Source organism: Nicotiana tomentosiformis, chromosome 1 (genome assembly GCF_000390325.3).
Source record: "Nicotiana tomentosiformis chromosome 1, ASM39032v3, whole genome shotgun sequence".
NCBI classification, from domain to species: domain Eukaryota; kingdom Viridiplantae; phylum Streptophyta; class Magnoliopsida; order Solanales; family Solanaceae; genus Nicotiana; species Nicotiana tomentosiformis.
In genome coordinates this window covers 70,721,436-70,793,524 of record NC_090812.1, presented here as the reverse complement: position 1 = coordinate 70,793,524, position 72,089 = coordinate 70,721,436, and the positions used below count along the sequence as shown (strand labels likewise).

The following is a 72,089-nucleotide window of genomic DNA, read 5'->3' as shown; positions in this document are numbered from 1 at the left end:
GTCTTCCTCCTCCAAGTCCATGAGGAGTCTACCTTTCAAGATGGTTTTTTTCTCAAACATAACCATCTTGTCCTTCTCTGCATTAGATTCTTCTTATTTTTCACTCTCTTCTTCCTCCACTACTTTTACTTTTCTAGACTTCAAGGCAGACCTCATTCTTTTTGCCAAGGTAGAAGGTTCTGCTGACTTTGTTTTCAAATGAGACTTCTTTTTGGAAGTCTTGATTTTCTTTGCTTTTGGAGTCACAACCTGCACCTCTTCTGCCTTCTATTCATCATGAAGGACCATGTCCATCTCCTCAATTTAATGTGCTTCAATAGGCTCAAACACTTTTTTCGTTCCCTTTACAACAACTTTTCTTTTACTCTCTTTTAGGGCTTTTTCCAGTTCTGCCTCACTCTGCTTCTTCTGACTCCTTGTAACTCTTCCTCTTGTAGGAGGAGTCTTTACATGGATAGAAGAGGCAACCTTTCTCTTCTTATTTGCCCTAGCAGTTCCAAGGATTTTAACTCCTGAACTCTTCTTCCTTTTTGGATTATAGCTGTGAGACACACGTTTCAGTAGATCTTCAAGGGGTTCATGTACTGATGGAACAAGTTCTTGAACATTCTTCCCAAATCTAACTAACCCCTCAACAGCTTCTCCAGACCCACTTCCCCCTTTTCTCTCATTTTTTCTTCTTCTCCAGCAGATTCCTCACTCCATACTACCATAGCTCATGTTTCTTCAACCAAACCAATAGGAGTGGGTGAAGATTCAGCCACTTCTTTTTCTATTCTCCTCACATCGCCTTGAGCACCCTCACTCTCATTTTCTTTTTTATTTTTATTTTTACAACCCAATTTCCTAGACTCAGTTGTTTCAACCCCAGCCATAGTTCCTACCAAAACAAATCTATTTTCCAGATTTTCAGCAACCTTAGAGATAGTCTCAGATATAATTTTTGGACCATATGTTACCTGCTCTTTTTTAGATGAAACAGTTTCTTCCCCCTCAGTTGCAGATTTGAAAGAATCTTCAGATTTTTGGAGTTTATCTGTCTGACTTGCCTTCAGTTGATCATTGATTTTTTTGATTTATTCTTATCCATCACTACTTTGCGAGCAAGCATCTTGAATATTCCTTTCTTAGAGATAGGTGTGGTTAAGGGTGTGGTTGAAGAAGTGGGTGTGGATTCTTTGGGTGGTGATGAGGGATTTTCAGAGATGTTAGCCATTGATGGTTAGAGGATGAGAAAAGATGATTGGTTGTGTTTAGAAGATGAGAGAAGATAGAGAGAATTATTTGGCGGTTGTAAATTAGAAGTGAAGAAGCGACTAAGGCCAAATTAATGTAAAGAGGGATAACTTGATTGGGCAACGACAACTTTTTCAGAAGCTAAGGAGTCTAATCAAACTGGGAGTCAATTTGAAAAGATGTTGAGGACTCTCCCTAGAATCTAGGCACTTATTGCATTTTGGGACTCTCTTTGGGTGAAACTGGTTCATTTCATAACGGAAAAGATCAAGGAAGTTAAGATTAAATGGGATTCTCCTTTTGATCATGATCCAAATATAATTATTCCAAAATATGCAGAGTGGAGAGTACGTACCATGTAATCTTGATGAACCAGGTTCTTCACTGAGAAATCTTTTATGTAAGTCTGAATTTTCCATAAAAATAAAGATAATATCATTAGAGATTAATGAGACATTTTAGCACATGACACAAGAGTGTACTGATGAAAGTATGAGACTGAGCAAAATCTAATCTAATTATGTACAAAATTCACATATTTTCTAACCAATTTTGAGTTAGAACTGGTTCCTTTTAGGTGATCTTAATCATCCCTAATTCTAACATATTCCTTTCACATCTTTTGTGAAGATGTCAGCTATTTGCTTGTCAGTAGCATAAAATTCCATAGTGATCAAACCCTTTTCATAGTTGTCCCTTAAAAAGTGATGCCTAACATCTATGTGCTTAGTTCTTTTGTGATGAACCGGGTTCTTGATCATACTAATTGCACTAGTGTTATTACAAAAGATAGGGACACAACCTACATCAATTCCAAAATCCATTAATTGCTGTTTAATCCACAACAATTGAGCACAACATGAAGCAACAACAACATACACAGCTTGGGCAGTAGATAAGGCCGCATAATTTTGCTTTTTGGTGGCCCAAGATACAAGACATGAGCCAAGAAAGTGTGCCATACCTGAGGTGCTCTTTCTATCCACAAGAAAACCTGCATAATCAGCATCAGCATATCCCACTAGGTTAAAATTACTATCGTTTAGATACCATAGACAAAGGTCAGTGGTGCCTTTTAGGTATCTCAAGATCCTCTTGACAACAGTCAAGTGAGACTCCTTTGGATTTTCCTGAAATCTAGCACAAAGGCCTATACTGAAAATAATATTAGGTTTGATAGTAGTGAGATATAACAAAGAGCCAATCATTCCCCTATACAGCTTCTGATCAACAAATGAACCAGTTTCATCTACGTCCAATTTTGTGGATGTTGCTATAGGAGTGTCAATTTCTTTGGAATCTTCTATTTTAAACCTTTTAAACAACTATTTTACATACTTCTGCTGATGGATCATAGTTCCATTTGAATTTTGTTTAATTTGTAAGACTAAAAAAAATAAGCTCACCCATCATACTCATTTCAAATTCACTCCCCATTAGTTTAGCAAATTCTTTACTTAACTTATCAGTAGTTGCTCCAAAGGTTATATCATCAACATATATCTGAACTACCAAGAGATCTTTACCTTTTTCTTTCAAGAATAAAGTGTCATGACCCAATTTCACCTATAGGTCGTGATGGCATCGGACACCGCTGTCAGACAAGCCAACAATAAATACTAAATAAATTCTCATTTTAATATTTTTGAAGTCATAGTTGTTCCCCTCAATTAAATAGCAGAAGATGACATTTACCAAATACGTACTAACATCTTTAAAAATTTTCAATACAGTGCAACCCATAATCATCCCAAAACTCGGTGTCACAAGTGCATGAGCATTTACTAGGGAATTAAAATAAAATACAGCATCTGTCTAGAATACAAATTAGACAGAAAAATATAATAACTCTGAAGGAGACTCTATTAGTTGCGGATCGTAATATAGAATGCAGCTCACCTATGTCCCCACAATTATTAACCACACCTCTGCGCCCACAAGGCCGCTATACATATATGTACCTGCATAATAAAATGTGCAGCAAGTGCAGTATGAGTACAAAAAAAAGGTGTACCCAGTAAGTATCAAGCCTAATCTCGAAGAGGTAGAGACGAGATGGCCGACTATGACACTCACTATGGGTCAATAATATTAAATAATCATGAAAATAGAAATATTTATATCAACGTGATTCACAGAGTTAACAATAATTTTATTGTACCAGCAGAGGTAATTAAATTCCTTCAATTCCAATAATTCTCAATATATTAATTAAATTCCTTCAATTCAAATAATTTCTAATCTATTAATTAAATCCTTCAATTTCAATAAAAATTCCAATGTATCAAATAGCTTACAAGCTGCAATTCAATTTCAATAAATTTCCAATTTATCAAATAGCTTTACAAGTTGCAATTCAATTTCAATAAATTTTCAATTTATCAAATAGCTTTACAAGCTATAATAAACTGTCCAAGTATCGTGTAATTATTATTATTATTAAGCACGATTTCTGTCGAGATCGTACGACCCGATCCAGAGTTTCGTGTACACTGCCGAGGGACGTGCGACACGATCCATAGATGCATCTATCCTGCCGAGGCATTCGGCCTGCCCCACAAGAAAGGAGGACATTTTTTTATGTACCTCCGGAAGGAGAGTATATTCATTATAAGATAAATTCGGGAGGATGAATAATTTCTTTAAACAGTCAATTAATTTAAACAGAAAATTAAGCATATGAAATTTTCATCTTTATTATATTTCCTAACAATTCACAATTTATATATAAAATAATTCAATTAAATAAAGAATATAATTTACACAAGTAATTCATGCTTTGTGTCCTAAACTACCCGGACTTTAGCATTAATAGTAGCTATGCACGGACTCTCGTCACCTCGTGCGTACGTATCTCCCACAATTAACAACCACTACTAATTTAATCACCTATGGGGTAATTTCCCCCTCACAAGATTAGACAAGAGACTTACCTCGCTCCGAAGTTCCATAGCCGGCTCCCAAGCTTTTCAAATAACTCGACCGATGCCCAACGCTCCAAAACTCGCTTTCGCTTTATTAACATTCACAAGCTTTTAATCCTCCTCTGACATCGTAACATTGAGTAAAATACTCATACGCCACCAAGAAATTGATATCTACAATTACAATCCCAATTACAATCAAAGTATGACTCAAAAATATTTATCAATATCTATTTATGGCTCTCAAGTTGGCTACAAGCCTCCAGCTCAAATCGTCTAATAGGTTCACTTACTATCACATTCAACTCCACTCTTATCATTCAATACCCATTTGAAGTCATCAATGATACTACATTAATTCTCCAACACCGCCAAATTACTATTCATCGTCTTTCTTAACCAACATTTTCAAAACATTCAATTTGGTGATTACTTAGTTGAATACTTTCAACTAAGCTAGAATATGATTCCATAAGTTCATTGCATCCTTTAATTTCATTTCTAAGAACACTATTTATCTTTCCCTTATTTTCTCAAGAACACTATTCATGCCATGAACTAGAGTTTATGAAATCAATTATCCAACCATAACAACTTGAAACAACTATTAGAATTACTCTCACTGACTCATAAGAAATGAGCTTGAAATTTCAACCATCCCCGCAAGTCATAAATCATTAAAAACATATTCGGGGAGTTTTATTTAGGGAAACAGGGTTCTAAAAGTCGAAACGACCGGTTGGGTCGTTACATAAAGTATTGTCAATTTTACCTCTCTTGTAGCCATGCTCAAGCAAGAATTTTGATAATCTTTCATTCCATGCTCTTGGAGTTTGCTTGAGCCCATAAAGTTCCTTGTCAAGCTTGTACACATGATCAGGACATTCCTTGCTTTCAAATCCCAGAGTTTGCTTGACAAACACTTCCTCCTTTAGATAGCCATTGAGGAAGGCACTCTTGATATCCATCTGATGGAGAGTGAATTCCATATAAGCAGCAAAGGCTATAAGGAGTCTAATTGCTTCCAATCTTGCAACTGGAGGAAAGGTCTCATCATAGTCTATGCCCCCCTCTTGACTATATCCCCGAACCACCAATCTTGCTTTGTTTCTTGTAACTGCTCCATCTTCATCAAGTTTGTTTCTGAAGATCCATTTTGTGCCAATTACTGATCTGTCCTTGGGTCTTGGTACCAGATGCCAAACTTGACTTCTTTCAAATTGGTTGAGTTCATCTTTATTGCATTCACCCAGTATGCATCCTACAAAGCCTCAACAATATTTTTAGGTTCAATAAGAGATAAAAAAAGCATCAAAGGCACAAAGATTCTTCAAGGAAGATCTGATTTTGATTCCAGAGGTTGGATCAGAAATTATGTTCTCAATGGGATGAGAACTTTTATACTTGTAAGGTTACACAACCAGCTGGTTTCCCCTAAATGTTCCTTCAATATTTTGTTGTTGAGGAACCGGTTCATGGACAGGTTCCCTCGAGGTTTGAGGATCAGTTCCTCTTTGTTCAATTCCCCCTGTCAAGTTGCCCTGGGTGAAAGGACTTACTCCATTAGTTGTTCCTTCCTCTGGTGCAACTTCAGTTTGGGTTGTGGTTTCATTTGAGTTTCTTACCAGCCCAATTGCTTCATCATCATGTTCCTACCTCTCAAAAAGAATGTTAGTTTAGTCAAAAACCACATGTACACTTTCTTCTACACACATAGTTCTTTTGTTATAAATCTTATAAGCTTTACTATGTGAAAAATATCCCAAGAATACTCCCTCATCACTTATGCGATCAAACTTACCTAGGGAGTCTTTACCATTATTGTGCGCAAAGCACTTGCATCCAAATGCCCTAAGATGGGATATATTTGGCTTTCTACCTTTAAGTAACTCATAGGGAGTCTTCTCAATAAGAGGTCTAGTCATGCACCTATTTATGATGTAGCATGTAGTGTTCACAGCTTCTGCCCAGAAACTATGGGCAGTTTACTAGAAAGAAGCATAGTCCTAGCCATATCTTCCAATGTCCTATTCTTTCTTTCAACTACTCCATTTTGTTGGGGAGTACTAGGAGCAGAAAATTTATGATTTATGCATGCTCATCATAAAATTCAATTCAGCAAATTTAGCATTCTCAAATTTAGTACCATGCTCAGGCCTAATTGATGCAAGTTGATTACCTAGTTGTTTCTATGTTTTTCTAACAAAAAAAGTGAACATGTCAAATGCTTCATCTTTAGATGTTAAAAACAATGTCCAAGTAAACATAGAGTAATCATCAACATGCACCATAACATATCTCTTACCACCTTTGCTCAATGTTCTCATTGGTCCACAAAGATCCATATGGACCAGTTCCATCGTCCTGGTGGTGCTTACCACTTTCTTGCTTTTGAAAGATTATCTTACCTGGTCCCCCTTGCATAAGCCTTACAAACTTTATCTTCCTTGAATTTAATGTTAGGCAGCCTTATCACCAAGTCTTTGGAGACTAGTTTATTGAGTTGACTTAGACTGGCATGTCCAAGTCTCTTGTGCCAAAGGAGGAGATCATTATCCAACACACTTAAGCAAGTAAGTTCATTATATGAAAGTGTGGACAGATCCACAACATATATGTTGTTCACTCTTTTTTCCTGCAAAACTATCTAGTTAGTGGTAAGATTAATCACAAAGCATTTTGTAGAGGTGAATGCTATCATGTTACCTCTATCACACAATTGTGATACACTTATTAGACTGTACTTCATGTCCTTCTATCAAGTAGACATTCTCAATAGAGTAAGAATCAGTCTAACCTACCTTTCCAACCCCAATGATCTCACCTTTCTTTCTATTTCCAAAGGAGACATTACCTCCTTTAAGGTCCTCAAGTGAAAGGAACTGGTTCTTGCTTCCTGTCATGTGCTTTGAGTAGCCACTATCCATGTACCATATTTGGCTGCTCCCCTTCACTTGGACCTGCAAAAGGAAATCAGGGGTTAGTCTTAGGATCCCAAACTAGTTTGGGTCCCTTTCTATAGGCTTAAGGATGAATCAGATTCTTTTTAGCCCAACTTGGTAGCCTATTCTTCCCTTGAACAAATTCTTTATTCTTTTGACTTGCCTTTTATTTTCTAGTGCATTCACTTTTATAGTGACTTGTTTTACCACAGTGTGTGCAAATCTTGTTCTCAGGAAGTGTGAGGTACTTGCTTTTGGGATCCCACTTAGGTACCGAGTTCCTAAAGCCATGTCATATTCTGTTGCTACTATGGTGTTCCTGTAGCCATGAAAGTGCATCAGAGGACCTGTTCCATTTACAGGTTCTGTCTAGCTCATGCTTGACCTTGCTTAGATCCTCCTTTAGAATTCTTACCTGTTCATCTCTCTTATACAACACATCCTTCATTTTCCCTATATTTTCTTCTAAAGTGAGTTGTATGTGATCGGCTGTATTTTTGCTTCTTCCTAGTTTCAATTTTAGTTTATCAGATCTAAGCTATAGGATAGTTGACTCAAGTGCATGAACCTGTTTCTTTAACACAGTATTTTCACTTACAGTTTCACAAACCCTAAGTTCCAGATTTTTGAACTTAGCCTTCAAAATCACACATTCTTTAGACAACTGTTCCTTTTCATTATTTACATCCTCAGATTCATCAATTAGCTCCAGTAGTAACTCAGATAACCTTTATTTAGACAAAAATTTAATCTTGTTTCTGAGATGAATGACACTTACCTCAGTTTCTTCATCAGATTCTCCAATGGCCATAAGTGCTCGTTCATCCTCATCATCATCATCTAAGCTATCATTAGAGCTTTCGCTCCAAGCAGTGACCATGGCCTTGGTTGATCCTTTGTTGTTGCTTTTCTTTGGTTAAACTTGTTCCTTCTTCATGTTCCTTCATTTAGCTCTTTCCTTCTTCCATTCAATTTCCCATAGAGGACAGTTGATCATGTGGTGATCAGTCTTTCCACACTTGTAGCAGCCATTATTGGTTTGCTTCTCATGAGTTTTTGACTTGTTATAGCTTTCACTTTTTGAAGAACCCTTTCCTCTCCTCATGTACTTCTTAAAGTCCTTGGTGATCATAGCCATTTTATCATCTTCCAGATCAGAACCTTCAATGATTCTGAGTGCCAAGCTTCTATCCTTCTTAGGTACATCCATCTTCATGGTTTGTATCCTAAGTTCATAGGTAGTGACATTTCCAATTAATTCATCTAGTGAGAGAGTGGCAATATTCTTTGATTCTTGGATGACATTGATTTTGCTCACCCAAGTGATAGGCAAAACCCTAGTCAGTATCTTCTCGACTCTATCTTCTTCAGGAATAATCCTTCCAAGAGATTTTAGCTCATTTGTCAGTGTAGTAAACCTTGTGTACATCTCTTGAATGGTTTCTCCTTTCTTCATGGCAAAGTTCTCATACTGAGAGTACAGTAGAGTTCCTCTGGATCTCTTTACCTGAGGTGTTCCTTCGTGAGCCACTTGCAGTGTGTCCCAAATTTCTTTAGCACTGGTACAACTTTGGATTCTGATGTACTCATCTGGTCCAAGTCCACAAACAAGCCATTTCTTGGCTTTAACATTCTTCTCCCACTTCTTCAAGTCCTCAGCAGTGCAATCCGCTCTTGTCTTTGGCACATCTACTCCTTTAGCATTTTTCTTCAAGGTATCCGGTGGACTATCGGTGACAATGTCCCATAGCTCATAGTCCTCTCCTATAATGTGATCTCTCATCCTGTTTTTCCACCAAGAGTAGTACTGGCCATTAAAGAGTGGTGGCCTCGCAGTGAATTTCCCTTTTCAGTTTCCAGGTGGTGCACTCATGTTAATCTTCTCCTAAGGTGTAAGTCACTTCAAGGATAACCTACTCTGATACCAATTAATATTTTATACTTCAATACCACACAAGAGGGGGAGTGATTTGTGTGGTGTCCAATTTTTTGCATGCACAGATTATAGAAGGACTTGGTTCGTCTATTTGTTCCTTATACTACTATTGCGGAATAGTAAATACGAAAAGTAAAGAACACAAGTATTTTACGTAGAAAATACCTGGCTCAAAAGGTGAAAAAAACCATGACCTACTACTCAGTAGGATTTTCTCCAACACTTCACTAAATCACTAAGCCAAAACAACATTTACAAAACTCTTTGTAAACCTAAGGATTACCTCTAATCCCTTTGTGGCAACCAGTCTCTAGCTATTGCGACAACTTCAAGTTACTTCTAACTTGACTATAACACTCAAAATACCTAGTATAATTACTTCTAGATAAAGCTGAAAGGTACAATTTGAAACACCTACTACAATGAAACTAGAGTAAAAGACAGACACTTGGAAATGGTTCTTCTATCTGGTCCATGTAGCTTCAGGTTCGCACACTTGAATCACACAAGAATTGTTTTCAAAATGCCATGCTATTTTTCTCTCAACTCACGTTTAACTTTAGCGTTTGTGCGTACTTGTAAAATGAGAACATCATGAAATTTATAGAGTTAGTAGAATAGAAAATAACTAGAGTTCTAATGCTATACTCGGTGGAAAAGTTCTAGTTATCTTTAACTTCTAACTTCTCCCTTATATAGGATAGAGTTCTCTCGAGTAAGGAGTCCTTCTCCTTATCAATTATGCAACCTTTTCGTTCAGAAAATATCTGATATAACCACTTAAGTTTATCTCATTCACGTGTATGCCTTATTCCCGAATTCTGCCCGTGTCCGTGTACACTGTGTATGGACCTGGTTCATGCTTGAGTTTCTTTGTCAATCATCAAACCAAACCTTACTTGGGCCTACAATTCCCCTTGATAGCACACATATAGGAGGTCACATGTTCGTTTGGATCAGTCGTTCCATTATACATCAGAATTTCGGGCATACGAAACTTCTTCGGGATCGGCTTCGGAGCTACGCTCGGAGGGAAAGGCTTTTGGACAAACTTTTTGGTGTCCAGGCCTTTCAGTATCGGTGGTGCTCCTGGGATTTGATCGACCCTGGAGTCATAAGTCTTCACTTTTTTGTCGTTGGCTTCGATTTTCTTCTCTCCCGATTCCACCCGTTTCGTCAGTTTCACGAGCATCTTTATTATCTCGGGGTTGGTCCCGGGTTCAGCCTCACTCGATTTTTGTGTGACTGGTTCATTTTTGTGAGTGTTTTCCCAGGACGATTCGGGCTCAACTCTGTTGGGGGCGCGGCTCTGGTTCTGCAACTGGACTATCGCTGCCTGTTGAGCTTGTAACATTTCTAAGATCACCCGCAAGTTGATCCCATCGCCTTCGGCGTCGTATGTACTCCGGGCTATCGATCGGGTTCCCCCGTGAATGTTATTTTTGGGGTCGGTTGGCAAATTTGCTTTGATAACCACATATGAGTTAGCATCGATCGGGTCCGCGGCTGGAACTCCGTTGGGGTCAACATGGGGGTACCTCGTTGCTGGGCACCACATTGTTGTTCTTTCCATGGTGGCTGGATTCAATATCAACATTCAAATGGGCAAATTGGGAATTTGACACCTGAAATTAGTAGCTCAAAGAATAAGTGTAAAATAAAGTGTGTTATGAAAATTTGTATCAAATTACCACTATTATCCTTAGCCCCACAGTGGGCGCCAAACTGTTTACCCTAAAAAACGGATAACAATTAAATTTATATGTGGTTTTAAGGATACGTGGATTAATTCAATACAAATAATAAATTGTATTAGATTAAACAGATAAAGGACATAATAAATTATCAAACCAATTAAGGGGAGTGATCCCAGACTCAGTACCAACTTTCACTACAAAAAAAGGGTAAATTGCGGAGGTTTCTTTACGGAGGGTATAAGTAACCTCCGCAATTTGCATAATTTTGCGGCAAAATATTAGCCCCCACAAAATTATATACAATTTACGGATCCGCAACCCTAAAATAATAGCGGGTAATTTATTTCACACTCCCTCCATTTTTTTCCCAATCTTTTTCGCCCTAGAAACTTTCGCCACACAACAACAAAATACACTGTCTCCTTCTTCTTCTTCTTCTAACTTCTCTTTTCCTCTTCAATCGCCATCGCTTTTACACCTCCCAGGTTTGATTTTTCTCTTTCTTTCCTTATTCCCCTCATGGGTTTTCTGTTAATTTTAAATTTTTATGTGTATTTTGGTCGATCTGTATGATTAAATGGTGTTTGATATTGAATTTTTGTGTATATTAAATGGTCGATTTGTATGAATTTTTGTGTACTTTTTCCTTGCTTTCTTTGTACTTTTGGGTTTAATGGTCGATCTCTCTGCAGGAATTTTTGTGTACTTTTGTTTTTTTGCAGGCCTTAATGGTCGATATGTATGAATTTTTCTTTGCCTCTCTTCCTCTGCATTGTATATTTGCTGCTGTGACTCTGACCTTGGACAAACTTAGAATTTTAATTCCACTGCCTCTCTCATTTTTCTTTTCTTATTAGTATATTTTGGTACAAAACTCAACTAGCCCGTCTTCTTTGACTCAATCTCCAGTACTGCTACTTGCTTATGCTTACTAGTCAAAATGGGAGAAAATCATATGTAATAAATCATTTCTCCTTTGATCTTTTTCTTCTCAAGGTGGGGCCACTTGTTTCTTATGTCAAGTATTTAATAAAATCTGTTGTATAATTTATTCCTGAAGAGTCTTTTTCTAATCTTTTAATTAGTTTTGAAAACAACTTACTACTTGGATAGTCAAGAATTATATATATATAAGCTAAATATTTCAACAAAAAAAAAACACATAACATTTAGTTGCTTCTTGAACAATGGGCAAAAGGGAATATCCGAGTTCAGCTCATTTCCTTTGTTACTTTGTCTTTACTGCTCTTACAAGCAGCTTTTGAAATGACTCTGTGTATAGAAAAGGAGAGAGATGCTCTTCTTGAGTTCAAAAGAGGCCTTAATGATTATTTTGGTCAATTATCTACATGGGGTGATGAAGAAGATAAAAATGAATGTTGTTAGAAAGAAACCATAGCTTCTGATCTTCATTTGTCCAGTTTATATATAAAGAGGCAGATAAAGACTATGTTGACCTATAGATTACTCATACTTCAAGTGGCTTCGAAATAATTACAAATATATATATTTATACTGTCGAATGATGATAAAAGAAGAAACAAAATACACCATTATTGACCAATCACTTGAAAATGCATATCAGCAGAAATAATATACTTTGTCTTACGGTGAATATATTTTCTATCATGATACTTATAGTTTATTGACTTACTTGTCTTTGAATCTACTTATTATTGTTGGGAGATATGACTATGACTATGCAAATGCATTCTTTCTTATGGGATTTTCAAGTTTGGTAGATGATTATATATGGCTTTTGTTAGTATGTATTTATTACTTCATAGTTAATATTCTGCATTCTAATAATAGAGAACTGATATTTTCTCTTTATATTCTGAAAGGTTCATTAGCTGCACTTGAAAGTTAATACTTTTCTATGGATAAATCTTGGATTAGAAAGTCAAGGAATACCACGGAATATTTATTTGGTTTAAATCAGTTTTTAGATTTTGCATTTGTATTACTTAATAGAAAAGAATAGTGAGAATTCTCGGAACCATGTGAAATTTTTATATAAGCAATTTAGAAGTTTAATCATGTTGAACTGCTTGTTCATATGACAATTATCAGTAAAAGTCTGCTTTTTATATTCTATGATGCAATTTTTATATTCTTAAATCGCTTGTTTCATATGGTCAAGTTGTTCTTAGTTTCACAGTAATAGTATCTTTCAATATAATGAATTATTCACACCTCTCTATACCATATCCGGTACCTTCACTTTTTTGCTTTTATTTTTATTTATTAAAGATTCACATGGAGAAACTATTCTAGAAGAAACAAACAGTTCCACACACCGGTGGCTCCAAACCTAATTCTAGAAGAAGGGCTGAAATGGTAAAAGATGTCACATTATTTACCTTACTTTACTATTTAAATTTTAGATATTGTATCTATTATTATTTTTTTTAATTAAACTATTCTGACTTATTTTTATTTTCATACATAGATGGCTGAGACAGGGAGAAAGCCTGGACGAGCACAACTTTATCTTGCTACACATACTAAAAATGATGGATCATATGTAAATGAGGAGGCAAAAGAAATATGTGTAAGTTACATTCATGATTGTTATAAATACAAATGATTTCTATGGAGTGATTTATATTCTGAAGATCTCTATATGTTTTGGCACATGATTTCATTTCTATTCATAGTAGCATCAATCTTTTTTGACCGAAGAAAATTGTCCGTAAGCAACAAAATTCAGCATATACAGCTTTATATCATTTCCAGCCTTTAATTAAATTAAATGGGCCAAATGGTTTTGCTACTACCTTATTTTACAAAAGACATTATTTTACTTAAGTCACAACCATTTAGTATAAATAAACGCAGAAGTGCTCATTTGTTTCTGTAGCAGCTAGAAAAGACAACATTTAGTATCATTTGTCACTCCCTACCACAACAATATTATCCTTAGTACTCAAACTGCAGTGTATACTAATACTAAGATGATTAGATTTAGGTATATAAACTAAAAAGTGGTATTTTTTTTTTTTTTACCACCCAATATAAATCAAGGAATTCTGTTTTCCTATCAGCAGTGCCCCTCTTCCATCCTTGAGAGAGTTTCTGTTAATGGGCATCCTCTTTGTGCCAAATTATTTGTTAAGAAAAGGGATCATTTGTTTGGTTGGAAACCTTTCTTCTGCATGTTTACTGAAGAAGGGAAAAGTGAAAGAAGTTTTGACATGAAAAATTTTACTGCATTAAAAGTTGCATATCTGGAATATTAGCATGGCACGTCGGCTCCATTATTTTCAACAATCTTTACAAGACTTGTGATTTTAGTTTCTATTGCATTGGATCAATGTATATTAGCCTTTGATTCAGTTCCTGTTTATAGCATTAAGAGGGGGCATTATAGAGAGAAGAAGGCTGCTGAACTTGCAAGAGTAATAGTAGAAGGATGCTTTTAACTTTTTATCTTCATCTTTTTTGTTGGTTTAAGTAGACAATATTTATTTCAACTCAATGACTTATTTCCTGATACTCTTCTTAATAGTTGTATTTTTTTTTTTACTTTTTGCTGTATCCAAGTGATAGAGCTAGTAGACCCGTTTCACAGACGGATGCAAGATCTTCTGCCGCTAGTAATCCCATTGACAGCCATTGAGATTCATTTTAATTGAAGTAGATGTATTAGGACAATATAATAGCTGACTGATATAGATGATTAACTATGCTCTAACTTAGCTTGATGACATATGATACTACTCTGTCCCAGTATTTTTCACGGTTAATGAAATGTTGATATTTCTTAATTTTAATGTTTTGGTTTAAGCATAGATATTTCAATTGATATTAGGGTAAAAGTATGGCATATTAATGATAAAAAATTAATTCTATAATATATTTAAAAATAGATGAGGTTAAAACCCCCCAAAAGAAATTGAACAGATTATGATGGTGTACACATAAGAAATTGCGGGGGTTTACAACCCCTACAGTAAAAAAAAAGGTTAAATTTTAAAAAAAAATCTATTTTCGCGCATGAAATTATGGAGGCTAAAATTGTAATTTGTGGAGGTTAGAAACCTCCGCTATTTGCTGTCATGGCAGTTCGGAAAATGCCCGCATTTATCTGCCGCAAATTAATAGTGGCGACGCTTAATACGGGGGTCTACTCAACCGCTGTGACAGCAAATAGCGGAGGTTTCTAACCTCCGCAAACTGCAGTTTTAACCTCCGCAATTTACCCGTTTTTTGTAGTGTTTAATGAAATGCCTGTCTTCGATCCCAGGCTCACGATAATGAAGAATTAATGAACAAAAGTAAGAACTTTGAATAATTGAGAAAATAAAAGTATATTGCCTTGATATGCGTGTTACAATGATGCCTAATGAATAGTTAGACTCCCATTTATATAGTGGGAGAGTTTTACCCTGAGTACAATTCCAAAAGAAGTAAAAATCTTTCGTTTTACTAATCACTGATTTTCTGCCGATACGTGCTGAGATTCACCCTGTATCCAATTGGGCACGGATATCACGACCCTTTGTTTATTGTGCTCGATTATCTGGTAATGCTCTCCGAAGTTTTGAGATTCGAATTGGACTTGGGGGACGTGGCCCCGATTCTTCCGAGGGCAGGTATATTGCCCGGACCCCGACTCGAGGGGCTCTTTGCCCCGACTCCAGTTCCTTACAGTCGCATCTCTGCTCCGTTTACTTCATCGGAAACCGAGGCATCTAAAGGGCTCGGTTTCACCCGTATACAAGTATCAAAGTAACCTTTCAAACACTTTGATCGAAACCCCCTTATGCATCCAAACATTTTTTACCCCTGCAAAAGGAAACCATATTACACGCTTAAGGTGAGCCCAACTAGTCTCTATCCGTTATGTTTTCTTTGGTACATGTTCTCAACTTCTAGATTGGGTCCAATTTTAGTAATTGGTTTAGGGATTAAGCTAAATATGTCTGGATTGCTGGTCTTCGCTAGTGATTACTTGGTCTTGGATAGAGATGCAAATCATTCATATATGTGATTTATTTAATTCAATCAACGGTTGAAGCATTCTATTTCGACCAGTCAAAACAAAACAATTCCCCTATGCAAAATAATTTTGTTTTTTAAAAAAAGAAAGAAATAGCCACCAAACAGTATCATTAGCACCCAATTTTCTAAATCGGCGGCTTGATTCATAAATGAGCAACGCCCGCTAACATATAGCAGTTGATAACATGACTTGACAAATCTCGAATTCACGAATATCATTCAACAAAATACATGGTCAATATTAGCTACCCGAAAGAAGAAAAAGAAAAAGATCCCGAATTACTAGTAATATCATTCCACGATAATAGAGGACCAACAATAATTACAGATAAAATATCTGACTCGACCAATTTTTAAAAAGTTTATTATGCAAATTATCTAGACAGATCAAGAAAAACAAGAACTCAAGTATGACACAATTTTTTTTTTTTTTTTTTTGCAACGAAAAGAAAGAAGCTTTGAACGGAGGAAATTATTTTTGTAGGACACAAATTGGCCATACCAGGCGCTTTGTGGAAACTAAAGGACGAAATTGCTCCCCCACCAAAAGTAAACTAGTGAACGTTAGTACACCAAATATTATGGCCAATAAGCGCCACTTTTTTTTTAAAAAAATAAAAAATATAAGCGCCACTGTAATATACATATAGCCTGAAAAAAATACATAGCTCCTAGTAATATTTAAATAGTATTCTACCCTTTGTGATTTTTAGATCGTTTCTCTTAAATTGAGTGACCGTTTGAATTACTAAAAAAATTGGTTCTTTACTGTGTTTCTTAAACGTGAAGTAAAATAAGCAGTAAACATAACGATTTTTACGTGGAAAATCATCCGACTTAAAAGATGCAAAAGCCACGACCTACTGTGTAGGATTTTCAACTTCAACTCCATTAGAACAATGAGCCAAAATGTATCAATTACAAGACTGTAATTTAATACTCTCCAGTACTCCTACTATGACTATTTGATTTATAAGTTACTCTAACTTGTAAAGCAAACACTCGCTCCAACTCACTAATTGTTTGTGACACTTGATTACAACTCAATTTCTTAAAACATATTTACTAGACTGACTCAAGAAGAATACGACACTGATACTCGACTAGAGTGAACAAAATAAAGTTCTGCCGTTGATGTGTAAAAGGAGATATTGAGAAGTCCAAAATAGATAGTATTTAAACGCCTGGACTTCAAGATCTTCTAGGAGTCCTATGCATAATCAGTTTCTCATTTGATAGGGCTCCTACTGTTCCAAGGACTCTACAAGTTTTGGGACTCTTATGTCTTACTGATTTATTTGTATCTTCTTGGGCAACAACCCTTATCATATGCAGCAACCTTCTTCCACCAAACTCAAACCTGGGTAACTTTGAGATAAAGTTACTGTGTGGCACAGACGTACAATCATCAACCAGATGAGCTGGTCCTTTACCCTGATGAGCTGGTTCTTAGAACCGATAAGCAACTACATTAAGCACCTGGTTCTTCAAACATTGCATCTAAATTAACAAACTTTGTTAATCATCAAAATCTCAATATTCAACAGTTTCATTTGAATTGAGTACCATTAAATTGGCTTAAAAGATAAAATTACTTTCTTAAAAAACTTAAACATTATCTGGATATACTTTAGAATAATAAGTACATAGTAACGACTCTAGAAACAACTTCTCAATTTGTGAAAGTAGATATATCTTTGGAATACCGTCTAATCTATCTATATAGAATAGGAGAAGCAAATCTATCTATATAGAATAGGAGAAGCAAATCAATGTGATGATGCCAAGTGTCACAACAAAAATTAAACAAGTGTCAAATTTTAGGACAAAATTAGTTAGGTTAGTTAATAATTAGTTACTCTTTTTGAATTTGAATTTAAAATAGTTAAATATCTATATATTATTAAGCAAAACTGTTGCGACCAAATACACTCACGCAAGTATACGTGGTCGTCAAGTAATATAGTAGTGAGTAAAGTATCGTTCCCACGAATACTTATGATTAACTTTTGACTAACTCAAACTCAAATAACTTATCGATTTCTCACAAAATAGATAATTTTCTAATTTACCACCTAAAAACTATCAAGTAATGAAATACTAGAGATCAACCACAACACTTAAATGATTTCGAATAACAATCAATAGGAGATAATATTCCAGGGTCACGGGTTATCTAACAATCATGTTGCATTCATAGCTTAAAATAACTAATTAATTTATCTGGATTGTTGATTGACAGGATTGATATTACTCATAAGAATCTGTCGAGTTCTTACTCGCCTATTCAAGCTAACTTAATGTCTATATGTCTATGGAATTAAGATTAACAAGAATGCATTTACACTTCCTGTATTTCAACCGAGCAAGACAATTAGGTATATTTCTATCCTAATTGCGAATCCGTTCCCCGATGTCCGGGTTCAAGAACTTGCTCTATTTAATTCTATATGCAATCTAGAATTCCTACTTTCGAGTTCAACTCTAGATTCGTAGATAGTAATTCACTGTTAGCTACTCAGCAAATTAATTAAAAACTGAATTAAATAAACAACCCAATATGATAAAATCAACTTTGTCAAATTAAACATCAAACATCAACATTCATGTATCGCCCATGACCCTAGAATAATAGGGTTCTTAGCCACTCATGTTCATGCAATCATCAAATAATTCACAAGAGTGCATAAGAATCAATAAAAGAAGGAAAAATAAGAACTCAAGATGAATTCCGTGGTTCCCCAGCTTTGTCGTGGCTTTTTTCCCCTTCCCAATATGTTCGATGACCTAAAAGAGGCGTTTTTGGCTTATATATTGCGTACAAAAGTCGTGGGCCAAAGTTCTCCTATTTCTAATCCAAATCAGCTTTAGGGATTGATGCTAGGGTGGATGCGTCACATCCACATCGTCCTCCACTTCTCAGCTTCGCATCCACCCTTTGTTCCTCCATCTCAGCTTTGCCCAGGTGCGGATGCTAAGGCGGATGCTATGGGCCGATTTCACTGCTAAGGGTCCACAAAATCTGATTTTTTTCTAGATTGGATGCGACGCATCCAACCCCTCTTCCTCTAGCTAGAGCACCTTTTCTTCATATCTTTGGACTCCAAACACCTTAAATCATCACACACAACTCAGTTAGTCATAAAACCAATAATTAAACCATGTTGGGCATTTTAAAGATCAAATAGCATCAAAAAGTAGTTAAAATATGGGTAAAGTAATATCAACACATATCGAAATATGCCCAACATCACCACCCCACACTTAAACCTTTGTTCTTCCTCGAACAAACCATCACTATAGTAGACGAAATAAAATTAAGCTCTTATCATTCAAAGCACACTACACCTATGACCATGGTTATTTGCTACAATTAGGCTCTATAATATGCATCACATACACTTTCCTTTACTTATGTCATTCTTTTAAAAATATTCAAACAAAAACAACATGCTCACAACAATCCTAACCTCAAAAACCGACTCAATGTCATGATGCACTCATGGCTTGAACACCCAACATCATAGAGAAGTCTAATAACGTTACCTATCCCTCGTGAAACTATGTGCCCTCACAACAAGAACAAGAGAGCGAGTTCAATCCACATAGTCCCTTCTTACTTCTTTTAGCGCTCATCTAACAATTAAAGTACTTTAAGAGGTAAAAGGATCAAAATAATATCAATTAAGAATAAAAAGGGTATAGGCTTGTAATGTGGGTACCAAATAAAAGTTAATAGGCTCAAAATGGTTAACTAGGGATAAATTTTATTTGTGATAAGCAATAAGCTCAAAAAGATCAAAGAAAGCCTAAAATCATTTTTCAAACCGAGCATCACCTCAAATTTCGCTTCAACTCACATACCGGGCAAGTTCTAGACACAAGTACAATACATGGACTACACAAAAACCTCATCACACATGGCACATGACTCACTAAGGACAGTCACATTCCGACTCTTAAACAATATAAGTATTCACGGAGCAACGAGATATTAAGCATTAAGCACAAGGTGAACATAAGTCATGTAAACGAGACATAGGCGCCACAAAACATGCTATCCAATTTAACAAGGCATCATCAATAATTTCAAATCATACAGAAGATACTACACATGCCAAAGTATAAATATGCTACTATGAAATAAGTCAAGGGCACTTAGGTTCATCATTCTTCCTCCTTTTATTTCCTAAATTCCTAATCTACTTAGAAAGAAAAAAAGCTACCCGGTTCAAACTACATCCCATGGAAAAGAACCGAGGCACAAAGAAAAACCACAGGGGATTATTACTACCTAAAGAAAGCTAAAAGACATATTTTTGGATTTTTGTTTAGACTTTAATTCCTCAAGAAAACTGTCTAGGTGATCAATCGTCGGGAAAAGTCTAATTTTTCTACTTTTTTCATTTTTTTTTCCCACAAAAACTACTACACTTAAGAATGAGTACTACAACTAAATAGCACAGAAACTCATCCAAACGATCTCCCCACCCCACACTTAAAATTTAGCAATGTCCTCAATGCATACTATAAATAATAAGAGGATAAACGATACTCCCTGGTAGGCCAAAGGCCAAAGCAATAGCGGCTCACGAGGTACTCAAACTTCCCCTAGGCATCGTCCTTTGTGTGGGCACCCCACACTTAGTCCTCACCATCTAGCTCGCTTTTGCACTCTTCTAATGGCTTTGCTTCTTATGCTCATAATCCTACAAAACAAAAATAAATACTACAAAATAATAAAAATAAAATAAAATAAAAAATAAACAAAAATAAAAGAAAGCAGTAAAGTTGGGTTGCCTCCCAACAAGCGCCTGATTTAACGTAGCGGCACGACGTGAACCGCTTTTTGCCTCCACCTCGAACTTATGAATTGAGCCCCTAACATGGCATCCAGTCTGCGGCTATGCTCCAGTGGTGGGGATACAAAAATAAATAGGCCAAGTAATAAATTTTTCACTCTATACTTCTCGGCCTTTATATGAGAAATGTAATTTTTTCTCTCTGGCACGACAAATCCAAGAATGTAAGCATCATGCTCCTCTTCCATTGACTCCTCCAAAGGCTCAGATGACTCGATTTCCATGTCATGATCCAAATACAATGTCGAAAAATATTTAGAATGAGGACCAACATGCCCTAACTTTGGAATTGTATTACTATTTATATCCTCATATGTGCACACACTAGAGTTTTCAAATATTACATTATCTACTATCTCGCATGGCTCTAGTGTACTTTTCTCAACATGGGCATCATCAACAAAGTCCTCAATTTGGCGTATAAGCTCCTTTTCAGCTTCTGACAACTCATTATTATTTTGTTGGGCGTTAGACGCAATAACCTTTGCATTTAATTGATCTTGCAAGTCGTGAATAGTAGTGCCAAATTTATCGATCCTTTGTCCTAGTTTAGATCTTCCCTCTATAAAGTGTCTCATCCCATCAATAAGTTCCTCACGTTGAGCCTCATATATTTCTAACTTTTTAGCCTGTTCTACCAGCCAAGTTTGGCTCAAAATCTCCTCTTTTTCAAAAATTTTCTCTTGCTGGTACTCGCTTTCTTCATTCAATTCTTCCATATTGGCTTTCATTCTTGTGATTGCTGCCCTCATTCTTTTCATATCTTTTTTGAGTTCATCTTGTTGCTCTACTACTTGCCTCAGAATATCCCTAATATATGCATCAGGTTCCATATCCTGCACTTCATTGCCCCTATCAAACTCAGAAACATCATTAGAAAGATCATAATAAGGGCTCAGAGAAGGATGAACAGGATTAGGACAACCATCCCAATGGCCATCTTGACCACCACACATATTACAAATATTCCACTCAAAGAATTGAGATTGTGCACACAAAACGGTCCCGGAAATATTCTGACAATTTTTCCACCAGTGGGGTCCTCTACAATATGGACAAGGATCATCAAAATAAGAATAACCATCATTCGAATAATTTTCATTCCAAGATGCCATGTTAAAATAAATAACAAATACTAACTAAACAAAAAAAAATGAATAGATAAAAAAAAAGTCTAATCTAGAAAAATAGCTAATTTCTAACTCCCCGTCAACGGCGCCAAAAAGTTGTTGCGACCAAATACACTCACGCAAGTATACGTGGTCGTCAAGTAATATAGTAGTGAGTAAAGTATCATTCGCACAAAGACTTATGATTAACTTTTGACTAACTCAAACTCAAATAACTTATCGATTTCTCACAAAATAGATAATTTTCTAATTTACCACCTAAAAACTATCAAGTAATAAAATACTAGAGATCAACCACAACACTTAAATAATTTCGAATAACAATCAATAGGAGATAATATTCCAGGGTCACGGGTTATCTAACAATCATGTTGCATTCTTAGCTTAAAATAACTAATTGATTTATCTGGATTGTTGATTGACAGGGTTGATATTACTCATAAGAATCTGGCGAGTTCTTACTCGCCTATTCAAGCTACCTTAATGTCTATATGTCTATGGAATTAAGATTAACAAGAATGCATTTACACTTCCTGTATTTCAACCGAGCAAGACAATTAGGTATATTTCTATCCTAATTGCGAATCCGTTCTCCGATGTCCGGGTTCAAGAACTTACTTTATTTAATTCTATATGCAATCTAGAATTCCCACTTTCGAGTTCAACTCTAGATTCGTAGATAGTAATTCACTGTTAGCTACTCAGCAAATTAATTAAAAACTGAATTAAATAAACAACCCAATATGATAAAATCAACTTTGTCAAATTAAACTTCAAACATCAACATTCATGTATCGCCCATGACCCTAGAATAATAGGGTTCTTAGCCACTCATGTTCATGCAATCATCAAATAATTCACAAGAGTGCATAAGAATCAATAAAAGAAGAAAAAATAAGAACTCAAGATGAATTCCGTGGTTCTCCAGCTTTGTCGTGGCTTTTTTTCCCTTCCCAATATGTTCGATGACCTAAAAGAGGCATTTTTGGTTTATATATTGCGTACAAAAGTCGTGGGCCAAAGTTCTCCTATTTCTAATCCAAATCAGCTTCAGGGATTGATGCTAGGGTGGATGCGTCGCATCCACCTCGTCCTCCACTTCTCAGCTTCGCATGCTAGGGTGGATGCGAAGCATCCACCCTTTATTCCTCCATCTCATCTTTGCCCAGGTGCGGATGCTAAGGCGGATGCTATGGGACGACTTCACTGCTAAGGGTGCACGAAATCTAATTTTTTTCTAGATTGGATGCGACGTATCCAACCCCTCTTCCTCTAGCTAGAGCACCTTTTCTTCATATTTTTAGACTCCAAACACCTTAAATCATCACACACATTGGTCCTTCAGTTGCGTGGGGGCACACTTGGGAAGCCGTTTTATAAGCCCTACCTCGTCTCCCACACCCCCAAAACTTGCTCTAGAAAGGGAAGCTCTCAAGAACCTAACTCCTCAAAGGTCCCTCCACTATCCAAGGTAAGTTCTAATGGTGATTCTAAGTTAATTTGAATTCTCCAAAACTTTATTAATATAGGTAAACCCTTCAAATCATTAGAAGATATTCGATTGAGACATCAGTTTTGAGAGACGAAACCCTAGAACTCGAATTCAAGAGGATTGAACGTAAAAAGGGTAATATCTTCACCCTCTACTTGATTATAGTATTGGATTAATGATTATAGACTCTAGTTCATGAGATATGATTTGATGGATTTGATAGAAAAGCATGAACGACTATATGTTTTGGTTGTTGATTGTTGATTATTGGTTAAGGGTGTTGTTTATCATATGGGTAAAGAATAATAATATTGATTATAAGAAATTTGAGATTTTAGAATTTATCTAGGAGCAAAAGAATGGGTTGTTGGGTGTATAAACACCATTAATGAGGGCTATGAGACTTTATGCCCATAAAATGTTTGATGAAATGTCTAAGTGACCAAAACATGAGTATGATTGCTAATATGGAATCCCTTTGACTTGTATTGCCATAGGTTAAAGTTGAAATGGTTGGCAATTGTTGTATTATGCTCAATATCAGGAAGTTAAGGTATGTGAGACTAATTCTCTATATTTGAGAATGTTTATGATTCTCCCTACACTGCATTTCTTTTACGACGTTACTAATTGTTGCGCCCTAATAAGGAATGTGATGGATTGATAAAGTTTCTTTCACATTTAATCAGAAATTCATTTTTAGCCCCGAGAATGAAATCCTATTTGATAGGAACGCTAAAATTTCCAATAAAAAAAAATTTCGACTTTGCCACAAAAAAAAAAGTCCTTGTGCCACGAAAATTTGAATTAGTTGGGTTTACAGCAAAAGAATTTTTGAGTTGGTGTCAGTGCCTTTGCATAATTAAAACTCTCATAATAACTGAAGGAGGGATGGGTATTCCTATTTAAAGAAACTTCCTCCTGAACTTTGGCAGTTGTCTCTACTTCCCTATGACCATGACGATCGAGAGAGACGAGCCATTGACGCCGGCCGGCCGGCTATTCGTCCAGCCGGAAATGGACCAAGTTATCAACTGTGCCATTGCCGTACACGATCCATTCGACGTTGACGCTGTCAAGTTGGAAATAAGCAATTCCATATTGGTAAAACATCCAAGATTCTCCAGCATCATGGTCAAAGACTCATGTGGTCGTGAACGCTGGCGTAAAACTGAAGTCAACGTTGATGACCACTTCATTATTCGCCGTGAACCTCTTACCGATGATCCTTCAGTTTCCGATGAAGATGCCATTAACGAATACTTAGCAGATCTCTCTGTTTCGACGCCGCTAAGTGTAACCAAGCCCTTGTGGGAATTTCACCTTCTCCTAGCCCATAAATGTGCTGTTTTGAGACTTCATCATGCTCTTGGTGATGGTATTTCACTTATGTCCATGTTTTTGTCTTGTTGCCGCAGAGCCGATGATCCTAATCAACACCCGACTAGTCAAGGTATCTCGTGTTGAACTGTGTCACTATCTAAAGTAAATGCTTAAACAGTAGAATATACACTTACTTTACTTGATTATATTCTCAACACTGCCCATATTATTAAGATTCAAAAGAAATAGATGAATCGAAAGAAAAAAATTTCTAATTAGTAATCAGATAATTAATGAATTATTTAGTCAAATTGTATCCGGAAGTTGGCCAAATTATTAACTCTTAGAATGAGTGTGGTTCTTTTCTTTTGAGTCATGTATATGAATTTTCTTTTTTTATAATGAATGAGAGTAAGATTCAAACTTAAGACTTCGGTACGTTCTGACTCCAATCTTGAATTGTATTGTCATCTTATCTAAAAACTTAAATCATTTGACAGCGTTGAGTTTTTTTTATTTAATCATCCCATCTTTAACAGGTATAGGGACTTCTACTTCGTTAAGCAATCATTGGAGATTGAGCTTAAAGAAATTGATGAAGGTGATATGGTATACGTTGGTGTATGTCATTAAATTTGGTCTGAGAAGTTTATGGTTGAAGGATAAGAAGACAGCCATAAGCGGCGGAGCTGGTGTTGAGCTATGGCCGCGGAAACTGGCCACGGCCAAGTTCAAGATTGATGACATGAAAACAGTCAAAAAAGCCATATCTAATGCTGTGAGTTTCTTCTAGCCTCCATTCTTATGACATTAGATTGGAATACTGTTGACTTTTTTTTACACTTTAATTTGATTGCATCGATTCGAATTATTTCAGAGTTCACGACCAGATATATGTGGGCAAGACACCATGTGACCAATCTCATATAACGACCTTTAAACAACTTGACAAGCCATTTAATATACTTAACGAAAATAGAGGGAATACATGAGTGATCCACCATAACGATAAAGTTGGCAAAGTAATCTTGTGGACAAAATAAAAGTGCGCTCAATTGATTTTCTTTTGAGTGTAATACATTTTGGAAAATTTTATGTTAAAGAAACAGATATTAGGACATTAAATTTTAACATATGGGGGTATGATTGATCAGTTGAAAAAGGTTAATATAGCCAACGACAATATATTCTTATCTATTCTGACTTAGCCCAATATTTGTCCATTTATTATTTTGCCTTTTAATGTAAAAGGAAATATGGACATTAATATTTATAGTGAAGGTGCATAATTGAATTGAAAAAAGAAAGAACTAATATTGCCAACATTAATAAATACCCAAATGAACTATTCTCCATCTATTTTGGAAAAAAAATGTTTTGTCCACTTTCGTCAATGGGAATTTATGTTCAATACTATCAAAATGGAAGAATGCAAGTGGCCTTGCATTGACAGTACCTTTTGTAGGACTCGTAATCGTGCACACTTAAAATTAAACTCTCATTTAAAATACTAACTACCCTATTTATACACTTAGCGCCTTAATCATATGCATTAATTATGCATGTCTACAAATCATGTCCTATCAGCCTTTATAGGGACAAGCTTGGAGCCTTAATTATTCATATGCATTAGTCGTACTAATGTTTAATGAGCTAGGGGTCGAATTAGGTACACGTTTCGTCGGTCAGTTAATCGATTGGCTAGTCGTTGTTCTTTTCTATAGTTGGAAAACACGTTAGGGAAATTAATGACTCAATCAATAATTGATGCGTCTGAATTTAGACCGTTTCATTCCTAGCTAGAATTAGTGGTGATATAAAAAGGCAAAATTTTGTGGCCGTGGAATGTACGTGGAGGATGTGACAAAGATCTATACTCGCTTTGCCTTAGGGGTATTTTGTCATTAATTCATTCCTTGTCTCTCTATTTATCACTGGTTGTTTGGGTATTGAAATGCAGAGTGTGTTAGCTTATGTGTCCCTAACTTCATTGAAAAATTCTTATTCGCATTTGTTTTTAAAAAAAATGGCGATTTTTCAATTTTTGGAAAAACTAATGATTTACTTTTTCTGATTTTTGAATTATTTTATACGTGGTCCATTATAATTGTTTTTGTGAAGAAACTATGTTCAATGCACGGTCAAGGAGAGTAAATTGATTAAGAATGTGACATCGAGGGTACATATTGAAACTCAGAATTTCTTTGACTTGTTGTTGTTGTTGTTTTTTTTTTTTTTTTTGGTGTGTGTAGATAAACTGCAATTTTCCTTTTAAAAAAATGTTCCCCATTTTGCACTCGATCTCTTCTTTTATTTTCTTTCCAAATAAGAGAACTGATCAAGACAAACTTCTCTCTAAAAGTATTGATAACCGAGTGTGTTGTTCTTACAAGTTGATATAAATATTTTGGACTATAAGTTACAGTATTTGATTTGTATTTTTAAGTTTGACAAGATTGTAGTCAATATATTCCTCATACTAAATTCGATCTTATCACAAAAAACGGATTCAATTCTTCTTCCTCCTTTTTCCTTTTCGTTCAATTTCATGTCAAATCATTCTTACATCAACGAAGAAAGTTGTCATTTCTTCTTCCTCTTTATTTCTTTCCATTCATTTTCATGTCAAAGCTCAACCGTCCCTTTTTTCGTGTTTGGCGTGTCAAGTTATCGAAGTAGCCAAGTTTAAGGTGAAAAGTCATTTGTCAAATATGCTTGACAACTAGAATAATTAAAGTCCCACAAGAAATAGCCATAAGAAAATATCTTCGAACAAATGAACCTATCCTTTATTTTTCTTTAATTTTATGGATATTGTTGCACTCCCTAAGGTTTTTCTATGATTGTATTTAGGTATAGTTATGGTCAGTTGACAGTCGTGTCGTATTCTGTAATAGCTAGCTGGATAGACTAGCTACTGATTTTGAATGCTCCAATTGGTGATTAATAGAAAAAATTACGTAGTTATTAAAAATAATGCTCCAAACTTAATTTCAATGAACACATGAGTATGTGACACAGAATAAAATTTTCCGTATATGAGTTAGGCCTTGAAACTAATGGGTTCGCAAGTACTAATAGGATTTTTTATGAAATTATAAAGTTAAGTTTTAAAAAAATGAAATACAGTAATATTGATGCCTAGTTTAAAAAGAAAATAAATTTTATTTTTAACATTTGAAGAGTTTCGTGTGAGAATTTGAAGCGCATGCATTTGAACTTACTTTAAGCAGAGGTGTAAATCCCAACATTTTTGTCATTTTTTGTTTCGTTGCCAAAATTTTCAATTATCGCAGACTGAAGAAATCCACAACCTTTGCCGACTCTCTCTTCTGTTTACAAGACAAATATGACCTTCAATATAAATCCACGAAAACAACTAGTAGTCTAGTACCCATGATGAAGCCAGGAGTAGAGATGTCAATATATAGATGCTATATAAATAAATAAATAAATAATTTACCTAGCTACACAATATAATTTTTCAAGAAAAGAGTGCGAGCTCGGCCACTGCCTAGTACTAATATGCAAATGCTTGATTTCTTAATACTGTAGACTATCAACGATGTCCTCTTTGGAATCATATCGTGTGGGCTCTCTAGGTACCTGGATCTTCGATCTCCCAAAGGTAAAATAAATCCCATATATAATTATTACACCACTTGAACCTCCTAATATCCTTCTATAAATTTAACACTAGAATATATTAATTAACTTGGTTCCGTTGGTTTAATTTGCAGCTCTGCAAGAAGGGCTTCAGATCACTGGAGTTGCCATGGTGAATTTAAGAAAACAATCTGGATTACAGGTGTAACTTCTTAACTACAAAACGTAACAATAAGAAATTTATATCATTTGTACAATGTCACGTCTTAGACCAGACATTGTTAACCTCAAACATTTTTTTCAGGACTTTTCCCAGTTGATGAATAGCAAATCGGGAGCAAGGTGGGGTAACAAATTTGGCATGCTTCTCTTACCAGTTTATTATCACAAAGGTGGAAGTGATCCATTGCAGTATGTAAGAAGAGCTAAAGAAATGATTGACAAGAAAAAGTTATCACTAGAGGGCCCTTGCTCCTACAAAATTGGAGATACTGTTATGTCCTATTTCGGAGTTAAGGTACACTTCTTAGACTCTATACTTCGAGGTGTCAAATGGAAAAGTTGAGTCAAATTTGGACGAATCAAAACATGTTAAATTAATAAAACGGTCATCACTGAACCCCTCCAAATTTTGCTTTGGTCAAATAACGAGTCATAACTCAACCCGTCCAACATGACCTTACCTCTTCTTTTTAAATTTTGCTTTAGAAAATATTAAATACAAAAACTATTGTCGTTCTATTAAATTTTTTTTATGTTTGGATTGCATTTTGACTTGTGGAGTTGCACGTTTTGGAATTTTGACTCAATAGTTTTACGGGTTATTTCGAGTTTAACCCATTGAGTCAAAATTAACAATTTAACAAATGGAACATAGTTCAACCCGTTTAAACTTAGAGCGGATTGTTAAAAGGGGTTTTAACGCTGTATACCCCCTCTATAAATCTCTTTACTCACTATGCCTTAATTATGAAAGTTACATTGTATACCTATAAAGAAATTACATCAAATATCTTGGTAGAGAATCTTATGTGTGTAACAACCACTATTAATAAGGGGATAATATCCCTTAAATATAGCCTTAATTATTGAAACCTGTACTCAATGAATTTTGAGATTCACATCTCCCTTAATTAAACCATATTCATATTTTCCATCAGAACTTCATTTTTGATATTATATACTCTATACTTTCAAATCTTCTCATATATTTTGAATATACCATAATATTCTAATTTGAAATACAATTCAAATCGAATATATCACAATATTCTAATGACAAGTATACTATCTAAACCAAGCATATCACAATATTCTAATTTAGAATATATTATTCAAACTAAATATGCCATAATATTATAATTTGTAATACATTATTCAAATACTATAATATTCTAATTTGGAATACAATATTCAAACAAAACATACAATAATATTCTAATTTGGAATACAATACTCAAAAAATATTCTACAATTTTTTAATTTGAAAAATCTGGTTTGAATACTTTATTCCAAATTAGAATATTGTGATATGTTTGATTTGAATATTGTATTCCAAATTAGAATATTGTGTTATATTTTATTTGCATATTGTATTCTAAATTGGAATATCATCGTTGTTTGATTTGAATAATGTATTTTTCATTAGGATATTGTGGTGTATTGGTTTGAATAGCATATTCTAATATTTTATTTTAGTTTATATATTATATCCCTAATTAGAACATTGTCACGTTATTTTATTTTTCTTTTGATTACATAGATAAAAAAGAAGAAAAAGATTATGGAGTACTTCATAGAGAAATTACTGGGGGGTGGACTTTTTGGTGAACATGTATAATTCTAATTCCTTAAAACGTGGGATGATGGAGTATTTTAAGGGATTTATTAAGTTGGAGTGAGATAATTTAGTTCCTTAAAAGGTGAGATTTATTTAATGGCATATAATGAGATTAAAAGTTTAAAAAGTAATAAACTTTTATAAAATAGGTATACAAAGGTAAAATAAATATTTCAAAGGTATATGGAGTTAACTAGCATTTTCAATGGGCATACCCTGTAGATACCACTTCTAATGTGGCTGCAATTTTCCAGTTTTTTTTTTAATGTTTTTAATAACTCATATTTTATTGTTCTACGTTTGTGGTATGCAGCCGGCTAGCTTGCTGAACTACAGAATTTTTAGTAATACCACATTTACAATCTCAAACGTGATCGGCCCTCAAGAGGATATCACATTCGTAGGGAACCGCATATCCTCCGTTAGAGTCACTTCTAGCGCCCTGCCTCATGTAAGTTTCTTATGTATTATTGCCTCTTGTCTATCTTTTTTTCTAATATAATCGTGGTATTTGGGCTAGGCTTGCGCGTATTTCGACTAATTTTACGGGGTACCCGCTGTCTCTCATCAGTACAAATATCGGATAATTCTATCCACAGATGAGAAGAAATTTATCAACTCTTTCATGAGAGCATAAATCATCATGCCTTTTGCTAATGTTAAATGCTATGATATTAATTCAGGCAATCACAATGCACATGGTGAGCTATGCAGGAAGGGCTGACATGCAAATATTGGTGGCTAAAGACATCATCCCTGACCCCAAAATCCTAGCCAAGTGTTTTCAAGATGCCTTACTGGAAATGAAGGAAGCTGCACAAACTGTTTGCAAAAATTAAAAGGATTTACTCACACACACTTTGATAGTGTAATTTATCCTGTTGTAGCAGGTTGATTGCCTTATTTCAGGTCACTAATTCCACTTATTATGCGTTATTATATATAGTTATCTTTTAGGTGACCTGATGGTATAAAAATTCTTTCACCTGTGGACCTGGGTTATTTAGACTGTAGAGGTACAGTTACATGTAAAGAAGTTGAGTACACAAGTTCCTTGCATATCTTTTCTGTTATTGAACAATAAAGTAATGAGCCTCTTTCTGAGGTTTTTTTTCTTCCCCAATTCTTGTTCTGCCCTTGATTCAAGAAAGTCATTGATTTTCTTTCATCTCTTGCAACATTGAGCAAATAAACAAAATTTTCAACCAATTTTATTTGATTTTTTGACCTGATCTAACCATTATTATAGAAAAGAAGCACCAAGATGGATCTGTAGCAAGTGCAATAAGATGCAAACAGAGGCTTTTTTACATAACAAGTACGTAAAGAATACACTCAAATAGGCCATGAAGGTAAGTTATTGAAGTTAATATCCAGGCTGCAGATACATGCATTACAATAAGATATATCTATGTGCATTATGTATGATCAAACTAAAAACTGCTTAGAAGTAAAACCCGATTTTCTTGCAGCATTAATAAGTTTCAATGCCTAACGGAAAGGCTCTCTTCTTGCTTCTTTCTCGCTTCTTCCTTAGTAAAAGCTTCCTTAGAAAATTCACCCCCCCGCGCTTCTTGGCTGGTAAAATAACCATAGTTCCCACATTCGGAGTTTTAGCTTCAGACTCATGTGGGCTTTGAGCTGCGTGAACTGTATCCATGGTTCTTAGGGGCTCTTCTAAGTTGGGAGAGTTGAGTTCCTCCTTTTGCACATCATCCTCGGATAACATCTGATCGAGTAGAGACATGTGCTTCCTCATGTTCTTAATGCTACCATTGGTGGCACCAACTGTATTTTCCTTTGGCAAAGATAAGGCCTTAATTTGCTTTCCTAGGTTCAGTATAGTCTCTTGACACTCCGCCAATTTTGCAGAAGCAGATGTTATTTCCCAGCCCTGCCAATTTGAACAATCATTTCTCTACATGATTCAGTAGATAAAGTACATATAGACAGTGATGCAAATAGGTGGTCCATTATAAAAGAAATATATATTCACGACTCTTGTTGTTGGAAGTATCGCCGATAAGGTATTGGAAGTACTATTTATGCAGCATATTTGTAATTCATATAAAGAAACAATATAACGCGGATTAATTAAGTTCAACAAATCATCAATTTGATCACTCTGAAGTGGCAGCGACTTTTTTATGCTTAAAGATTACGTACTAGTTTTTCAGAATTACAGTAAGCTTTACTTGATCTTGCATACATTTTCATTGTGATTGTGATACTTCTACTTACAACATACAACAGTTCACTGAAATCTATATTGAGTGGATGCCTGAGATCATAAAAATGCCAATACTCGATCAATCAATGCTTCAACCATCAATTTTATAAGAATATTGAAGTTCCTTAAGGCTTGATGTCACAACAAAATTGTAAAAGAAGATCCTAAACTAGACAAGAATAACACCAAAAGGAAAATCGCGAATTGGCAGAAGCAGAACTCACAGTTTGGTGCAGTCCTTTTTCTTGATCCACGTTGTCCACAGAAGTTCTCTTGTCAGTAATACTGCTTATCAGAAATTAGAGGAGTTAGACCCTTCATTATCTGCACTCTATTAACTAAGAGAACAAAATAACAATTGAACGATACCTTTCAAGTTGGAGTTGAAGCTCAAGGCAAGTTCCTTCCAGCTCTTCACAACAGTGACTTCTATCTTCCAATTCTACTTCAAGAGAAGATAGTTTTTGAAGTGTTTCATTTAGTTTAACTTTGGTCACAGTAAGCTGTGTATCAAGATCTTCGTTGATTGATTTCTGATTTTCCAAAAGATCTTCCATCATTCTTTTAGATTCTTTAGCTTCTTCCAGTTCAGCTCGTAGACTCACAATACTTTGTTGTGATTGCTTAAGTTCACTTGCCAAGTTTTCGCTCTTGTTCTTCACGACCTGCAGCTTGACTTGTACATCTTTGTTTGAGGACTTCATACTGTTTATCTCAGCTTTCAATCTTTCATTTTCTGCTTGGAGGATAGAATGAATTTTCTCCAATTCAGATATAACACTTTGCGTTGATCCCGGTTCAATTGTTAGACTATGCATCTTTGGAGAAGTTACCGGAGATTTCCAAGTAATATAACCACTGATGGGAAGCAGTTCAGACGGCCCAGTACATGGAGGGTTTACATTGTACAAAGCTACTCTAATATCCTCTATTAATTCATCAGTGCCCTTTTTCGAGACATGGCTTTGCTCCATTATTATTTTCAAGATTTCATGAAGCCAATTGGAGGATCTCTTGGACAGTGAATCTTGTCCTTGAACTTCCATTCCCAAGTCATATAAATCATGTTGTCCCACTTTAACTAGTTCCTTACCAGTCGAGTCGATCTGGTGTCCATGTATCTCTATTCTCGAGGAATCTGATAAAGCGGGACTTGCATCTGAGGGAGGATAAGAACTCCCTATTGTAGAATCAACAGCAACTATTGCAAGTTTCTCCATTTCAGCAAAATCATCCATCAGACACATCTCTGAAACCCCAATCATTTTTGAACAAATACTTTCATCTCTCTTGCACGTGTCGTAACTTGATATTGAGGAAGTTTCATTTGATAGTGGACTAGCCAAGGCCAGCTCTTTGGAACCCTTAACAGAAGAATGGCAAATCTCAACTTCTTTCCTTCCTAATAAATCTTTCAAAGCCTTGTTCTCTCCCTCCAGATTACACATGCGTTCAACTAGAAAAGTTATCTCCTTATGGCGAAAGTCATCCTTCGCTGTGTCTTTAAGAATTAAACTTCCAGTTGGGGGATCTGACTTCCTCCTCCTTACGACAGTTTGACTTTTTTCTTGCATTTCAATTTCATTCTTAACCTTTGTCAATGCAACCTGACCAGGCAGCCGCTTGCGAGATAGAAGGCGTAATCTTTGACATTCTGCTTCCAATTTTCTAATTTTCTTCACATTCTCTAGTTGCTGCTTATGTGAGGCATCCAAAGAGCGACGGCTGAACTCCATCTCTTCATTCCGAATATGGAACTCCCTTTCAAGCATCTGAAATTCATACCTCAAAAAAGAATTTTCTTTCTCTACAGAATCTAACCTAGACATTAGTGCATTAAACTCTGCTTCTGCCTGTGCACTGCTCTTAGTTAGATCTTCAACTATCTTACCTTTCACGAGAAGGACCTTATTTAGATGAGAATTCTCACGTGTCAAATTTGTTATCCTTTTACTTGTTTCTGCTAATCTGTCCTCTAACTTTTTGTTCGCCTTCTCAAATTCTTTTGACGTCCTCATTACAGCGTCACGTACTTTTTGCTCTTGTTCCTCTCTGAGAGAAGTTAATTGCTGTATATGATCCCTCAGCGCGGTGTTCAAGTGCATTATACTTTCATTAGCAGCTTCTCTCTGGTGTACTGCTTCATCTAGTTCTTTTTTTAAGCGAAGTACTTCAGCTTCTGCTTTCTTCTGACCTAAAATTGCATCTAATATGTCAGTAAGGATACTAAGTTGATCTAACACTAGCCTTTATGGAAAATGGAAATAAAGGTAACCGAGGAAATGCGCCTTAGCAATATTGAACAGGAAAAATAAGAACAGTTAGTTACCTGCTATAGCTTCTTGTTCCATTTCTGCAGACCGTATCAATTGTTCATCTTTAGAATTAGACTCACTGAGGGCGGTAACTAACCTCTCGTCTAAAATTTTCAATGATTGCTCCAGAAATATTTCCTTTTCATTTGGAACTGTCTGTCCCTAGACATAATTAATTAGTATCCTTTAGCACAAAGGGAACGTGTCCGAAAGAATGTTACAACAGTGAGCTAAAACCTCTGTCACATTAAAGTTAAATTTTTAAGTACCTCTACTCCATTTACTTGAGCAGGATGATCAGATTTGCTGATTGAAACAATTGTCTTCTCTGAAGATCGTTTCCTCGGCCATAACCATGACTTCTGGTCCATGATTTACTGTAACCACGAAATTCAGTCACGAATTTCAAGAATTGCAAGAAAAGAGCAAATGACAAAGAGTCAAAGAGCAAATAAAGAATCTTATTTTAGCCATTTGGTTTCTTCTCTTTTTCCTTTTGAGCACTATAATAGAGCTACTGACAAACAATTCACAGATTTTACTAGTTAAACCGGTCGATTAGAACCAGGAGAAGGAAATTCAATTCACCACTGACACCCAACAAAACTTTGCAACTCAGAATCAACCTCTTCAATAAACTAATAAAACGCTTTTCTATCTCTAAAGAAACTTAAAAAGCTTTAAAAACATGAACATTGCTTCATTTTTATCAACAGGGCCGAATACAGCCTATATTTAACAGATTCATACCAGTATTTTCATCACGGAACATAGATATATACCCAAAAAAATTACTGTCCTAGAATTTCAACAAGGTGCCCCCCTCTCCCCCCAAAACCCCCCCTGTGAAGGTTATAGGGTAGCAGAGTAGGGAAAATAAGGGGTAAAATTTTGACACAACATAACTCCCTAAAATCGTACAGTGGTTTTTTTAAAACTAAAAATGAAGAAAAGACCAATAAAAAGACACAAAAAAATTGAAGAAAACAGAGAATAAAATGCACGCATACTGTAAAATTCTACTGTTTCAGTATGTTGATATAACTACGGACATAACGAGAAAAAAAAGAAGCTCAATACTCCATTTTTAAGCAAAATGCAAACGAATAACTATCATAAAAAAAACAAATTAAATTCACTAAAACTACATGAAGAAAACCCATAATGAGTTTTTAACAGTGAGATTAAACTTGAGCAGTCAACACTCACCAACCTCAATCTAGCATGCACCAGCAGCTACTGATCATTACAAAAATAACCAAAACTTGTTGAATTCTTGGACGTAACCTTACTGCAAGCTTCAAGAAAAGTGGTTAGTAAAAAAATCGACCATTTAAGACACCACCTGAAACTAAGAGAGTGAAGAAATAGCTGAGAAAATACATCACTATAGCCACCGACAAGTTAAAGTAATTAAGTTACACACCTGGGGAGTGAAGTGAAACAAATTTAACAACAAATAGTGGGTGGGTCTCACCTTCACTTTGGCATAGGGGTAAAAATCCAAAGTCAAGAAAAGATTAAAAGTAGCTATGACTAGCCAGTAGCCAGTAGCAGAGAGTAAGATAAAGTTTTTGGAGGGTCCATTTTTCACAATCAACCGTTGTTGCTCTAATAATGTCTGAAAACGTTACACTTTCAAGACATGCACGGTTATATTTCACCATCTGTGAATATCACGCCCCATCGAATATTAAGTACGTGTAACCTTGTGGGTTGGTTTTGTTAATAATTTTTACACTCTCAAGTTATGTAGACCAATCCCACCAGTAACATTTGATATCAAACTTAAATAGTAACGTGAAAACTAAACTAATAATATATTAAATTATATTGATAGTATAAAAAAATTATATATAAAAAAAATTGAATTCATTACATATTCAGGAGAATGTGACATAAATGTACGTGAAATAGGGTCAAGAGAATTGATTGTTGCATAATGATTTTGTCCCTTTATGGTAGTCTATATTTTCCTTTGTATTCAAAGACTAAAAGAAGCATCTTGTCTTACCTTTGTTTTGAAAATAATATTTTGTGGTACCCTTTTCTTAGTAAAGGTATCAAATTGGGGATCGTGACTTCTCCTTTTCCTCGCCCATTGTGTTACTCTAATCTTTATTAATTAACTTTTATTCCCTTTTCATCATTTTTATTCCATATGGTGGAAGTGTAATATATTATTGTTTATCTAAAATGAAAGCAACAAATAAGAAAAGTGACACTTACCTTAGTGGGTTATGAGGAGAGCTAACCAAGTAGTTCACCAACTACGCTAATAACATTGTAGAAATTTTGTTACACTATCAGCGAATTTTAACTAGGGATAAAAGATAAATTAATAAGAATTAACTATCAATTACTAATATTTATAGCAGGTATTTATAATTATCAATTAAATAATTTAAATGTATAAAGATTATTTATAAGGTAACTTAACTTTTTGTTTTATTGTGAGGAAAAGTGTAGATTCCTTTTTATCGTCAGTTCTTTTTTAGATTTTTTCTGAAGGGGGTATATTAGACCCTAAGAACAGGGGCAGATTTAAGTGGAAGGGTGTGGGGTACATGCACACATGCTCTCCTCCCTAGGCTATGTATAAACAGTACTAATTTTATAATTATGTATATAAATATGTTTGTGATCACTCATGCTCAATTGACTACCTTGCTACACTGGTAAATTGGTGTTCCTACGTTTTTTTTAATTAAGTTTTTTTAATATTTAAAAGTCCCTTTTGGCTAAAAATATATCCCACGTTTTTAGGGGGAATGTGTGCATAATCGGTCAAATCCCTAAAAACAAAATACGATGTCTCCCTCTCAACTCTCTATATATATATATATATCGGCTCTCTATGACAGTGGTACATGGATTCTTCAAGAAAGCATCAATTTCTTCTCCACGTTCCTTCTCAGGTATGTAACTGCTATCTCTTTCTCCTTGCAGCTTTCTTCTCCTCTTGCTATTCCTCGCTCTCTCTTTTCCTGTTCTGCTAAATGTTTGAATCTCTTGCCCAAAATTTATCTTATTGATAGTGATTATGATTATTTATTTTTGAAATGAGAAGTCGTTGAATGCTATTTCTAGTGGAAATTTGGGAGAGCTAGGGCTTTGAAGTCTTGAATTTTGATAGTTTATTGAATTTGTGCACATATTATGTTTGAAAAAATATTTGGCCAAGTCAAAGATTGAAATTCATGGGAAAAAGAATTTATGCGAAGGAATTTAGTGGGACAATAATTTAAGTTTAAAATATCTCCAAATTAAACAAGTATGAATGTTTCATATTAATTTGAACAAAATATGAGAGCTTTTCAAGCTAAACACTGAAGTCATGAAGTGCTCATAAGATTGATAGTGCAAGAAGTGGCATATAGAGGAAGTTTGAGGCCAAAGATAGTTAGAAGATTGAATGATTTGAATTTTTATCCTTAGAAGAGTGAGTTACTGAGAAAGTGAGGCATAGGTAGGCTTTTGGCTTCTGTTACTTGGAACCTCTGTCCAAGTTTCAGTTTTGTTTTAAAACCAAACAATATAGTTATTAGTTATTGAAAAAGCTGCTCCAATTCATACACAATTAAAGTGTATAAGTTCAAACATACATGTACAGATGCCTAGTTTTTGTTGCTATCGCAAGCGTGGAAAGAGCATTCTCATCAATGAAGTACATTAAAAATGATCTACGTAATAGAATGAATGGTGATTTTTTAAATGATTGTTTAGTTTGCTATATAGAGCGTAAGATATTCAAAACTGTAAGTAATGATGCTATCATCGACCGTTTTCAAAGTATGAAAACTCGTCGAGGACAATTGTAAAGATAATGATACATCCATATTCTTAAAATCATGGATACGCCTCTGCCGAGAAAGGGGTATCTTCCTTGGAATTAGATCTTTCGTCTAATTTATTGAGGGAGGATTACAACAATTAGGTCGTAACTTCAATTGTAGATAGAAATAGGTAGTTGCATTTATTGAGGGAGGATTACAACAATTAGGTCGTAACTTCAATTGTAGATGAAAAAGGTAGTTGCTTACATCTATTTCTCTAAACTTAAATTATTATTATGCTGGCAGCATCACAAAATCTCTTGGTAAGGGGACCTCCGCATCTGTGGCGGAGGAGCGCCTCCAGCAATAAAAAAGCTCCTAGTGGTCTGGCTAACTGGCACACTAACCAGCGTCCTCCATAAGCCCGCTTGGAACATGGCTACAGAAAACGCAAGGACTTGCGTTATACCACCAGCGGACGAGCAGCATGATCAATTCCCTCCTCCTCCCCCAACGATAGGTATTTCTCACAATGTCATTAATGGTGCAGGTAACGACACTCTCGCAGCCATTTTGAAAAGGATGGATAAAATAAAAAATGAGAACAAAGCGCTTCGGGCCCAAATGAGAGAACACCAAGAAATGGTCGACAAGATATTGGACGTCCTTAAGCTCTTGCCGAAGAGAGATGCCGGTCGGTTTGTCAAGCAGCCATACAGTGACGAAGCCACCCCACATTCCATACCGAAGACCTTTAAAATACTGTCTTACCTGTAAATATATGATGGCACGATCGACCCTGAAGACCGTGTGACTCACTATGTCACCGCCGTGAAAGGCAATGACCTCGCCAAGGAACAAGTATCCTCCATTTTGTTAAAAAAATTCAGCGAGACCCTCACGGGAGGAGCATTAACTTAGTATTCACAATTGCATGCGCGTTCTATTGAGACATTCGAAGAAATGGCTGATAAGTTCGTAACGGCTCATGTTGGGGCCAAAAAAGTAGATGAGAGAGTAAACGACATATTTGCTATTAAGCAGTCAACGGATTGAGGAATTTCCTCGCCCGGTTCAACAGAGAAAGAATGACCTTACCAAATGTATCGGAAAGGATGGCGGTCGCAGCTTTTCAAAATAGGCTGAGCAGAAACGGTTCAAAGCCAGCAAGAAAGCTACTGACTAGACTTATAAAGTACCCCCCAACTACTTGGGATGAGATATACAATGCATATTGCGCCGAAGTCCGAGCAGACAAGGACGACCTCAATGGGCTGACCAATCGGCTGACCTCGATGCAAGCAGAAACCAAGAAAGATCGAAGAAATGATATCAGAAGAGATCTCACGACTCAACGGGAAATGACATCTATCATATGTCAGAACCGCCACTGCATCCTCATCCCTCCATGAAGAGGGCCCACCCCGATCAAGAACAAGGACTCACCGGAACGAGAGAGGTATGCCCTCTTTATTATCCGCTCTCAATTTTTGTGTGTCACCTATAGAAATAGTCTACGCCTTGGAGTAGCTCGGACCGAAGGTAAAGTGGCCACAAAAAATGAGGCCAGACCCGAATACCAGAAAAGCGAGGACATAAAATCGAAGATTGCATCGTCCTAAGACAGGAGGTCGTAAACATGCTACGACAGGGACACCTCAAAGAGTGGATGAGCGACCGGGAAAGGACCAACTTTGCAAGAGGACGCGAACAACATCAAGGACCGCCGAAACCACTCTCGCCGACCCGTACTATCCACATGATCATTGGTGGCAGCGACAATGCTTCCATCAACAATGTGAAGTTCACCACAACCCACAAGCTCAAACGGTCGATCAGCCATGAACGGTGTGATGAACTCGAAGAAAGTATCATCTTTGATAAGTCAGATACCAACGGTTTGGTTTTCCCTCACTATGATGCTCTTGTTATCACTTTACGAATTTTAGATACCGATGTGAGGCGCATTATGGTGGACGATGGGAGCTGCACATGCATTATCCACCCTTGATTACTTGCACAAATGAAACTCGATGATAAGATAGTGTCGTGCTACATCACACTAACGGGTTTTAACAATGCAGTTGAGAGAACATCCGACAAGATCACACTCCCCATCCTAGCCGGTGGCGTCACTCTGGAAACCACATTCCATATCATGGACCAAGACACATCATACAACGCCATAATAGGGCGACCATGGATACACACCATGAGAGCCATCCCCTCCAGCTTATACCAAGTCATCAAATTCCCAACTCCATAGGGTATATTTAGTATATGAGACGAACAACGCACATCCCAGGAATGCTACCGCATCTCCCTAGACTGTATAACCACCCAACAAACAAAGGACAAAGAAAAAGAGGCATAGCAATCAACAGGGTTGAGGTCGATATGTAATGACAGTGAGGACGTCATCAGAGACCTCGATACGGTCGAAGCTGCAGGATCGACTGTAGAGGACCTCGACCCTGTTCAGTTAGACAATAATTACCACAACAAGAAAGCTTACATCGGCTACAAACTTCAAGAACCAAGTAAGTTTCGTCAATTCTTAACTACTAACGCTGACTTGTTTGCTTTTAACTGTTCAGATATGCCAGGTATCCCAATGGAGATCGCCACACACAAATTGAATGTCGATCTATTACACCCCCCGGTGAGGCAGGTTAGGCATAAGTTCAACTCCGTAATTAATGACGTACTACGCGAAGAGGTGGAAAAATTGTTGTAAAATGGCTCCGTCGGGGAGTCGAAATACCCCCAATGGGTCGCCAACGTGGTCATGGTGAAAAAGAAGAATGGCAATGGAGAATGTGCGTAGATTTCACTTACCTGAAGAAAGAATATCCCAAGGATTCATTTCCACTACCCTATATCGACCAACTCATCGATGCAACGACCGAGCATGAACTACTAAGCTTCTTGGATGTCTACTCAGACAATAATCAGATCCTCATGGACGAAGAGGATCAAGAAAAAAATACCTTAATCACCCATTAGGGGACATATTGCTACAGGGTTATGCCCTTCGGGCTGAAAAACACAGGGACAACTTATCAAAGGTTGGTAACGAGGATGTTCAAAGACCAACTCGGTAAAATGATGGAAGTCTATAAAGACGACACGCTGGTCAAATCCAAAAGGAAAGAAGATCACATCGGCCACTTGAGAGAAACCTTCGGCATACTCAAGCAATACGGAATGAAACTAAACCCCCAAAAATATGTATTCGGTGTGGCCTCAGGAAAATTCTTAGGTTTCCTAGTGTCACAGCGAGGTATCGAGGTCAATCCTGACCAAATCAATGCCATATAAGGGAAACCAGAGCACTTGACCACCAAAAATTTGGTTCAGAGGTTGACTGGCCGTATCGTCGCCCTATCAAGGTTCATTTCACGATCATCTAATAGGTGCCATAAATTCTTAGGCGTACTCAAAATGGATAATGGCCTCCAATGGACCTCTAAGTGCGCCCAAGCCCTAAAGGAGTTAAAGGTGTACTTGTCTTCGCCACCGTTTCTTTGAAAACCAGAACCGGTGCAGCACCTCCTCGTCTATCTCGCCGTGTCCGATGTAGCTGTGAGCACAGTCCTGGTTAGAAAATAAAGGTACGCAGTCTCTCATCTATTACATTAGCAAAACACTAGTCGAAGCCAAGACAAGATACCCCCACCTCAAAAAACTGGCTCTAGCCTTAGTCGTAGCTTCACGAAAGCTTAGACCATATTTTCAATGCCACCCCATCTCGGTCATCACAACTTTCCCCCTAAGAAGCATTTTGCATAAACCTAAACTATTGGACAGGTTGGCCAAATGAGCCATTGAATTGAGCGAGCACGATATCACATATCGGCCGCAAATAATGATAAAGTCGCAAGTCCTTGCAGACTTCGTCACCGATTTCAGCGCAAAAATAATGCCCGAAGTTGAAAAAGAAGTCGTCCACGCTTCTCTCCAAATGCAAGACCTCTAGGTCCTGTACACTAACGGTGCATCTAACGCGTTAGGGTCCGGGCTGAGACTCGTACTCGAAGTCCCAATAGGCGAAGTGATTCACCAGTCCATAAAATTCCCGGACATGACTAACAACGAGGCCGAGTATGAGGTCATAATTGCAGGATTAAGACTAGCACTCAAATACGGAGCGAAGCGATTAAGACTGCGCTGCGATTCTCAACTCATGGTCAACCAAGTTACATGGACTTTCCAAACCAAGGAACAAAGGTTACAAAAGTACCATATCAAAATCTGCAAGCTGCTACCCGAATTCGACGAATGTTAACTCGACCAGATCCCCCGAGCACAGAATACCGAGGCGGACGGCCTCGCCAAATTATCCACAGCCACCAAAATCATTGCAACTGGAGACAAAAGCGTAGTCTACCTTTTCAATTCATCAATAGACCTAATCGAGGTAAGAACCATAAACTTGACTTGGGACTAGCGCAACCGTATTGTTACATACTTGCAGGACGGAATACTCCCAGTTGATAAAAAAGAAGCCAAGAAAAGGTACAATATCATTCACAATGACCTGTACAAGAGAATGTATAACGACCCTCTGGTGAAATGCCTGAAACTGAATCAGATGCGGAGCGTCGTTTAGGAAGTACACGAAGGCCACTGTGGAGCTCATTCCGGCAATCGGTCTTTGGTCAGATGCCTCATACGGGCAGGGTATTACTGGCCCACCATGAAAAAGGAGGTCGCGAATTTCGTGAAAAAGCATGAGCAATGCCAGAAGTATGCCCCAATGATTCACCAAGTAGGCAAACACATACACTCAGTGACTTCCCCTTGGCCGTTCATCAAATGGGGAATGGACATCGTAGCCCCCCTCCCGCCAGGACGAGGTAACGTACGATTTCTTTTGGTTTTAACTGATTATTTCTCTAAATGGGTAGATGCAAGAGCATTCGCCCAAATACGTGAACAGGAAGTGATCACCTTCATATGAAAAAACATCATATGCCGATTTGGCCTCCCCAAAGAGATTAGCTGCGATAACAGACCCCAATTTACAGGAAAGAAAGTCGCTGATTTTTTGAGAAATGGCATATCAAAAGAATACTCTCAACGCCATATCACCCCGCGGGCAACGGACAAGTGGAGTCCTCCAACAATTCGATACTGAACATCATGAAGATGAAACTAGAAGACGCCAAATGGTTATGGCCGGAAATATTACCAGAAGTACTATGGGCCTACCAAACAATGCCGAAGAATAGCACAGGAGAGACGCCTTACTCATTGGTCTATGAGACTGATGCAGTAATACCGGTCGAAGTCGGGGAGCCCAGCCTAAGATACTCCCACTAAAGTGGACCCAACAATGATGAAAGCAGAAGGTAATAGCTCGACGAAGTCGAAGAACGAAGAGATATGGCCTACATAAGGATGATCGTCCAAAAGCAACAAGTAGAACGCTATTATAACAAAAAGGCAAAGATCAGGCTACTTAAAGTCGGGGACTACGTGCTTAAAGCTAAAACACCAGCGGGCAAAGACCTGCAGGAAGGTAAACTAGTAATAAATTGGGACGGCATGTCCAAAATCACGGCGACAACGAGCAATGGGTCATTCCAACTAGAAACAATAGAAGAAAAGCTATTACCAAACAATTGGAATATCGCACACCTCAAGTACTTCAACTTTTAAGACATGAAGTGTCCCCAAAGTCGTACTCTTTTTCCCTCACTTGAGTTTTGTCCCAATTGGGTTTTCTCAAGGAGTTTTTTAACGAGGCGATGGAGGGGACACTTCAGGTTGAAGTGTGCACGGACGGAGGCACAAGATGACTAGTTTATTGCTAGACCTCTCAAGACTCCTCTACGTCAATCAATGAAGGGACTAGATAGGCTAAGACTGGGACTTGAATGGAAATGCCAGCGAACGTCTGAAAAAAATAAGTAAATTTCTCCAAGTGTATAAACAAAGCACAAATGCATGAAGTTTATTTCTATTTCTCCAAATGTACAACCAAGGCAACGTTGCCTTAAGTATCACAATGCCGACAAATTCTGCACCTAGAGGCATATCCAGTTGGCCCTCGGCCAAAACTAAGTATAGGTTGTAATCGACCTCGTTTGAATCAACACTTAACCGGCTCTCAGCCATAACTAAGTATAAGTTGTATTCGACCTCGTTCGAATCAATACCTAACCGTCCCTCGGCCATAATTAAGTATAGATTGTATTCGACCTCGTTCAAATCAACACCTAACCGGGCCTCAGCCATAATTGAGTATAGGTTGTATTCGACCTCATTCGAATTAACACCTAACCGGCTTTCAGCCATAAATAAATATACGATATGTTCGACCTCGTTCGAACTAACATCTACTGGCCCTCGGCCATGATCAAACTTAGGTTTTGTTTCGACATCGATCGAACCAACACCCGTCGACCCCCGCCCGTAATCAAACTAGGTATATGTTCAACCCTACTTGAGCTAAATGATTACGACTAAGAAAACTAAGGCAACCAAGCAACAAGATCAAAAGCATACAAGTTTGAACCGAAGAAAAAGAATCAGGTACAAAGAACAAAACTAGTATTTCATACTTAGAATATTTTTTACAAAGGCTCAAAAAGACGCCCACAAAAACGCACAAGTTTGCGGCAAAACAAAAAGAAGGAAAAGAAAAACTACTAATCGCCGCCAGGCCGGGCAGCACTATCGGCTTGATCACCTAGGCCATCCCCATCTGCCCCTTTAGCATCACCATCGCCCTCAGGATACTCGTCCTCATACCAGGCGTCCTCTTCAATTCGATCCACACCCGCATACCCCTTATCATCACCAGCCTCCGGTGTAGCAGGATCGTAGCCACAAGCGACCTGAGCTCCACGAGCATTCTCTAAGACGGCTTCTGAAATAGTTCCCGCCCTCATCAGATCTCTAAATATATCCAGTTGGGCCTCGACGTGATTCCACTTCTCGTACAAATCTTAAAGAACATCAGGAAATTAGAAGTGCAGGAAGAGGATGGTCAAGCTAGTAATTGTGCTTTCTCGGCCTCAAGAGCGGCGACTCGATCACAAAGGCCAGAAGCCTCTTTCTTTAATTCTCCTATCTGTTCATCAAGCCGCTCTTCTTTGAGTCTGGCCGTCTCCAAGGCACTCTCTCGCTCGGAACAAAGAACACAGATCATAATCTCTAATGCCTCCATCTTCCTCATAGCCCCCGACCGAGCTAACTCTGCCTTCTCGAGATCCGATGCCTTCTCGGCAACCTCACCACTTAAAGTATCCGCTTTGAATTCACACTCCTCGAAGATCGGCGCGCAGTGAGACCACCTGGGCTTGGAGATCGCTGCACTGGGCTTCGACCCCCCTACTAACCTCAAGTTCCTCTTCTTTATCTCTTAACGCCTCCTCAAGAATGCTTCATTTTGTGATGACCCTCACCAGCTAGTCATCCTTTTTCTTTAGTTCGTCTCGAAGAGCCTGAAAATTGTTGCTCTTACCAAACCGCCTACAAATCTCGCGGTGCTTGCCACAGTACTCGTGGTATTTTCGCTCCATCTACTCTCTTCGGGCGCTTTCAATTTCCAAATCACAGTTTGAAAGAAAAAGAAAAAGAAAGCAGAGAGTAAAAATGAAGCAAACGTTGAACTTGACAAACAAAAATGAAAGAAGTTAAAAAGCTTACCCTGAGAGCGAGGCCGGCTATGCTCCTTGATAAGGTAGCGTCATCCAGCTTTTCAAGGGTTTTACCCTCCACGTCGGAACAGAGGGGACCATGGGAAGGAACCATGTTCTCCGTATTTACCAATAAATCTCGATCTATGGGATCACAATGGTCTGTGTGGACCCCTCCAGTCTCATTCAAGTTGGGTAAATCCCTCCCATATCATCCTTACCTCATCGGCGTCAATTAGGGGTGTAGATAGGTCGGGTTGGTTCGGATTTTGCAATTACCAAACCAAACTAATTATGTCGGGTTATTAAATCTAAAGACCAAACCAATAAAACTCGAATTTTTCAATCTCGGTTTTTCTTGGGTTTTCAGGTTATTCGTGTTATTTCTGGGTTTTTTTGGGTAAAATATTCGTAGAACAAAACATATAACTTGTGTTCAAAATATTTCTTTAATCCTAGTAAGATACAACTATATAAGGTATTTTCCAAGAAAATAATACAAAATATGAGATGTGTCATGGAATTATCCTAAAATATTCAACAATAAAGACTATAAAATTATGTAATATAAATATTGCTAATTAAAAAGCCATAATAAAAATAATCATAATCTAAAAGTACTAAGTCATGCTAAAATAAGTAGACTAATAAGGGAGTATTAATTACATGACTAAACGCTAAAGAAAAAGAAAAATAAGTTATGCATTTTTATCAAAATTATTGCAAAACAAAAAATAGATATTCAATACATTGCCGTTTGTAGTATTGAATTGAATGTTTTTTGTTAATATTAGTATTTATTTGATTTTGGTTTAGGCTTTTGTTAGCATTATTTAAGTTACTAATATTAATGGCTATAAAATTTATTGGAACATTCAAAAGTTCTAAGTCCAACCTTGAAATAATACCTTAAAATATAAAATTATAAATAATTTTAAGAAATATTTATAAATTACATCACTATAAGTATATTTATATATTAAATATATCTAAAATTTCTATATATGTAATGGCGGGTTGGTTTGGTTTTGGTTTAACTTTTTTTAGTTAAAACCAAACCAAACCAATTATGGTCGAATTTTTTTTTCCAACACCAAACCATAGTCGAGGATTTTTTCTCGGTTTGACTCGGATTATCGGGTTTGTGCGGTTTGTCGGTTTTCTTTGTACACCCCTAGCGTCAATATCAGAGCCTGTCTCATAGCCATCCTCAGCAACGCCTTTACCTTTCCTGTCGGCCAGCGAAGAAGGACCGTCAGCCGGTCGCGAGGATGATGGCTCATCTTGCCATAAAATATCAGAGACCCTCACGGACGGCGGTTCAGCTTCCATCGTGGCATCGGGAAGGGACATGCCCTATGCGGCCCCAGCCGATGGAGGAATCTCAGACGATAACTCGATGTCATCTTCAAGCACTATTGTTGCCGTCTCACAAATGACAAAATCTCCCCTTACTGAATCCACAACCCGGGCGAACCCATCACCGACGTCCACCGATCTTCTCTTACGGGGAACCAAATCCCCACCGCTCGGCGATGAATCCTCCTCATCCACTAGACAAAGCAAAGGGAAAGCCAGAAGCTCTGCTGTAGATATATCCGCATACAGAGAAAAAATCGATGCCGAGGAAGCAGTATGTGGGGGCGACGACCGACCAGGCCTGGCCGCGGTGGAAGAAGGACCAGAAGTAGACGACCGAGCAGGCCTAGCCACGGTCACAATGGGAATAGACACCGAAGAAGAGACAGCCTTCCCCTTACGAAATACAGGAGGAGGAGCCCTCGACCTCCTCGAAGGTCCTCGAACTGAAAAGGAAAGATTGAAGGTTATCACCACCAAGAACGAACCGCCACAAGCAAGCGACCATGAGGTCGAGATAGAAAAAATTTATACAGATGAACTCACCGGCCAAGGAAGAAGCAGGCCCAAACTTCTTGAGAAAGCCCGACTATTCACGAATCCCCACAATGTGAGGCAGAATCCGGCCAACCCAGTTCGAAATGTCCCCAACCAAAGGAAGGGGCGTAGTCTTGGCTGTACGAAAAAGATACAAAATTTCAGAGTCGGCGAGTAAGACAAATCAAATGCTTTCTACAAAGAATAAATACTTACGAGCGTAATTCCAAGTCTCAGGGAAGCCGTTCGCATTGGTCACCACATCTTCGGTTCTGACAAAAATGTAGTTGTGCCAGAACTGACGATTGCCTTGTCATCCATGTTCACTACTAGGCATTTACCTCTTCGGTGGTGAAGATGCAACATTGTCCCCCTGTAGAAACTAGGGGCGAAGATATGCTTCAGATGGCAGAGTGTGACCTCGACCCCGGCCAACTCCACAAATTTTGTGAGCATCCTAATAAGCTTGTAGATGTATGGAGAGAGTTGGGCCAGACAAACGCCATAGTAGCGGCAAAATTCCTCCGCCAACGGGAGAAGGGGAAGAGTATAGCCAGCATGGAAAGGATATGCATAGAACGTGCAATAATTGGGGCGGTGGATTTGTACCATATCACGCCCTGCGGGGACCAGATCGATGTGGGCCGGAATGTTGAGTTTTTCCCTAAGTTTAGCTAGATTGACCTCTTTCATCGCTGATTCTGAGACTTCGGGCTCGCCTTCAGGCACCTTTAAAAAGTCGGACCTAACTTTCTCACTACGAGGAATTATTTCCTCCACCGTAGGAAAATTCTCATCTTCAACGGCGACAGAGACGCCATCGGCGCGAGGACGCATAAGCACCGCCAAAGGGACAGGGTCAGTTCTCGCACCAAAACCAGAGGATACATTAGCCATATTTTTGAAAGAGGATATTCAGACAAGAAAGTATTAGAGGCAATAAGAATCGCTAGGACCAGTAAAGAAGATATGCGGCAATGAAAGAAGAAGAAGAAGGCACAAGGTTTTTATGAGAAAAATAAGTAGGGAACAAATGAATGTCGTTACACCTCTCTTTATAAGAATCCAGGCATCAAAACTAAGAGACTATGCCATATTACTGGGCACTGGAATCGAAGCGGCAGCCCCCAACTGATAATCGCACCGAAAATGACGCAGAGCATCGGGTAAATGCACCATAATGACGCACGATATCATGACGCCATTCTGGTGCAGAAGCGACATAACCCCAAAAAAGTTGCGGTTCATGAAAGGTCACGATGTCATCTCATCTGAAATGCCACTACTCGACTCTCTCGTCCAAATTTTTCCAACCGCAGTAAATAGAATCCTCTCATTAAGGTCGCCTGAGGCCGGCCTTAATAAGCGGAGGGACTAACTGTATGGGTCGATATCTGTCTTAGTACTTGAGACTAAGCAATATCGAGAAAAGAGTCAGCCGAGGTCGACTAAGAGATGGCGAAGCACGTGGTCGAGATGCAGAAGATGGTCGTTGTCGAGTGCCGTAAAAAGGGCTGTAACGACTGGTTTATTAGGGCAAAATATTAAAAAGAATATTTTGTTGGATATTTTTTGTACTTGTACTACTAGGGTTTATTGGGGGTATGTCCCATATAAATAGGAAAAAAGATATTGAATAGAGGCATGTGATATTCATTGTGATAAGAGCAGATCTTGCTAAAAGATTCTCTTCCCTTTGAAAAGATACAAAGAACATCTTTTTATCAAGATTCTTGTTCATATTATTCTACAATTTTCCCTCGGATCCGAGAAGATTTCGAATGTTCTAAGATCTGTCTATCACACATCATTGTCATGAGAAATTACCTAGTTCATAATTTACTGGGTGAACCACTTCTCATATTTCCTCAAATGTCATTTACTCTACTCATTATTAGTCATTCTCTCATTATTGCTTATACTTTATGACTATTTAATGCTTATTATTGTCAACCCCTTACTGGATCTGTCCCGCCTCATACATGTATTCAAGATTCACATTTGGATATATTATTATTAACTAGGTTTAACCCGTTATTACACAAATATAATAGTTTCAATCGAAAATTATATTTTTTTGGTCAAACAACTAAAATGAGAATATAAAATCCGAAATATGCTTGACAATTCTTGTCTAGCAATGTGGCTTACGATTGGCTAACATCAAGGAACTTTCCAATGTCTCCAACTAACTTCTTGTTTTGCCGGTATGACACGATACTTCTACTAGAATTACATGTTGATGTAAACTGCTTGTTTATTGCACTTTTTATTTACTTAATTTTATTATCCAATAACTGTCTCAATTATTGCCAATTCTCTCTGAATGATCAATTCATCTTTTAGATGATGATAGTTGTAATGAGATTTTATTGTAGTCACTAGGAGATACTTCCTCCGTTTTAAAAAAAATATTTTTTTTTTACTATTTGGAGAGTCAAATAAGATTTTCTTTGACGATATTTCTACAAATAATTTTTAAGTATTGTGAATTGTTAACTATTGTGATTTATAGGATTTTATATGTAGAAATATGTAAATCTATATCCAAATTCATACCGAAAATTAGTCAATTTAATTCCGAAAAGGTTCAAATAAATTGAGAATGAGGGAGTATTACTTTTCCTAAGTGATATATGCACACCATACCTATAGGCTGTATATGCATCAGTATACAAGAATATTGAATCTGCCACTAACATTGGATTTGAGCCTTACAATAAACTATGGGCCCTCTTGCTATCTAATCTTCTTAGTCATCTCAATTCTCACTAATGAGAAAGGACATTTGATTAGCATCATTTACCAAATATTCAAGAAGCTTTCGCTTTCGGCTTGGTAGAGTAGAATATTTTTGTTCTATAATGAAAATAGACTATACATTATGATGATTGGTCCAATCACTAGTGCAGACGCTAGACAGAGACAGAGTCATGGCCCGCCTAGTAGATTGGAAATTTTATTAGCTAAATAATGCACTATATTTATTATAAACTAAAATACTTTAAAAATATTATTATTATTTATAACCATTTTTTATATTTTATAGCAAAGTACAAAAGATCTTGATTTCGAGTTTAATTCTCTGGAATGGAACAATTTTTCATTACAAACATCGTCGTGAAGCGAACTTGATAAATGTTGGTATGTCATTAAAAATCTCAAAATTTTCAACTTCCACAGTCCTCAAACTACTGTTAATCCTCTATTTTGTTGTTTTAACATCCGACAACTCTCTCTCTCCTTTTCCCCTCTCTCTTCGCCCTCGGTAAGACCGGTGTTAGATCCAGATCCAGAATCGGCGATGTTAGATCCTGATCCGGGTGGTGGGTGGCGACTTCGTAATTTCAGATCTGACATTGGGCGGTGATGGGTTTGGTTCGACGGCTGTGATTTGCGGAGACGACAGAGGGTGGTGATTTGCTTGGCCGAAAGACACCATCTCCAGCAAATTTTCTTCTCTTCTTTGCTATTGAGTCACATACAATGATACGAATACATTGTATTCTGTACAAATAAACTCTAAATGGAGTGTCTTCAGTATTTTTCAATGCAAATACAACTTCGTTTTTTATATTTTCGCCTATATTTATGTATTCAGAAGGTTATTTTTTGTGGCAGATCCTTGTATTTTCTGAATTTTTGTTTGAATACAGCCGAGTTAAATACAGTGAATTAAATACAAACGAATATCACTATTTTTGTAATTTTTATTGTTTGAATACAGTCAAATTGAATACAACGTAAAATAGTTAAGAATGAATATAGCTGAAATTGAATACAGAGTATACAACCGAATTGAATAGAGCGGTATACACCCTATTTCTTAAATTTTTATTATTTGAATACTACTGAATTCAATACATTGAAAACAATATAAAATATATAAGAACAAATACATCCGAATTGAATACAGTATATACAACCGAATTAAATACATTGACATACATCATATGACAAGCAATTAGTAGATATGGGATGTAATTAGATAAATTATAGTTACGACAACAATAAGCCTATAAACAATAGTCATTTCTTAAAGTTCCCCTAGATTGAGGGCTTAGGCCGATGGCTTTGGCCCAATTAGAATCAAAACAAAGATTTGATTTCTAACTATATTCTTCGGAGCAGTTCTGTAGAAGTTAATATTCCTCATTCATTTGAGGCATTTTTTCATTCTTATACCATAATACAAATTTATTTACCAGAGTTCTCTAAAGTTTGTTATTTACCTGCTAACTATATATTATTTACAATTCATATACATTCCCTCAAAAGACTCCTAATTGTTAAATACTACCTTAATTACCACGCTTCTTCACAGCCCCAAAACCAACATCGCCGTTGCAGCTACAGTCTCATACAAAAGTGTACAACGTAGCGTTGATTCCTTCGAATTCACCCCCACCTTCGAAGGAATTTATTTTCTTTTCTAGGTAAAAATCATTCATCAATTATCGCCCCCAAAAGAGATTGTACATAGAAAAAACAAATCCTCCGATGCACCTTCACCGCACTTGGTGATAATCTACTCAACTCACCAATTCGATTCCTCTGAATTCACCCAAAACTTGTATTCAACTTTCTCTCGTAGGTAATTCCCATTTCCTTAACCTCTATTTACGATTCTTATGACCTCGTCATCGATAACTTCTTCCACCATGCCAAAACTTCTTTTTGATTACCTCAACCTACTCATGCATGCCTCTATCCAAAACTGACTTCTCTTCAATTTCAATCGGTTTGGTCTGGGAGTCAACTGTGACAGTCAAACTTGTTTATAACCTTTATACGATATTCATATAAATATAATATAACTATAATAATATACAACTTAAATACAATTTGTATAAAACGTAAATACAATTTTGATATATCTTCAAATGTATTTTAAGTTACAGTTCGTCTAATATGATTTATATAATATCATACAACTTTCATATAAATTATATACAAAATATATTTATATTGATTTGTATGTGGTGTGTTCTTCTTCTTCTTATTCTTCAATTTTCATGATTTCTCATAACCATCAAGTTCAAGTCTAAAGATAAAATCTTCGATCCTATCTTCTATGCTCTCCCAAACATTCTCAACTCTAACAAACCTACCCACCCTAATAAGCATTTTAACCAAGATATTATATGTAGGCCTACCTAGTTTCCTGATTGTTTCGTTCCAATGTTGAGATCAGCCTAAGGGCCAAGTTAATATCACGACCCAAAACCTAACCCGTCGTGATGGCGCCTATCGGTGGTACTAGGCAAGCCAACCTTCCAAAAAATACTTCCAAACTAAATATAAAAGTAAAGTAAAGCTTTCCATATCAGGATTTTTTCTTAAAATCAAAGTAGAACTCAATATATAATCAAATGCGGAAACCAGCCCCAAACATCGGGGTGTCACTAGTCATGAGCGTCTAAGTATTTAAAACCATTACAGTCAATGTCTAAATATCAGTACAAAACGGAAAGAAATATGGAAGGAGTAACAAGGTCCTGCGGACGCTGGCAGCTACCTTGCAATCTCCGAAACTCAAATAGGCCTGGACTCAACAATCTCCTTGCTCAGTCACACCTGGATCTGCACATGTAGTGCAGGATATAGTATGAGTACAACTAATTCAGCAAGTAACAAAAATAAATAAGGAACTAAGAAGCAGTGACGAGCTACACAGTACAGTTCATTTTAACAGTTTTCAGTAAAGAGTGATCATGCTTTAAAATCCTGTGGTATAAGTCAAATCACTCCATGCTCATGTAAAATAGATATGAATCTTCTAGAAATTTCACAACAACAATAGATAAAAACTAAGTGCAACAATAAATAAAAGCAAGTACAGCCTCTCAAGGCAGCAGTCACTCAGCCCATCTCAACAGCTGACACTCTCGGCTCTCAGCTCTCAATACACACTCTCAATAGGTAACTGCGCTCACTGGGGTGTTCAGACTTATGAGGGGCTCCTACAACCCAAGCGCTATAAGCACGGATAACTCACGTGTTATAATATCATATCTGGATCCGCACGGACAACTCACGTGCTGCACGGACAACTCACGTGCCATGGTATAAACATAAGAATCCGCTCGGACAACTCACGTGCTGCACGGACAAATCACGTGCCATAGAACAATACCTCATAACCAGGCCTTCGGCCTTACTCAGTCATGAACCTCTCTAGTCTTATAGATCTCAATAAAGAAAGGGAAAGTAGGCCAAATCAAAGTGTTATGGTATATCATCAGGGAAAACAAATAACAGAGACTGAGGTAAACACGTACAAGAATCACTATGACTGAGTATATAACTACTATGAACAGGAATATAGCCTAAGCATGACTTCTAACATGAAAGGCAGTCAAGTTCTAGTAAAACAGGAATGCATATAAATACAAATAAAGGCTATTCGACTTCACAGTCTCCCGGGATGGAGCAAGTCTCAATCCCTCACGGCGTACATCCACACGCCCGTCACCTAGCATGGGTGCCACCTCCAAACAGTCACATTATACCAAACTCCGGATTTCATACCCTCAAGACCAGATTTAAAGTTGTTACTTACCTCAACAGTGTAGAACTCTTACTCCGGAATGCTCTTTCCTCTTGAACCGTCCTCCAAATGACCCGAATCTAGCAACGAGCAATAAGATACGATCAATACGAGCTAAAGGAATAAATCCCACAAGGAAAATACCAATTATAGGCCAAATCCCGAAATTCACTCAAACCCAGCCCTCGGGCCCATGTATCGAAATTCGACAAAAGTCATAAAATCCGAAAGCCCATTCACTCCCGAGTTTACCCATACTAAATTCATCAAAATCCGACCTCATATGGTCCCTCAAATCTCCAAATTACTCTCTCGAAAATCCCAAGCCCTAACCCCTTATTTCACTCCAAAAATCCTACTAATTAGGTGAGAAATTAACGGGAAAACACCATAGCTAATGATAATAGAGCTCAAGAAACTTACCTCAGTGAATACCCTTGAATTCCCATCAAACATCACTCCAAAAGCTCCAAAAGCCGACTTGAAAATGGTGGAAATAAACCAAAATTCGCGAAGTGTTCAATTTATAGTTTTTGCCCAGGTCTTTCGCACCTGCGGCTAAATATGTGCACCTGCGGTGCCGCATCTACGCAAGAACCTCTTCACCCTATGGAAAATCAATAAAAACCCCAACTTCGCACCTGCGCTCCATATCCGCATCTGCGACCACGAAGGTGCGGAAAAGACCTCGCACCTGTGGCCACTGTCTGACCTCCTCACTTCTGCTTCTGCGGGCACCTATCCGCATCTGCGGACTCGCAGATGCAACCTTTCCTACATACCTGCATACCCAGCCTACCTCAAAACTATCCGCACCTACAAACTCCCACGCGCGCCTGTGACCTCGCACCTGCGGCTCCCCCTCCGCAAGTGTGGAAATACTAGTAGCAACAGCTTCAACTGCATTTTCCAACTTCAAACAATCCGTTAACCACACGAAATCACCCCGAGCCCCTCGGGACCTCAACCAAATATACCAACAAGTCATATATCAATATACAAACTTAGTCGAACCTTCGAAACACTCAAAACAACATCAAAATACCAAATTACTCTCGGGTTCAAGCCTAAGAACTTCTAAACTTCCAAATTCAACAACTGATGTCGAAACCAACCAAATCACGTCCGAATGACCTCAAATTTTACACACACATCACAAATGACACCACAAACCTAATCCAACTTCCGAAATTCCATTCCGACCCTGGTATCAAATTTTTCACTGCCGACCGAAATTGCCAAATTTTCAACTTTTGCCAATTCAAGCCTAATTCTACTACGGACCTCCAAACCACATTCCGGACGCACTTCTTAGTTCAAACTCACTTAACGAAGCTAATGGAACCATCATAATTCAAATCCGAGATCGTTTACACATAAGTCAATATCCGATTAACTTTTCCAACTTAAGCTTCTACTTTAGAGACTAAATGTCTCAATCCACTCCGAAACCACTCCGGACCTGAACCAACTAACCCGATATATCATAATATAGCTGAAAAGAACAAAAGGAAGCAGAAATGGGAGAAACGAGGCTATAATTCTCGAAATGACCAGTCGGGTCGTTATATCCTCCCCCTCTTAAATAACCGTTCGTCCTCGAACGGGTCTAGAAACATACCTGGAGTCTCGAATAGGCATCGATATCTGCTCCGCATCTCCCGCTCGGTCTCCTAGGTTGCCTCCTCCACAGGCTGACCTCTCCACTGCACCTTCACCGAAGCTATGTCCTTTGACCTCAACTTCCGAACCTTCCGATCCAAAATGGCCATCGGCTCCACATCATAAGTCATATCACCCTCCAACTGAACCGTGATGAAGTCTAAAACATGGGACGGATCGCCAACATACTTCCAGAGCATAGAAACATGAAACACTGGATGCACACTCGACAAGCTGGGTGGCAAGGCAAGCTTATAAGCCATCTCCCCTATTCTCTGAAGCACCCCAAAAGGCCCAATGAACCGGGGGCTCAACTTGCCCCTCTTCCCAAACCTCATAACACCATTCATGGGTGATACCTTAAGCAAAACCTTTTCCCTAACCATAAAAGACACATCACGGACCTTCATGTCCGCATAGCTCTTCTGCCTAGACTGCGCCGTGCGAAGCCGCTCCTGAATCAATTTCGCCTTATCTAATGCATCCTGGACCAAGTCTGTACCTAAGAGCCTAGCCTCACCCATCTCAAACCATCCTACTGGAGATCTACACCTCCTCCCATATAAAGCCTCATACGGAGCCATCTGAATACTCGATTGGTAACTATTGTTATATGCAAACTCCTCGAGCGGCAGAAACTGATCCCATGAACCCCCAAAGTCAATGACACAAGCGCGCAACATGTCCTCCAATATCTGAATAGTGCGCTCGGACTGCCCGTCCATCTGAGGGTGAAAAGTTGTGCTCAACTCAACCTGAGTACCCAACTCTCGTTGCACGGCCCTCCAAAACTACGATGTAAACTGAATACCTCTATCTAAAATGATGGAAACTGGAACACCATGCCGGTGAACAACCTCTCGTATTTAAATCTCAGCCAACCGCTCTTAAGTGTAAGTAGTACTAACTGGAATGAAGTGAGCGGACTTGGTCAGCCGATCCACAATAACCCAAATAGCATCGAACTTCCTCGAAGTCCGTGGGAGCCCAACTACAAAGTCCATGGTGATTCGCTCCTACTTCCTCTCTGGGATCTCTAACCTCTGAAGCAAGCCACCCGGTCTCTAATGTTTATACTTAACCTGCTGACAGTTGAGACACCGAGCCACAAACCTAACTATATCCTTCTTCATCCGCCTCCACCAATAGTTAGTACATCTTCGCGGCACCCGGGTGGATGGAATACCGCGAGTTGTGGGCCTCCTCAAGAATCAAATCCCTGAGCCCATCTACATTAGGCACACATATCTGGACCTACATCCTCAACACGCCGTCATCACCAATAGTCACATCTCTGGCATCACCTCGTTGAACCCTGTCCTAAAGAACAAGAAAGTGGGGGTCATCATACTGACGCTCCCTGATACGGTCATAAAGAGAAGACCTGAAGACCACACAAGCCAAAACCCGACTCGGCTCCGAAATATCCAACCTGACAAGCTGGCCCGCTAAGGCCTGAACATCCAATGCCAAAGGTTTCTCTGCTGCTGGGAGATATGCTAAACTCCCCAAACTCTCTGCCCGGTGACTCAAAGCATCGGTCACCACATTGGCCATCCCCGGATGGTACAAAATGGTGATATCGTAGTCCTTAAGAAGCTCTAATCATCTTCGCTGATGCAAGTTAAGGTCCTTCTGCTTCAACAGATACTGCAAACTCCGGTGATCAGTATAGATCTCACAGTGAACCCCATACAAATAATGACGCCAAATCTTCAAGGCGTGAACAATGGCTGCTAACTCAAGATCATGGACAGGATAGTTCTTCTCACGAGTCTTCAACTGGCGCGAGGAATAGGCAATCACCCTCCCTCCTACATCAGAATACAACCAATATCTACCCTCGAGGCATCACAATACATGGTGTAAGAACTTGAAGTTGATGGCAGAACTAACACTAGAGTTGTGGTCAAGGCAGTCTTGAACTTCTGGAAGCTCTCCTCACACTCATCCGACCACCTGAATGGAGCACCCTTTTGGGTCAATTTGGTCAAGGGCGATGCAATAGATGAAAATCTCTCCACAAAGCGACGGTAATAACCCGCCAAACCAAGAAAGCTCCTAATCCCCGTGGCTGAGGACGGTCTAGGCCAACTCTACACTGCCTCTATCTTCTTCGGATCCACCTGAGTACCCTCACTGGACACCACGTGCCCCAAGAATGCTACTGAACCGAGCCAAAACTCACACTTGGAGAACTTCGCATAAAGCTTCTCCTCCCTCAATCTCTGTAATACAATCCTCAGATGTTGAGCATGCTCCTCCTGGCTACGAGAGTACACTAGGATGCCATCAATGATTATAATAACGAATGAGTCCAAATAGGGCTGGAATACACTGTTCATCAAATGCATGAACGTTGCTGGGGCATTGGTCAGCCCAAAAGACATCACTAAGAACTCATAATGGCCATATCGGGTCCTGAAAGCTGTCTTAAGAATATTCGAATCCCGAATCTTTAGCTGGTGATACCCGGACCTCAAATCAATCTTGGAGAACACCCTCTCTCCCTGAAGCTGGTCAAATAAATCATCAATACGAGGCAAAGGATACTTGTTCTTGACTCTGACCTTGTTCAACTGCCTGTAATCAATGCACATCCTCATGGAACCATCCTTCTTCTTTACAAATAGAACCGGTGCACCCCGGTGACACATTAGGCCGAATAAACCCCTTATCAAGGAGTTCCTAAAGTTGTTCCTTCAACTCTGCCGGTGCCATACGATAAGGTGGAATAGAAATGGGCTGAGTGCCCGGCACCAAATCAATACCAAAGTTAATATCCCTGTCATGCGGTATGCCCGACAGGTTTGCATGAAACACATCCGAAAAATCATGTACCACCGGAACATAATCAATAGCAGGAGTCTCTGCACTAACGTCCCTCACAAATGCCAAATAAGATAGGCAACCCTTCTCAACCATACGATGTGCCTTCAAATATGAAATCACCCTACTAGGTACATAATCTATAGAACCGCTCCACTCAACCCTCAGAAATCCCGGCATTGCCAACGTCATGGTCTTAGCGTGATAATCTAGAACAGCGTGACATGGAGATAACCAATCCATACTTAATATCACATCAAAGTCAACCATACTGAGCAGCAAAAGGTCCACCCGGGTCTCCAGACCCCCAATAGTCACCACACATGACCGATATACGCGGTCTACAATAATAGTATCGCCCACAGGAGTAGATACATGAATAGATGAAACTAAAGACTCACGGGGCATATCCAGAAAATGGGCGAAATATGAGGAAACATATGAATACGTGGAACCAGGGTCAAATAATACAGAGGCATCTATGTGACAAACTGAGACAATACCTATAATCACAGCATCTGAAGCAATAGCATCTGGTCTGGCAGAAAGGGCATAGAAACGGGCCTGGCCACCCCCTGATCTGCCTCCCCCTCTCGGGCAACCCCTAGGTGACTGGGCTCCACCCCTAGCTGGCTGAGCTCCACCCCTGGCTGGCTGAGCGGGTGGTGGAGGAATTGGTACTGGTGCCATCGGCCGAATACTCCGTTGAGGAGTCCCACCCAATAGCCTAGGGAAATCTCTCATAATGTGACCAAAATCTCCGCACTCGAAACAACCCCCTCTGACGAAACTGCTGCTCCTGATGCCCAAAAGAACTACCCGAGGATACCTGAGCGGGCAGGGCATGGTGAGAACTCTGTGCTGGTAGTGCACTGAATGATGACTGGCCCTGCTGATGACTGTGAGAAACATGGCCAGATGATGCACTACGGTGAAATGGCTGAGCTAACTGAGCCTGTCTGAAATGACAACCTCTACCGTGCTGGAACTGACCACCTAAAGGAGCACCGTTGAATCCACCCTGACCACCAGGACTCTTGGCCTCCCTCTCAACTCTCTCCTGAGCGCGAACCATCTCAATCTGCCGAGCAATGTCGACAACCTCATCAAAGGTAGCACCAAACACCCTCTCTCTGGTCATACGTAACCGTAGCTGAAAAGTGAGACCATCTATAAACCTCATGATCCTCTCCCTGTCTGTGGGAACCAACCAGATAGCATGACGGGCCAACTCTGAGAATCTTATCTCATACTGCATCACAGACATATCACCTTGGCGAAGCTGCTCAAACTGTCTGCGCAGCTCCTCTCTGCGGTACTGAGGCATGAACTTCTCCAAAAAGACCACGGAGAACTGCTGCCTAGTAAGGGGTGCTGCGCCAACAGGATTACGCCTCTCGTAAGTCTTCCACCATCTGAGTGCAGCCCCAGAAAATTGAAAAGTAGTGAATGAGACCCCATAAGTCTCCAGAATACTAGTTGTATGGAGTATCCTCTAACACATGTCCAAGAAGTCCTGGGCATCCTCTCTCCCTGTGCCTCTTAAATGTGGAGGTTGGAGTATCCCAAACCTCTCCAACCTATGCTGATCATCCTCAAGCATAGTAGGAACCACATAATCCTGAGCAGCTGCAACCGGCTGGGCTGGTGGTGCTTCCGGTGTCTGGAGTCCCTGAACAACCTGCTCGAGTGTACAAGCGGCGGGAGTCTGAGTGCCTCCCCCATCCTAAGAAGTGGTTGCGGCCGTCGAGATAGAGACTGCCTGAGCAAGGCCGGTACAAGCTGTCAAAATCTGAGCTAGGGCCTCTTGGAGGCCTGGAATCACAATAGGAACAGGTGGTGCCTGAGCTGGTGCATCAACAACGGGAATTTGGCCCTGATCTGGGACAACTGGTGGATCTACAATGACTGCCCCAGCTGTTGTGCGGGCTACACCTCTACCCCTTCCACGGCCTCTACCGCGGCCTCGTCCTCTCGCAGCCCTGGCTGGTGGTACTGGTGGCTGACCCTCTTGACCAGTAGCATGTGTCCTCACCATCTGTGAGAGAATGAAACAACATGTGTTTAATTACCAGAATAAACACATTCGCACTACAAGAATCCAAGAATGTGAAATTTTCCTAAGGGTTTGGCAGCCTCTCGAAGATAAGTACAAACGTCTCTGTACTGATTCGCAAGACTCTACTAACCCGCTCATGACTCGTGAGACCTATGTAACCTAGAGCTCTGATATCAACTTGTCACGACCCAAAATCTAACCCATCATGATGGCGCCTATCGGTCGTACTAGGCAAGCCAACCTTCCAAAAAATACTTCCAAACTAAATATAAAAGTAAAGTAAAGCTTTCCATATCACGAATGTTCATAAAATCAAAGTTGAACTCAATATAGAATCAAAATATGGAAACCAGCCCCAAACATCAGGGTGTCACTAGTCATGAGCCTCTAAGTATGTAAAACCATTACAGTCAATGTCTAAATATCAGTACAAAATGGAAAGAAATATGGAAGGAGTAACAAGGTCATGCGGACGCTGGCAACTACCTTGCAGTCTCCGTAACTCAAACAGGCCTGGACTCAACAATCTCCGTGCTCAGTCACACCTGGATCTGCACATGTAGTGCAGGGTATAGAATGAGTACAACAAACTCAGCAAATAACAGAAATAAATAAGAAACTGAGAAGCTGTGACGAGCTACACATTACAGTTCATTTTAATAGTTTTCTGTAAAGAGTGATCATGCTTTCAAAACCTGTGGTATAAGTCAAATCAGTTCTTGCTCATGTAAAACAGATATGAATCTTCCAGAAATTTCACAACAACAGATAGCAACTAAGTGCAACAATAAATAAAAGCAAGTACAACATCTCAAGGTAGCAGTCACTCAGCCCATCTCAACAGCTCACACTCTCGGCACTCATCCCTCAATACACACTCTCAATAGGTAACTGCGCTCACTAGGGGTGTTCAGACTCATGAGGGGCTCCTACAGCCAAAGTGCTATAAGCACGGACAACTCACGTGCTATAATATCATATCTGGATCCGCACGGACAACTCACGTGTTGCACGGACAACTCACGTGCTGCACGGACAACTTACGTGCCATAGTATAAATATAAGGATCTGCACGGACAACTCACGTGGTGCTCGGATAACTCACGTGCCATAGAACAATACCTCACAACCAGGACTTCGGCCTTTCTCAGTCGTGAACCTCTCTAGTCTCATAGCTCTCAATAAAGAAAGGGAAAGCAGCCCAAATCAAAGTGTTACAGTATATCATCAGGGAAAACAAATAACAGAGACGGAGGTAAACATGTACAAGAATCACTATGACTGAGTATAACTAACATGAACAGGAATATAGCCTAAGCATGACTTCTAACATGAAAGGTAGCCAAGTTCTAGTAAAACAGGAATGCATATAAACACAAATAAAGGCTATTCGACTTCACAGTCTCCCGGGACGGAGCAAGTCTCAATCCCTCACGACGTACATCCACACATCTGTCACCTAGCATTGGTGCCACCTCCAAACAGTCACATTATACCAAACTCCGGGTTTTATACCCTCAAGACCAGATTTAAAGTTGTTACTTACCTCAACAATGTAGAACTCCTACTCCAGAATGCTCTTTCCTCTCGAACCGGCCTCCAAATGACCCGAATCTAGCAACAAGAAATAAGATACGATCAATATGAGCTAAAGGAATAAATCACACAAGAAAACTACCAATTATAGGCCAAATCCCGAAATTCACTCAAACCCGGGCCCCGGGCCCACGTCTCGAAATCCGACAAAAGTCACAAAACCCGAAAGCTCATTCACTCCCTAGTCTACCCATACTAAATTCATCAAAATCCGACCTCATATGGTCCCTCAAATCCCCAAATTACTCTTTCCAAAATCCCAAGCCCTAACCCCCTATTTCACTCCAAATATCCTACTAATTAGGTGAGAAATTAACGGGAAAACACCATAGCTAATGATAATAGAGATCAAGCAACTTACCTCAGTGAATAGCCTTGAATCCCCTTCAAAAAGCACTCCAAAAGCTCCAAAAACCGACTTGAAAATGGTGAAAATGAACCAAAATTCGCGAAGTGTTCAATTTATAGTTTCTGCCGAGGTCTTTCGTACCTGCGGCTAAATATGCGCACCTGCAGTGCCGCATCTGCACAAGAACCTCCACACCTATGGAAAATTAATAAAACCCCCAACTTCGCACATGTGCTCCATATCCGCATTTGCGACCACGCAGGTGCGGAAAAGACCTCGCACTTGCGGCCACTGCCTGACCTCTTCACTTCCGCTTCTGCGGGCACTTATCCGCATCTGCGGACTCGCAGATGCGACCTCTCCTACATACCTGCAGACCCAGCCTACCTCAAAACTATCCGCACATGCAAACTCCCACGCGCGCCTGCGACCTCGCACCTGCGGCTCCCCCTCCGCAGGTTCGGAAATACCAGTAGCAACAGCTTCAGCTGTATTTTCCAACTTCAAACAATCCGTTAACCACACAAAATCACCCCGAGCCCCTCGGTACCTCAACCAAACATACCAACAAGTCATATATCAACATACGAACTTAGTCGAACCTTCGAAATACTCAAAACAATTGTTTGCATAATTACTTGAAAAATCATAAATCATTTTAAATCATGAATTAATTGTTATAATAATTGTTTCTCTCCTATTCTTTGTCAAATATTAATTCTTGAATTCCTGCAATATTTGTTAAATGCTTATTTGATTTATGTGTCTTAATTGCTACTTGACATTTTAAATATTATACTGCCTATTTTCTCCCTGATTTCCACAATTAATTGCTACTTGTCATTATTTGTTTCATAAAGGAATTATAATTATTGTGTGCCTTGATGCTTAATAATTTCTCATTGGACGTGATAATTATTGGAGTAACCTTTATTACATTTATGAGTTGTTAAAATATATTGGGGGAACGGGTTGCACGCCGCAACGGAAATGAAAGCAAATATGTATATATATATATATATATATATATATATATATATATATATATTGGGGGATCGGATTGCACATCGTAACAGACTTATTTAAAGTCAATATTGGGGGATCGGATTGCACGCCGCAACAGACTTGTTTTAAAGTCAATATTGGGGGATCGGGTTGCACGCCGCAATAGACTTATGTAAAAGTCTATATATACTTGATTAAAATAAATATATTGGAGGATTGAATATGAATATATTATGGGAGCGGTTTGCACGCTGCAACAAAAATTGATGGAAATAATAATTGGTTATGACTGCTGAATTGGCTTCAATTGCTAAAAATGAGTTACGTGATTTATTTCTATTATTATTGTTATTACTATTAATGCGTACAGGTTATCGTAAGTGACCTGCCTTAGCCTCGTCACTACTTCGTCGAGGTTAGGCTCAGCACTTACCAGTACATGGGGTCGGTTGTACTGATACTACACTCTGCACTTCTTGTACAAATTTCGGATTTGGTCTCAGCGGCGTACTATAGACTTGCTCGGATTTCAGCTACTAGAGGAGACTTGAGGTATAACTGCACGACGTCCGCAGTTTTGAACTCCCCGTCTACTTTACTTTAGCTGTGTGTTTGTTTCCAGACAGCTTTATTTTATTCAGACCTTTATTTGTATTATTCTAGAAGCTCGTGCACTTGTGACACCAATTCTGGGATGGTATTTAGACACCGTTATTTTATGGATTTTTCACTACATTTCAGACTTTACTTTCGTATTTAATTCTTTGTTATTAATAAATTTAAAAAAATAAATAAAATGGATAATATTATTCTAACATTGGCTTGCCTAGCAAGTGAAATGTTAGGCGCCATCACGGTCCCGAAGGTGGAAATTTCGGGTCGTGACAGTTAGTATCAGAGCCCTATGTTACATAGGTCTCACAAGTTATGAGCAAGCTTAGTAGAGTCTGAAGGATCGGTATAGAGACGTCTGTACTTATCTCTCAGAAGCTATGAAATTTAGGAACAATATCACTTCTTTCTTATTCTGTCATGCGATTTTATTCTATCATCGATGATTGAACCATTCTACTCTTATTCTCTCGCAGATGGTGAGAACACGTAATACATCTATCGATGAACACGGACCATAGCCCCCGATGGCAACTATGGCCAGGGGTAGAGGTCGAGGCCGAGGTCGTACTAGAGGTTGATGTAGAGCTCAGTCCAGAGCTTGAGCAGCTGCACCTGTTATAGAACCTCAGGTGGACTTTCAGGAGGAGGTTCCAGTTCAGAATGTACCAGCTGAACCAGTTCAGGTCCCGGAAGGATTCATAGCTACTCCAGTGCTTCAGGACGCTCTAGTCCGTTTGGTGAGTCTTATAGAGGGCGTGGCTCAGAATGGTACATTTCCAGTGGCACCAACCATCTCACAGGCTGGGGGAGGAGCACAAACTCCCACTACTCCCGCTCCAGAGCAGATGGCTCCCCAGAATCAGGCTCTAGTAGCCCCGCCAATTGGGGTAGTTCAACCAGTTGTTGCGGCACAGACCGGTGATAGGCCCGCTATGTCTTTTGAGGCCTTATTGAGACTGGATAAGTTTACCAAGCTCTTTCCAGTTCACTTCAGTGGTACACCTCCTGAGGACCCACAGGATTATACTGATCGCTGCCACGAGGTGCTGCGGAACATGGGAGTAGTTGAGACCAATGGGGTTGATTTTGCTGTATTTTAGATGACGGGTTCCGCCAAGAGGTGGTGGAGATATTATACATTGGCTAGACCAGTTAGATCACCTGCACTTACCTGGGAGTAGTTCTCTCAACTATTTCTGGAGAAGTTCCTTCCTATCACACTGAGAGAGGATTACCGTAAGCAATTTGAGCATCTACAGCAAGGCAGTATGACTGTTACTCAGTATGAGTCCCGTTTTGTGGATTTGGCTCGTCATGCTCTCCTTTTACTACCTACTGAGGGAGAGAGAGTGAGGAGTTTTATTGAGGGACTCACTCGCCCTATCAGGCTTCAGATGGCCAAGGAGACCGGAAGTGAGATTTCTTTTCAGGCAGCTGCTAATGTCGCAAGGAGGATCGAGATGGTTCTTGCAGAGGAGAGAAAGCAGAGGTCTGATAAGAAGGCTCGTCAGTTCGGTGATTTCTGTGGTGCCTCGTCTGGAGGAAGGGATAATTTTGGTAGGGGTCATCCTCCCAGACCATTTCATTCAGCACTTCATACATCTCATGGTGCTTCAGGGAGTCACGGTCCTATTATGCATTATTATGGGCAGCCAACATTTAGTGCACATTCAGCTCCTATCAGTTCACCACAACTCCAGAGTTACTACAGTGGTTATCCGGCCCATTTGGGTCAGCTTCAGCTTCAACAGCTACGATATCAGGATGAGTGTTATGAGTGTTCACATCAGGAGGTATTGCCCTAGGTTGGCAAGTAACAGATCTCGACAGGATTCTCGTGCCATCATACCGGCACCGGTTACTTCACCGCCTACTCATCCAGATAGAGGTAGGGGTCAGGTAGCTAGAGGTAGAGGTCAGGCCATTAGAGGTAGAGGTCAGGCCATTAGAGGTGGAGGTCAGACCGTTAGAGGTGGAGGCCAGCCAGCTAGAGGTCGTCCCAGGGACGCAATTCAGAGTGGTGGGGCTCAGCCCCGATTTTATGCTTTTCCGGCTAGGCCTGAGGCCGAGTCATCTGATGTTGTGAACACGGGTATTATTCCAGTTTGCCATAGAGCTGTTTCAGTTTGATTTGATCCAGTATCTACTTATTCCTATGCGTCCTCCTATTTTGCATCATATATGGTTGTGCCTTGTGATTCTCTGAATACTTCTGTGTGTGTATCTACACCGGTGGGAGACTTTGTTGTAGTAGATCATGTCTATCATTCGTGTGTGGTTACTATTGGTAGTCTTGAGACTAGTGTGGATCTTCTACTTCTTGATATGGTAGATTTCGATGTCATCTTGGGTATGGATTGGTTGTCACCTTATCATGCTATATTGAATTGTCATGCTAAGACAATGACCCTAGCCATGCCAGGGTTACCTCGGTTAGAGTGGAAAGGAACTCCTAGTCATTCTGCCCGCAGGGTTATTTCTTATATGAAAGCTTGGTGTATGGTAGAGAAAGGGTGTCTAGCCTATTTGGCCTATATTCGCTATCCCAGTGCGGATGTTCCTTCTATGGACTCAGTACCAGTTGTTCGTGAATTTCCAGAAGTATTTCCTATAGATTTGTTGGGGATGCCACTCGACAGAGATATTGACTTCTGTATTGATTTGGCTCCGGACACTCAGCCCATTTCTATTCCACCATACCATATGGCCTCGCCGGAGTTGAAAGAATTGAAGGAGAAATTACAAGACTTGCTTGATTAGGGATTCATTAGACCTAGTGTCTCGCCCTGCGGTGCACCAGTAATATTTGTAAAAAAGAAAGATGGCTTTATGCGGATGTGTATAGATTATCGGTAGTTGAACAAGGCCACTATCAAAAACAAATATCCGTTGCCAAGAATTGATGACTTATTTGATCAGCTTTAGGGTGCCAATGTATTTTCGAAGATTGATTTGAGGTATGGTTACCATCCTTTGAAGATTAGGGCATATGATATCCCTAAGACAACTTTTCGGACTCGGTATGGGCATTACGAATTCCTAGTGATGTTATTTGGGTTGACAAATGTCCCAGCAGCATTTATGGATTTGATGAATCGGGTGTCCAAGCCCTATTTGGATTCTTTTGTGGTTGTATTCATTGATGATATCTTGATTTACTCCAGCAGTCGAGAGGAGCATGGGCAACATCTTCAGAGTGTGCTTCAGACTTTGAAGAATAATCAGTTATATGCCAAATTTTCAAAATGTGAGTTTTGGTTAGACTCAGTTGCCTTTTTATGGCATGTTGTATCCACAGAAGGAATAAAGATAGATCCTAAGAAGATTGAAGCTATTCAGAACTGGCTTAGACCTACTTCAGTTACAGACATCCAGAGTTTCCTAGGTTAGACAGGTTATTATCGTCGGTTCGTGGAAGGGTTTTCATCTATAGCAAGCCGATTGACCAGACTAACCCAGAAAGGTGTCCCATTCAGATGGTCAGACGAGTGTGAGTTGAGCTTTCTGAAGCTCAAGACTACTTTGACTACGGCACCAATGTTGGTATTACCCATAGGTTCAAGATCGTATACAGTATATTATGACGCATCTCACATTGGGCTTGGTGCAGTATTAATACAAGATGTCAAGGTGATTGCATATGCGTCGTGACAGTTGAAGGTTCACGAGAAGAATTATCCTGTTCATGACTTAGAACTGGCAGCCATTGTTCATGCGCTGAAGATTTGGAGGCATTACCTCTACGGTGTCTCGTGTGAGGTATTTACTAATCATCATAGCCTTCAGTATCTGTTCAAACAAAAAGATCTTAATTTGAGGCAGAGAAGATGGTTGGAGTTATTGAAAGACTATGATATCACCATTTTGTATCACCTCGGAAAGACCAATGTGGTGGCCGATGCTTTGAGTATAAAGGCTGTGAGTATGGGCAGTCTTGCGTATATTCCGGTTGGTGAGAGGCCATTAGCTGAAGATGTTCAGACTTTGGCTAATCAGTTCATGAGGTTAGATGTTTCAGAACCCAGTCGGGTTCTAGCTTGCACAGTCGCTCGGTCTTCTTTATATGAGTGCATCAGGGAGATGCAGTATGATGATCCTCATTTACTTGTCCTTAAGGACACGGTGCAACACTGTGATGCCAAACAGGTTACTGTGGGGAAAGATAGAGTTCTCCAAATGCAGGGTCATATTTGTGTGCCTAATATTGACGGGTTCGTGAATTAATCCTTGAAGAGGCACACAGTTCCAGGTATTCTATTCATCCAGGTACAGCCAAAAATATATCAAGATTTGCGGCAACATTATTGGTGGAGGAGAATGAAAAAGGATATAGTTGCATATGTAGCTCGGTGTCTGAATTGCCAGCAAGTTAAGTACGAGCATCAGAGACCTGGTGGTTTGCTTCAGAAGTTAGAAATTCCTGAGTGGAAATGGGAGCGTATCACTATGGATTTTGTTGTTGGACTCCCATGGACTCAGAGAAAATTTGACATAGTTTGGGTCATTGTGGACAGGTTGATCAAGTCAGCATATTTCCTTCCAGTGGCAGTTACCTATTCTTCAGAGAGGTTAGCTGATTTTACATTCGTGTGATTATCCGCCTTCACGGTATGCCCGTGTCTATTATTTCAGATCGAGGTACGCAGTTTACCTCACATTTCTGGAGGGTTGTGCAGTATAAGTACAATATTTCATCCACAGACAGACGGATAGTCAGAGCGCACTATTCAGATATTGAAAGATATGTTTCGCGCTTGTGTTATAGACTTTGGAGGTTCTTAGGATCAATTCTTTCCACTTGCGGAGTATGCTTATAATAATAGCTATCAGTCGAGCATTCAGATGGCTCCATATGAGGCATTATACGAAAGGCGATGTCGTTCTCCAGTTGGCTGGTTTGAACCGGGAGAGGCTCGGTTGTTGGGTACCGACTTGGTACAGAATGCCTTGGATAAGGTCAAGGTTATTCAGGATCGAATTCGTACAGCTCAGTCTAGGCAAAAGAGTTATGCCGACCGTAAAGTTTGTGATATTGCATTCATGGTTGGAGAAAGAATATTACTCAGGGTTTCGCCTATGAAAGGTGTAATGAGGTTCGGAAAGAAGGGCAAGTTGAGCCCTAGGTATATTAAACCCTTTGAAATTCTTGAAAGAGTGGGTGAAGCAGCCTACAGGCTTGCATTACCACCTAGTTTATCAGCGGTTCATCCAGTGTTCCATGTGTCTATGCTCCAAAAATATCATGGTGATCTATCCCATGTGTTAGATTTCAGCTCAGTCCAATTGGACAAAGATTTGACTTACGAGGAGGAGTTGGTAGTTATTCTAGCCCGGCAGGTCCGGCAGTTGAGGTCTAAGAGTTATCCTTCAGTTCGATTGCAATGGAGAGGTCAGCCGGTAGAGGCATCTACCTGGGAGTCCGAGTCAGACATGCGTAGTAAATATCCACACTTATTCACCAGCTCAGGTATTTTTTTTCTAACTTCGTTCGAGAACGAACGTTTGTTTTAGAGGTGGAGAAAGTGATGATCCAAAATGTCATCTTTAAATTTAATAATTGATTCTATGTTCTAAGACCTCGAAAAGCACTATTTATCACTCCTCGACTTACGTGTGCAGTCCGTACAATTTTCTGAAATTTTTTATGTGAAAAATAGATTAAAATATGAAATAGAGTTTTAAAACTCAACTGGGTTGACTTTGGTCAATATTTTGAGCAAACGGACTCAGATCAGTATTTTGATAATTTCGGTAGGTCCGTATCATGATTTGGGACTTGGGCGTATGCCCGGAATCGAATTCCGAGGTCCCTTGCCCGAGATATGAAATTTTGATGAAAAATAAAAAGTTTAAAAGCTTAATGATTTTTTAGAAGTTACTGATGTTGGATTTATTGACACCGGGTCCGTATTTTGGTTCCGGAGTCCGATATAGGTCCACTATAATATTTATGACTTGTCATCCGAATTTGACAAAAACGGAGTTGATTTGACGTGATTCGGACGTCCGGTTGTGAAAATATAAGTTTTAAAATTTTCTTGAAAATTGCATTCGATTTGGGGTTCAATTCGTAGTTCTAGGTGTTATTTTGGCAATTTGATCACGCGAGCAAGTTTGTATGATATTTTAGGACTTGTGTGCATGTTTGGTTTGGAGCCCCGAGGGATCGGGTGAGTTTTGGATAGGCTACAGGATGATTTTGAACTTAGAAAAAACTGGTTTTTAGCTTCTGCTATCATCTGGTGCATTGTGCTTTGCGATCACGAAGCCATTCCTGCGATCGCGAAGAGAAAATTGTAAGTCGTGAGTTTTACCCTTCGCGTTCGCGAATGTAGGCACGCGATCGTGGAAGGTAAACTCCCAGTGCACTGCGAACGCGATGGGTAAGCTGCGATCACGTAGAAGGAAGGAATGTAGAAGCTAGGCACGTCAATTGTGCTACGCGATCGCACAAGTAAGTACGCGATCGTGCAAGGCTGAGAAAAGGTACTCCGCGATCGCATGACCATTTATGCGATCACGTAGAGTTAAAAATCTAGGCAGCCAAAATGTGCTTCGCGATCGCGAAGCCATTTCCGCGATCGCGAAGAGTAAAATGAACCTGGGCAAAAGGTGTTCTACGCGATCGCGAATGAATTTTCGTGATCGCGATGAGTTAAAATCTGAAAAACAAAACTTAAGTTCTGGAAATGGGATTTCGACCCATTTTCAATCATTTTCAATTTTTGAGCTTGGGTAAGGCGATTCTTGGGCGATTTTTACGGGAAAACATTGGGGTAAGTATTCCTTATCCTATATTGATTATATTTCATGATTCCATACTCATTTATATCATGAATCCGTGAAAGTTTGGAAGAAAAATCAGATTTTTATAAAATCTTCCAAAAACGAAAATTTAAGATTTGAAGGTCCATTTGACATCGGAATTTGATAATTTTTGTATGGTTGGACTCATCTCGGAATGGGTGTTCGGATTTCGTAAGTTTTTTCGAGATTTGGGATGTGGGCCCCACTATTAATTTTTAAAGTGAATTTCATATCTTATCCGAAAAATTAGTAAATTCATATGGAATTAATTCCTATGATTCGTATTGAGTATATCGAATTGTTTGTGAATAGATTTGATGCTTTTGGAGACAAATTCAAAAGGAAAAGCTGTGGTCGAATAAATTATTGGAATTTGCAAAGCGAGGTAAGTATCGTGGTTAGCCTTGACTTGAGGGAATAGAACCCTTAAATTATTTATTATGTGAAATGCATGTGAACGACATATAGGCGAGGTGACGAGTGTCTATACGTCGTCAAATTAATTGTTTGCATATTTACTTGAAAAATCATAAATCGTTTTAAATCATGAATTAATTGTTATAATAATTATTTCTCTCCTATTCTTTGTCAAATATTAATTTTTGAATTCCTGCAATAATTGTTAAATACTTATTTGATTTATGTGTCTTAATTTCTATTTGACATTTAGCATATTAAATATTATACTGCCTATTTTCTCCCTGATTTCTATAATTAATTGCTACTTGTCATTATTTGTTTCATAAAGGAATTATA

General features: G+C 38.7%; 3 protein-coding genes and 2 long non-coding RNA genes across 12 annotated transcripts; 2 read left to right on the top strand and 3 right to left on the bottom strand.

The window, feature by feature from the left end:
• Positions 1-2,997: 2,997 nt before the first annotated feature.
• On the bottom strand, positions 2,998-4,305 carry LOC138909076 (uncharacterized). Its single transcript, XR_011415597.1, has 2 exons — positions 4,170-4,305; positions 2,998-3,197 (listed from the first exon to the last, which is right to left on the bottom strand). It is a non-coding gene; the product is annotated as an uncharacterized lncRNA (long non-coding RNA).
• Positions 4,306-8,045: 3,740 nt separating this feature from the next.
• LOC138906774 (uncharacterized) lies at positions 8,046-8,885 on the bottom strand. Its single transcript, XM_070196366.1, has one exon. The coding sequence runs from the start codon at positions 8,883-8,885 to the stop codon at positions 8,046-8,048; it is 840 nt and encodes a 279-aa protein (XP_070052467.1).
• Positions 8,886-11,064: 2,179 nt separating this feature from the next.
• LOC104121291 (uncharacterized) lies at positions 11,065-13,352 on the top strand. The gene is made up of 3 exons (XR_691890.4): positions 11,065-11,220; positions 12,989-13,075; positions 13,188-13,352. It is a non-coding gene; the product is annotated as an uncharacterized lncRNA (long non-coding RNA).
• A 10,368-nt stretch (positions 13,353-23,720) lies between these two features.
• Positions 23,721-31,118, top strand: LOC104085770 (wax ester synthase/diacylglycerol acyltransferase 11-like). The gene is made up of 8 exons (XM_018767159.2): positions 23,721-23,779; positions 24,162-24,679; positions 25,089-25,327; positions 28,105-28,177; positions 28,290-28,357; positions 28,460-28,672; positions 30,309-30,446; positions 30,679-31,118. Exons 1-8 carry the CDS (start codon positions 23,736-23,738, stop codon positions 30,832-30,834), a joined length of 1,449 nt encoding a protein of 482 aa, XP_018622675.2. The 5' UTR covers positions 23,721-23,735; the 3' UTR covers positions 30,835-31,118.
• A 162-nt stretch (positions 31,119-31,280) lies between these two features.
• Positions 31,281-36,135, bottom strand: LOC104085739 (filament-like plant protein 7). Of its 8 annotated transcripts, none has more exons than XM_033653317.2 (7): positions 35,967-36,135; positions 35,750-35,891; positions 34,810-34,917; positions 34,555-34,702; positions 32,595-34,419; positions 32,450-32,510; positions 31,281-31,889 (listed from the first exon to the last, which is right to left on the bottom strand). In XM_033653317.2, exons 3-7 carry the CDS (start codon positions 34,909-34,911, stop codon positions 31,470-31,472), a joined length of 2,556 nt encoding a protein of 851 aa, XP_033509208.1. In that variant the 5' UTR covers positions 34,912-34,917; positions 35,750-35,891; positions 35,967-36,135; the 3' UTR covers positions 31,281-31,469. The 8 variants fall into 8 exon arrangements, with proteins under 8 accessions (XP_033509208.1, XP_009588155.1, XP_009588169.1 ...); XM_009589860.4 differs by having other exon boundaries at positions 35,750-35,831; XM_009589874.4 differs by having other exon boundaries at positions 35,754-35,831.
• Positions 36,136-72,089: the final 35,954 nt, after the last annotated feature.

Bases quoted from the DNA above. Each gene is read 5' to 3' on its own strand.
- LOC104085770 (XM_018767159.2), top strand. From the start codon at position 23,736: ATGGTTGGCAATTGTTGTATTATGCTCAATATCAGGAAGTTAAG. The intron at 25,328-28,104 runs GTGAGTTTCTTC...TTAATACTGTAG, and splicing joins AAAAAGCCATATCTAATGCT to ACTATCAACGATGTCCTCTT. The intron at 30,447-30,678 runs GTAAGTTTCTTA...ATATTAATTCAG, and splicing joins CTTCTAGCGCCCTGCCTCAT to GCAATCACAATGCACATGGT.
- LOC104085739 (XM_033653317.2), bottom strand. From the start codon at position 34,911: ATGGACCAGAAGTCATGGTTATGGCCGAGGAAACGATCTTCAGAGAAG. The intron at 34,703-34,809 runs GTACTTAAAAAT...AATTATGTCTAG, and splicing joins CTCAAGTAAATGGAGTAGAG to GGACAGACAGTTCCAAATGA. The intron at 34,420-34,554 runs GTAACTAACTGT...ATGCAATTTTAG, and splicing joins GGAACAAGAAGCTATAGCAG to GTCAGAAGAAAGCAGAAGCT.
- LOC138906774 (XM_070196366.1), bottom strand. From the start codon at position 8,885: ATGAGAGATCACATTATAGGAGAGGACTATGAGCTATGGGACATTGTC.